This window comes from Periplaneta americana, chromosome 12 (assembly GCF_040183065.1).
Source record: "Periplaneta americana isolate PAMFEO1 chromosome 12, P.americana_PAMFEO1_priV1, whole genome shotgun sequence".
Taxonomy (NCBI): Eukaryota; Metazoa; Arthropoda; class Insecta; order Blattodea; family Blattidae; genus Periplaneta; species Periplaneta americana.
The window spans coordinates 135,231,667-135,303,755 of NC_091128.1; positions in this window are offsets into that span (position 1 = coordinate 135,231,667).

Below are 72,089 nucleotides of genomic sequence, written 5' to 3' on the forward strand. Positions count from 1 at the left end.
TATTGTTATTATTATTATTATTGTTATTATTATTATTAATTATTTGTATTAATTACTGGTATTATTATTAACTGTATTTTAATTAATAAGTTTATTATTGTCATTATTGAGTGTAATTAGTTACCACTGCCACCGAGTATATACCCATTGCAGTGTGAATAAATACATACATACATACATTGTTTGGGATTGTATGTTGATGCAAAATCACTGAATTGACAAGTCTGAAAAATCGAGGCTCGCCAGTTGAACGAAGTTTCAAGTGAATCTGATTGTGAAATTCGTCTGAAAAAAAGAATTAAGCCTGCAGAATGGAGACAAAATAAGCTTAAGATAATGAAAAACTGTGGCGAGGAGCAAAACTATCCCAACAATGTCCACCAAGAAGCAAACAGAACAAAATGTTGAGTAAAGGGCAGCATGCACCTTTGAATATTTTCTTTCCCCTCCCTCCACAATAAATTCTATTATACTTTGGTCCAAAATCGTTTGTTTGTGGATAATGTGAAGAGTTGGGTACAAAAGGACTTCTTTTTGGATTTCGTGGTACCGTTTCCAAATACACCTATAACCTTTTAAAATCAAAGGGATTCACATTTTACAATGTTGAGAAAATCCTTAGAGAAATTCTAAAGGACTCAATTCAATTCAAATTTTGCAATTTCATCTCTATTTCAAGTAATATTATTTTACATCTTGAGTACACAACTTTCAACACTGTATCACTTCGGAATATGTATGATAAGACTTTCTTGCGTTAAATTTTAACGTACCTTGTTTACATTTTTCGACCTATTTATGGGTCATCTTCAGAACTGGTCGTTGTTGGTCTTGGCGCCACTTGTTGTTTCCTGTGAGGGTGCGTTCGTAATGTAGAGTCAAAGAGTGTATGTGTTTTGAAATTGAGTTGTGTGTTGAGAATATCTTTGGGGTGTGTTTTCGTGTGTCTGTATATTTTATATTGTTCTAGTGTGTTGAGTTTCTGGCTTTTTGGTTGGATGTGCAGTATTTCCATGTCTGTGTTGATGTCTCTGTAGGTGTGGTTGGCATTTGTGATGTGTTCTGCATTTGTGGAGGTGTTTTGTAATTGAATCGCACTTTTTAGAAAGGAACTAAGTCAAAATTTGTCATTTTTGTTTTTATTAGCCAAAGATTACTGCTTCCAAGACACATTGATTGGAGAAGAAAGGAACTTACTCAGACCTTTCCATGTGCCTCTAACATCACCGTGATGTTTGTGCTACGGTAAAGAAAAGAACTAAGTCAGGAAGTTAGTGAGTTTCTTCACCGTTTGGACATCGAAAATATGACAACGTATCGTTTGCAACTCTGTTATAGTACATTAATTTTTTATATATTGTTAGACTTGCGAACGAAACATGTTTATACAGACAACAATGAATGTTTGTATAGGCAATTATAAAGTACCGGTAATAAGTTGTTTAAATAATCATTATTATTTTATTCTTGAAGTATTTTCATAACAGAGAAAATTGTGTGCGTCAATACATGAGCCAGTATTTTCACTAAGATGACTCCTAAAATTCAAAGACATGATGAACGTTGTCATCATAATATTATAAAAATGCCCTTCCCCAATTACCAGTTCAAAGAAGTCTTCTATATGAGGCAATTATAGGTTAATGTATTTTGCATTCATGATCTTAAATCCAAACAATGTGTACTGCACGTGTATTACGAAGGACAGGTTCGAAAGGGAGCCAATGATGTTCGTTCGTTTTTTAAATACTATTTTGATCAAAACATACACATGTTCTCAGATAGCTGCCCCGGCCAAAACAAAAATCATACACTAGTTAGGTTTTGTCTTGGTTTGGCAGCTTCTGGAAGATTCAAGACTATAAAACATTATTTTCCTGAGCGAGGCCACTCCTTTCTCCCTTGTGATAGGGATTTTGGGGTTTTCAGAAAAGCAATGACAGGGGCCGATAGGGTGTATACAATAAAAGAATATACAGAAATAAGCGTACAAAATGGACTCTGAAAAACTGATCAGTAACTTTGATTGTGGTGGCCCAAATTAAAAAAAATAATAATACCATATCGGAGAAAATTTCAAAGAATCCTCGTGAGAGAGAGGTTCATTTCACACCTTCTGTATGAAAGGAATTCACATACAGTTCAGAAAGTTCTGGCGTTGTAGAAGCTCACCCATACATTAAGAGTTATATAAGCAATAGGTTTCATCTTGGGAAGGGGAATTTACGAGTTTGACACTGAATTAATAAAGGCATATCAGAAGAAAAAGTTCCCATCAATGCCCAAAAGATTGAAAACCTTAAGAAACTAATGAAGTATGTCAGTGATGAAAATGCTGAAGCATTTTACGAAGAAATATTTTCATATTCTACTACACAGGTCCTGGCGCACCATGAATGAGACCCACTAGTCATTTCACATATGTTAATTTTTTTATGAAACATGTCCATTTTGAATTAATTTTTTGATTCATAATATTATTTTAAAACTTCTAACATAATTTAATCAAAATACATGTAGATCTGTGTTGAATAAATGTTGTTAACTTAGTCTATTTATTTTGTTCTTTCAAAAGCAATTTCCAGTGAAGAAAGGAACTAAGTCTCAAAAGTCTGTTATCATTAAATTCAATCCCATATTATATTTACATAATGTAAGTCTTAAATATTTTATTCTGCTATATGTGCATGACAAAATGTTTTTATGCTCTCCTGAAAAGTAGCAAATTTTGACTTAGTTCCTTTCTAAAAAGTGCGATTCAATTTTGTTATGGCTGTGATGTGTTCTTTGTAACGTGTTTGAAATGATCTGCCTGTCTGTCCTATGTAGAAGTTGTTGCAGATGTTAAATTTGAGTTTGTATACGCCTGTGTGATTGTATTTGTTTGTTTGTGTTGTTTGTGTGTTGAGATGTTTTTGTAGAGTGTTATTTGTTCTCTATGCGATGTTGTAATTTAATTTATTGAATAATATTTCTTGAATAATAATATTATTTCACCTTCACTTGAGTTTTCATTTGAATTTTATTGTATGTATTTTCAATGTTTCATTGTAAAATTTTTCTATGTGTATTTGTTTTTTGGATCCTTGTAGTCACCCTTATTGAAGGGCTGATGGCTTTATTTTATAAATCCGATATACAGTAAAATCATGCAACAGGACCCAGGTAAAAGTAGTCATACCTTACGTCCTTCTAGTATTGAGACTAGTTAAAAGATAGCAAGAAATAATAGGGGCTTAGAAGACTAAGTCGGCTAAATGAATGTAGTGTAAGACGTGGTTCTTCCACCTGCTGACGCATGTGCAGCTTTGCATATCAATGTTACTTTACGTCATCCAGAGTAACGCTCAAATTTCGCACAGGGATTCACGACCTTCCTCAGAGTCGTCAAGGCATTTCTAGATTTTAAGGTACAGTGCACATTAGTGCCGACTTCCGCTTTATCGCTAGTTTAAGAAAAATGTATTCCACATAACGTCATCGTATTTTAATGTCCATCCTCTATGACATAGGCATTAGGAATTAACCATTAACATTGCAGATAATGCAGTCTACCCACATCACGGGAGTTCCAACTTGTACGTTAGTCGGAAAAGAGATATGGGCATAGGACATAATCCTACACACAGGGCAAACCCATGAAGAATAAGAAATGCAGTCTATCGTAACAAGGATTATTTTTGTAAGAATCAGTATCAAAACGGAAATAATTAGGTCTACCATTTATAATAGTGAGTGCACAGATAATGATTCCATGTGGTTTTTACTTATTTTTAACGTTAATTTTTACATTTTCATTAGACAAATTACCGTTGTGCTACAAAAAAAAAATAGATTTCGAGATTTTCTAAGAAATTTTCAGCATTCCTATGATTTCAGTCATGCAATCTGTCAATCTATCGGTACAAGCGCTTTATTGTATAGCTACTATTGGACGGATTTTGTTAATCCCTTCAGTATTTAAGAACAATTTATCGGGTAATGATACATATTATTAAATGTAATAATTTTAATAAAGTAATAAGAGGTTTTATTTTAATAAATAATTTATTAAATGGCGATCTTACTCGTGTTAATTGAGTAAGCATGTGCGGCTTACAGCTGTTTCGGTGCTTCTTCACACCATACTCAGAGCCTATTAGATCTCGGCGTCATCTCGAACTTCGCTGTCTGTTGTGTGGGTGCGTTTGATTGTTGAAAAGTGTTGAAATGTGGTGTCAAATAGTGTGTGTGCTCTGAAATTGATCTGTGTGTTGAGAATTTGATCAGGGTGTGTTTTAGTGTGTCTATATATTTCATATTGTTCTACTGTGTTGAGTTTTTGGTTTTTGGGTTGTATGTGTAGGATTTCCATGTCTGTATCTATGTATGTTGTTGTATGTGTGGTCAGCATTAGTTACGTGTACGAAAGATTCAACATGGTTTATTTTAACCTTCTTCTTCCATTTTTCATAAGCATTTTGCCTGTTCCTCTTCAATACTATGCCTCTATGTCATCTTTCCATTTTCTTTATGAACGCCCTATGATTCTTTTTAAAATTGGAATCTTCACCCTCGCTACTTTTACGATTCTTTTATCTTCCATGCGGTTTGCCTGATCATCATTCTCTTTTTCTATTTTGAAACGTGAAATGATTTGAAATCGAAAAGACAAAATGATAAAGAAGTCGAAATGGCAGTACAATCGCTAATTCAATTCAAATGGGAGTTATGACGTGACTCCTTATGTAACAACTAGATGGCAGCATAGTAAACCTGACACAAGTTGTTGCCGTCAAAGCCAATAACGCAGACCAATCTGGGTATATTATTATGATCTAGGGCAGCGTTTCTCAAACTTTTCTGAAGTGGGGACCACTTTTTAAAGTCACAACAGTTCCGCGGACCACCTTACTCTTGTTCCCTTCGAAAGCAAATTTATCATTTTCGTAGCATATTTTAATACCAATATGCCTATACTTATATTTTAAAATTGAATTAAGGTTCGGTACTTTGGTCCTCTGTTATGAATTCGGGTGGTCCCTGGCAGGGTTACAGGCGCGGCGCCAGATGTGCAGGGAAAAGATGTCGAGAAACACCACGTATGTAGTGCTTTAAATCCATCTTTTGTTGCTGAGAGTAGAGTGGGAAGTCAATAGACGGGTAGGGTAATAAATTTCATAAAATGCAGTACTGGGAGAAAAAGTAAAATTCGATTGCCATGTGACATTTCCAAACTCTGAGATTTTAAGCTACAGTGTGATACGCAATTTGTTTTAATTTTATTTTTTCTTCTGTTTTTTTGAAGGACCACAAGGGCAGACCTCGAGGACTACAGGTGATCCGCGGACCATAGTTTGAGAAACAGTGATCTAGGGTAATACGTAACCTTGTAGCCTCCTGGGACAAAGTACGGTCCCTAGAAATTATACATCAGATACTGAATAGCTTAATTAATTTTCAGTGCTTTGAATTCTTTTGTGGTCCCACCTATTTAGAATCTTCTGTAATACACAGCAGGAGTTACATTTCCAAGTAAACCAAGGGTCTTATGAGCGTTTCAACCATTCCTGATGCACGCCATCATGTGAAGTTTTGAAACCAACGCTCTAGATTGTAAGACACTTGAAAATCTGATGCAACGCTTCAGCCTTATAAGTCGAATATAAATAATTCATTATCAAAAGTCGCAGGTACTTTTGGGAGAGTTATTTGCTCTGCGCAATCTTTTAGGTGGTGTTAGCTGAAGTATGCCGTGCGATAAGAATGAGAATGCAGAAAATGTCGTAATATTTCCCTGAATGCTAACTCAGCGGAAGGTCATATGAAGAAGGACAGTTAGTGTCAAAATGTGGGCTGTCTCGAAAAAAACTGCTTGCCTTGAGAACTTCGTTTGAAGATAATATGCGCATTACTTCATTTTCTGATATAGGCTATTTATTTTTAAAGTGCTGACCAAGTAGCACATACCACCTGAAAGACAGAAGAGAAATAGTAGCTATTGACTCTATTAGAGCTGAGACGTCAACAGAGAAAATGATCATCATTGTAGTTTATTTTCTTCAACTTGATATTAATCTTTATAGTTCATTTTCTTCAATTTGATATTAATCTTTGTAGTTTATTTTCTTCAACTTGATATTAATCTCTGCAGTTTATTTCCTTCAACTTGATATTAATCTTTATAGTTCATTTTCTTCAATTTGATATTAATCTTTGTAGTTTATTTTCTTCAACTTGATATTAATCTTTGTAGTCTATTTTCTTCAATTTGACATTAATCTTTGTAGTTTATTTCCTTCAACTATTATTCAAATTACACATAATACTATTTTACTAAGCATGCAAAAAGAATGTGAACTATCGTTGTTTTTTGGATTATACATAAAAAGATTTTATATTGCAAAAGTCAGTCATCTGATGTCATTTATACGAGGCGCATCCAGAAAGTAAGTTTCCCGATTTTTTCCCCTTGAAAGTAAACGTAATTAGCCGTGTCAATTGCGCATGCGTAACAGATCTATGAAGTATCAATCATATGCCAGCCGGACAGGTCCCGCCTGGTGCCAGTAGCGTGGCAGCAGTGGTCCGAAATGAAAGCTCTTATTCCTTCTCCCGCCGCCTGCGAGGTTCGGTCGGTGATAAAGTTCTTTAATGCACAAAGCATTGCGCCAATTGAAATTCATCGGCAGCTCTGTCAGGTCTATGGGCCGAACATCATGAGTAAGCAGATGGTGCGTCGCTGGTGTAGGCAGTTTTCCGAAGGTCGTCAAAGTGTCTATGATGAAGAGCGCAGTGGGCGACCGTCCCTCATCAATGATGATAGTGTTGAGCTGGTGCGGCAGTGCATCATGGAGAACCGTCGCTTCACGATTACGGAGCTGAGCAGCCATTTTCCGCAGATATCGCGATCCTTGTTGCATAAGATTGTCACTAAGCACCTGCTGTTCAAAAAAGTGTGTGCCAGGTGGGTGCCGAAAAACCTCACACCCGAACACAAACTGCAACGTTTAGGAGCAGCACTGACATTTCAGCAACGGTATCACGATGACGGCGACGAGTTCCTCGACAGGATCGTCACGGGCGATGAGACTTGGATTTCGCACTTCACCCCGGAAACAAAGCAGCAGTCAGTGCATTGGCGGCATAGTGGATCTCCGGTCAGGACGAAATTCAAACAGCTGCTGTCGGTACGGAAAGTGATGTGCACGGTGTTCTGGGACAGGAAGGGGATTCTGCTCATTGACTTCCTTCCAAGAGGTGCAACAGTGAACGCTGACCGTTACTGTGAAACACTGCGAAAATTGCGACGTGCCATTCAAAACAAGAGGCGTGGAATGCTTACTGCAGGTGTTGTGCTCCTCCATGACAATGCTCGTCCACATACGGCTCGGCACACAGCAGCTGTTTTAACGGAATTTGGCTGGGAGTTGTTTGATCATCCACCCTACAGTCCTGATCTTGCTCCCAGCGATTTTCACGTTTTCTTGCACCTCAAGAAATTCCTGTCCTCCGGTGAGCGTTTTGGCAACGACGAAGAGCTGAAGACGTCTGTCACACGCTGGTTCCATTCACAGGCGGCAGAGTTCTACGACAGAGGGATACAAAAGTTGATCCCACGATACGACAAGTGTCTCAAATCTGATGGTGGCTATGTTGAAAAATAGCTGAAACATTGCTGTACCTGTTGCCAATAAATGTTTTCCTGAAAGTGTGTGTTCTTTTTTTTTTAAATAGGGAAACTTACTTTCTGGATGCGCCTCGTAGATCACAATATTAACTACTATACGTATATAATTCATTCATTCATATTGTTCTACCCAAGTATAGGTCTTTCACTGCAAACCCAGTACTCTCAGGTCTTTCCTATTTTCTGTCTTCCTCTTAGTTTCTGCATATGAATCATATATCTTAATGTCATCTGATATTTTCTTCTGCCCCGAAATCTTCTCCCGTTCACTATTCCTTCCAGTGCATCCTTTAGAAGGTAGTTTCTTCTCAACCAGTAACCCAACTAATTCCTTTTCCTCTCCTGATCAGTTTCAGTATCATTCTTTCTTCACCCACTCTTTGCAACACAGCTTCGTTTCTTATTCTATCTGTCCATTTCACACGCTTCATCCTTCCCCATATCCATATACCAAATGTTTCCAGTTGCATCTCTTCACTTCGTCGAAATGTTCATGTTTCTGCCCCATACAATGCTACACTCCACACAAAACACTTCACTAGTCTCGTCCTCTATTCTTTCTCCAGAAGTCCGCAGAAGATGCTCCTTTTTCTATTAAAAGCTTTTTGGCCATTGCTATTCTCCTTTTGACTTCTTGGCAGCTGCTCATGTTTAATATAATTAATTTCCCATAATTTTACACAAAATAGCTACATACTGTATATTATAATCATTACTAATATTATTATTTTAATAACACCGCCATTTAAAACGATATAAATGTTAAACTTTATTATTCTTGCTTCAGTTGTTCATTCATGTTATAAATTAGTTTATAGGCTCATTCATGGTATTTCTTGCACAATAAAGCGTTTTCCTCCGTTTTCTTCTACCTCCTTGTTTTTAGTAGAGAACAAACGGCTTAGACAAAATGCATAACAAAAATTAGAAATAAGTAATTTATCTTAACAAAAACATTTTACGCCGTATTAACTTCACAATCTCATTTATGAGTCTCATCTATGTAAAAGAAAAAAAAAATCACGAAAAAAACAGTCTTCCACTTCTTGAAGTGAAGTGTCATTGTGTTTTTCTGGATTCAAGTATAGACGCCTTAACGTTTTACTAAAAACTATTATATTTTATGTGCATCATTCCCAGATAAACTGGCGAGTAGACCTGAACATGAACAAAATTCAACTATACCGTAGTTTAGCAGAAATCGCAGTACACAGATATGAACGGACATATAGGGAGAAAGATAATATGCCTAAAACCAGTGTCTCTCCGAGAAAATATCGAAATCAACAATTCCAGCATCACATGCTTTCTCTTCATATTTGGTAGGTTATAATGGGGAACTAAAATTGTGAAAATTTTAGTACCGACGTGTGATGATTACCTAAATTTGACAAGTCAGTATTCTTCATTTCTTTATGTTTTAGCGTCCTATGTCGTGGAATAATAACTATAAAAATTTTGACGCTACATAAGATTGCTTCCTAAACGTTTAGAAACCTCGATACACGTAATTTCAGAGGACACGATTAAATCATTTTACCACAGTTTTAATTCATTATTGACATGATGAGTATGTGAAGGGTACGCCTTCTTCCAGTTTCTTTTCATGTATTGCTGTACATGTCCATACGAGTCATATTATTCACAATTGCAGTTTGTTTCGAAAGTTGGTTTTAATTTTCATCACTCTTAAAACAAAAGTTACCTGATTTTTAAATCGGTTAGGCCTATTTAACGACGCTGTATCATCTACGATGTTATCTTATCTGGCGTCGATGGAATTGGTAATACGAGAAGGTATTTGACGGGATGATTATCTTATATTCGCCTTACAGATGGAAAAAAAAATCCGAAAAAAAAAAAAACTCAACCAGGAATCAACTCACGCAGGATTCGAATCCAATTCCGAGCGAAGCCACCCGTACAGATTTTGTCCGGATTTCATTACTAATGTCCCTGATCACATATAACAGATTGATCAGTCTAATGGACTTTCAAGACAACCAATTTTATCAAATTCACTATGCTGTCATCTAGCAAATGCAAAAGATGTCACGTCATAAACCTTATGGAATTGCGTGGAGCAACTGTACTTCCATCTAGCGATCGTTACCAAAAAAATGTCTTTTCGACGATGGAGGCTCTGGTGGTTCTCATTTTATATTGCCATTTCATAACATGGGAACGGCCAATCTGATATATATTATGTCATCAGGGCTAATGTCCAGCGTCTAAACACGACGGTAAAATGTTCAAATTTTTTAGATTCTGTGTTCACCGGACGCCGCTCCTGTCCATTTCGAGCCTTGTATGTAGTCATAGCATGCAGACATTTCGACTGCAATAGGTGGTAACCCTACAGTCGCGCTCAACCTCCCGAGTCCTGATGTTTTGCGAGCACCAGTAACATGCGAGCGCGACGTTGTCACTACAGTCTCCGTCTCTGTCTCTGTCTCTCAGCGGCAGTAGTTTTAAAACTGTGAAGCGCGGCCCTTTACCTGAGATTGGTTTGATAGGGAGATGCAGAAGGCTTAATAATAATAATAATAATAATAATAATAATAATAATAATAATAATAATAAATATTATCAGATTGCATCGAATGAAATTAAAACTCACAAACTATAGAAAAAATAATTGAGTCAGACGTAAATAATCATACTCGCTGAGATTACATCCCTTTTTGTAACAGTTTTACTTTTACTGGGGTTAATAAAGCTGTCGAATAACACAAAGACACGGTGTGATAAAATAAACTGAATGTTAGGGTTAATTTGAAATAGTAATTTTCTGTACAAATGAATTGACATGGCCCTAAATATCATTATCTCCATGCTGTCAAAGCATATTCTTGCAAAAATAGCGGTTATTATATGCCTGTGTTCCGTTTAAGGAAAATGATGAATTAATAAAACGTATCTTTTGTCTGCAAATTTCTAAGATGTTTTTGATAAACATGCGAGAATAATAACCATTTTGCCTAGTTCCTTTTAAAATCTTAACAAAAATTCTCCAGTGGCAGACGACATTAAGAGGACGATAATAAAAAATCGCGACTCAGTCACTGCAGCTGCGATGTCCGGAGGATATAAGCGCAGGAAAGTTAAGTGTGGTAAACATGAGTATTTGGAGAACGCGCACACGGCAAACAACTATAAATATTTTTTTTTCGAAAGAATTAAGTACTACATATTGTAAATGTCTTTCACGTACACTACAGTAATTACATAATGGAGTAATACTGTATTACCTTCTATGAATCATGTAGTTCAGTAAATAAAATTGCTAATAGATACTGTATATAAGTCAAAATTAGTATACCCGCCTAATACGCGGTCCCGGTTAAAACGCGGTTTACACGTGGTCCCTTGAATAGCGTCTTATCGGGGTTTTACGGCATTAACTCATAAAATTGGAGCTACTGGGGGTAGAAATGTAATTTTTGTTTGTGTTCACAAAACATTAAACATTCATCATATATGCATGCAGGGTCCCTACAACATACCAACATTCCGAGCGCACTTGTTATTTGATTTTGAGACTTTCTAAGCTGCGAGTCTGCGTGCCCATAAATTGCAACGCAGCACTGCCGCTATTGGCTATCGCCAATAAGCGAACACACCTGCAAACACCAGGAGGTTTGAGTGCGACTGTAGACCTTCATGACGGTGATCCTCTCTCAGAAGCAACACAGGACAAAACTAGAATTCTAGACTTTCGGAGCATTACTCGTTGTGGCTGGTCTATTTCGCTGGCAATGAAAATAATTTGTTAATTCCTGCCTGGATATGTCGGCCGTTTCTCCCAACCGAACAAACACGTTTCACAGTCCGGAAGACATTCGATAGAAGCAGGGAGCGGTAACGAGCACATTGCACAACACAGCTGGCTCGACATTGTTCACAGGCCGTGTCGCAGTTGCCCCTATCAGCAGGCAGCCCGGGGAGGCGTTGATACCGATAACAAGCTGCAACGTACGAATGTTGGCCAACCAGGCAACGTGCAGTGGTAAACAAGCGGAGTTTCGGTTCTAACTTATCGCTGGCTTCCAACAACCCTGTGACAGTACTGCGAAGATAGCTACTACAACTACACGTATAGACTGCTTATATTTTTAGAGTCAACGAGCTATAACAATGGTTAAATAGATACATTGTTTTTGTCTGCAAAAGAAAACATTTTTATAACCTTTCGCTGATATGTTTTCATTTAATTCGCTGTAGCACCGGCGGACAATATTGTGTTTTCAATTCATTTCTACTACCAAAAATAACAAAAATTACTGTAATGTTTTGTTAAGAAACACAATTTCTGTTCACTTTCCCACAGTCGGGAGGTACGAAACAAAACCTGTTTATTTAAATATGTCCACTCAATGACATTTTCATATCTTGCTACAATAGCTATTTATCTGGTTCAGGTTTTGATATATTTTGTATTATGTAACGAACTACATCCATTACCATCCACGGTCAGGGGATACCACCAAATAGAACCTATTATTCACATAATATGTCTACTAAATGACAGTTCATCATTTAGGCCTATATAGGCCTATTACGAGTATATCTTATCACAATAGCTATATCTTAGGTTCAGGTTTTGCTGTATTTTCTATTATGTGATGAACTGATGAGCTACCTTCACCATTAACCATGGTCATGGAATACCAAATCGAACCTATTATTCACATGATTGCTATTTGTCGGGTTCAGGTTTTACTATATTTTCTATTATGTGACGAACTACATTCATCATAATTAGCAACATTACATCCAGACGTCTGAGATGGGAGGGGCATGTAGCAAATATGGGTGAATCCAGAAATGCGTATAAAGTTGGGAGACTTGAAGGAAAAATACCTTTGGGGAGGCCGAGATGGGAGGATAATATTCCTTCCATATACTTCGTTTGTGGGCCGGTTTTCGAGACTTTTCTGGAATTTAATCGTATATTCCAGCAGTCCGGTCAGTTTCTGTCTGATGCGTTTCCAATTCACTGTGGGCTAAAGCAAGGAGATCCACTATCACCTTTACTTTTTAACTTTGCTCTAGAGTATGCCATTAGGAAAGTCCAGGATAACAGAGAGGGCTTGGAATTGAACGGGTTACATCAGCTGCTTGTCTATGCGGATGACGTGAATATGTTAGGAGAAAATCCACAAACAATTAGGGAAAACACGGGAATTTTATTGGAAGCAAGTAAAGAGATAGGTTTGGAAGTAAATCCCGAAAAGACAAAGTATATGATAATGTCTCGTGACCAGAATATTGTACGAAATGGAAATATAAAAATTGGAAATTTATCTTTTGAAGAGGTGGAGAAGTTCAAATATCTTGGAGCAACAGTAACAAATATAAATGATATTCGGGAGGAAATTAAACACACAATAAATATGGGAAATGCCTGTTATTATTCGGTTGAGAAGCTTTTATCATCCAGTCTGCTGTCAAAAAATCTGAAAGTTACAATTTATAAAACAGTTATATTACCGGTTGTTCTGTATGGTTGTGAAACTTGGACTCTCACTTTGAGAGAGGAACATAGGTTAAGTGTGTTTGAGAATAAGGTGCTTAGGAAAATATTTGGGGCTAAGAGGGATGAATTTACGGGAGAATGGAGAAAGTTACACAACACAGAACTGCACGCATTGTATTCTTCACCTGACATAATTAGAAACATTAAATCCAGACGTTTGAGATGGGCAGGGCATGTAGCAAGTATGGGCGAATCCAGAAATGCATAAATAGTGTTAATTGGGAGGCCGGAGGGAAAAAGAGCTTTGGGAAGGCCGAGACGTGGATGGGAGGATAATATTAAAATGGATTTGAGGGAGGTGGGATATGATGATAGAGAATGGATAATCTTGCTCGGGATAGGGACCAATGGCGGGCTTATGTGAGGGCGGCAATGAACCTCCGGGTTCCTTAAAAGCCAGTAAGTAAGCAATTCCAGCAGTCCAGCATTCTTTACTTCCTGCAATAAAATAACAAACAGATTTTTAGTTATCAACTTTTCTTCCCCGTAAGTTCTCCATTTTTGTTTTTCTTTTATTTTTTTTTTTTCATCATTAATTTGTCTGGGGGGCACCTCTCTCGACGACTCCTTGCATACACCTCTACATTATACGCCTTATGAATGTTTCCTTATTGGTGTCACTAACGAGGTTCAAATCTATCTTCGGACAGATGATTAAACAACAAGGTAACAAAAGTACAGTGGTAGCTAACTGCAAATAAGAAATCAGATGGTCAGACAACACTGATATGAATGGAGGAAAAGACAGACGACATAAAAATATACTTTACTATCGAAATCTCGAAATTCAAAGATGACGAGAGTTATCCATATGAACAATAAGTTAGTTCTTGTTCCTGTTATCTGGTGGTACTTGAACATGATTCTGAAACTTGACACGCCTCTGCTGAAGACGATTACTTAAGAAGAAATAGTGTGGCAATACTGGTAATGAATTTAATTATTTTGAAATCATCATAATTACTATTTAACTGTATTATGTCTGGCTACAAGCACTGGGAGACATCACGACTCCCATACTCTCATCACAAGACCCCAGTATGGCCAGTTTCTATTCTAGTAAAGGGTTCAGGTCAAACTGCAGGATAACTCGAAAGGTTATGGGTCAGCCTCTGATCAAGTACCACCAGATAACAGGAACAAGAAACACGCAATACGAAGAACTGCATAATATTGATGAAGATAAATTCGCATTAATACAAATATGTTTGCATTATGTGCTACAGCGAGAATCCCTATGGCATTTTACTGTATCGCTAATTAATAGCCTAGACCAGATCATATAAACCCAGATTGCTCTGCGTTATAGGCTTTGACGGTAACAACTCTTGTCAGGTTTACTATGCTGCCATCTAGTTGTTACAAAAGGTGTCACGTCATAACTCCCATTTGAATTGCAAGGCGAATAAAGATTAATGGAACTAAGTCACAGGCAGTGGTTTTCACTAAAAGATTCCCACACTTACCAGAAGAACTCACAGTTCAACAACAAAACATACCTTTTAATTCGGCTGTAAAATATCTCGGCGTTTATCTTGATAGAAGACTGACTTACAGACAACATACAAATTTAATCAGAGACAGAGCGTTTCAACGTTTCATGCTGCTGTATCCTCTTTTCAAAAGTCGCATCTCTCTTAAAGTCAAAGTTTTATTATACACTCGTCTGGTCCGTTCATATATGTTATATGCTTGTGAAATTTGGTCAAATACTCATATACGTCATATTTAAAGACTGGATGGAATACAAAGATCAGTATGTAGGACAATCATGGGAGCAGACTATGATATCAGTAACTCTCAACTATATGAGTCACTAAATATAATTTTATTTACTTACTTACTTACTTACTTACTGGCTTTTAAGGAACCCGGAGGTTCATTGCTGCCCACACATAAGCCCCCCATTGGTCCCTATCCTGAGCAAGATTAATCCAATCTCTATCATCATATCTCACCTCCCTCAAATCCATTTTAATATTATCTTCCCATCTACGTCTCGGCCTCCCTAAAGGTCTTTTACCCTCCGGCCTCCCAACTAACACTCTATATGCATTTCTGGATTCGCCCATACGTGTTACATGCCCTGCCCATCTCAAAAGTCTGGATTTAATGTTCCTAATTATGTCAGGTGAAGAATACAATGCGTGCAGTTCTGCGTTGTGTAACTTTCTCCATTCTCCTGTAACTTCATCCCTCTTAGCCCCAAATATTTTCCTAAGCACCTTATTCTCAAACACCCTTAACCTATGTTCCTCTCTCAAAGTGAGAGTCCAAGTATCACAACCATAAAGAACAACCGGTAATATAATCGTTTTATAAATTCTAACTTTCAGATTTTTTGACAGCAGACTGGATGATAAAAGTTTCTCAACCGAATAATAACAGGCATTTCCCATTTTTAGTCTGTGTTTAATTTCTTCCCGAGTATCATTTATATTTGTTATTGTTGCTCCCAGATATTTGAATTTCTCCACTTCTTCAAAAGATAAATTTCCAATTTTTATATTTCCATTTCGTACAATATTCTCGTCACGAGACATAATCATAAATTTCCAATTTTTATATTTCCATTTCGTACAATATTCTCGTCACGAGACATAATCATATACTTTGTCTTTTCGGGATTTACTTCCAAACCTATCTACCTCATTCAGTTTTTTCTTCAAGTAATCTCTCTTTTTATTCCTAAGCGTATGATTTGCTTCCCGTCTTTTATTGAAATAATTATCTCTATTCGCCTCAACTGGATCCTGTAAGAACTTCAATTTTGCCTGTTTCCTTCTTTCTACTGCCATGCAACAATCTTCATCAAACCACGGTTTCTTTTTCTTAGTTTCATAATAACCTATACTCTGTTCAGCTGCAATTTTTATATTATCTCGGATATTTTCCCACATGCTATTAACATCTAACTCTTCCTCAACATTGTCGGAACTTGCTAATACGGCAAACCTATTTGAAATTTCGACCTGATAATGTTGCTTAGTTTCCTCGTCTTTTAATTTCGGAATATTGAATCTTCTAATATTAACTTGTTGCTCTACTCGCTTCGCTACTGATAGTCTTTCTCTTAGTTCTCCAATTACCAAATAATGGTCAGAATTACAGTCTGCCCCCCTGAAGTTCGAATGTCTACTATACTAGTGTGTCTTCTTTTAGCTATCAAGATGTGATCTATCTGGTTATGTGTCAATCCATCTGGAGAAGTCCAAGTATATTTATGTATATCCTTATGGGGGAATGTTGTACTTTTAACAATTAAATTTTTTGATGTGGCAAAGTTGACTAACCTGACTCCATTGTCAGTACTAGATATGTGTAGGCTCTTTTTTTCCAATAGTCGGTTTCAAAATATCCTCCCGTCCTAATTTAGCATTGAAATCCCCCAATAACATTTTCATGTGATATCTAGGTAACTGATCAAAAGTCTGTTCCAATTCCTCACAGAAACTATCCTTTATATGGTCGTCTTTCTCATCTGCAGGGGCATGAGCATTTATGACTACGATATCGCACCATCTACCCTTAAGTACTAAATACGATAACCTATCACTGATAAATTCGACCTTTTTTACTGCTGATTTTATTATTTTATGAATAAATAATCCTGTTCCTAATTAGTGATTATCGTTTCCTTCCCCAAAATACAACAAATAATCTCCTATTTGTGTTATGCCATTCCCATCTAACCTAACCTCCTGTACTCCCACAAAGTCTATTCTATATCTAGCTAGTTCTATTGCTACTAATGTTACCCCTCCTGTTCTATATAGACTTGTAACATTCCAGGTACCAAATCTCAAAAACCTTATTCCTTTGCTGTGGTCGTGCCAGAGAATCTTTATTTAGTGATTATATTCAAAATACCAGAACCAAATTTATAAAATCTGTAAGAACACATCCAAATCCATTGCTCAATAGTTTAGTAATTTCTCGTGTTTAATGAATTAGTGATTTCTTGTAAAACACTTCACTTTTGGTGAAAGTGTTTGAATGTAAATTGTATTTTTATACTGAATCATGTACTATGTTACATACATCTTGTAAAAGGCATGGGTCCATTTTGCGACCTGGTACTTAAATAAATATACATTACTGTAAAAAAAAATGAATTGCATAAGCGACTGTCCTGCCATCTCGTGTTCGTTTAGGGCGGACGGGTGGCGATCCTGGCGGTTGTTCTCTTCAAAGTGCAACTGATTTTAACATAGGAATAAGCAATCTACTCTTTTCATTTCTTGCATCACACATAAAACTTTTAAGAACTTAAACAAATGAAACTAGAAAGAAATATTTTCTTCAGTTTATCCATACGGGGATATGAGCTAAGTTTGGTATTTCCCATATGGCCAGACATGCACTTCAACAATTACAAATTTGGTTAATTGTAGTCATTTTTATTTAGCTATTTAAAGATGCTGTATCAACTGTGAGATTATTATTATTATTATTATTATTATTATTATTATTATTATTATTCATCGAAACAGTAACTTTTTAAGTCAAAACTTTACATTAAAGACTATGTCATTTTTCAATACACATTCATTCAATACACAACACAGTCCTACTCGTGAAATATTGTTTATGTCCTTGTTTGTTTTCCTTGATGTGGTTGTCATCTGTTTTCATCGGACAGCACCACGCACCACTACAGTTTAAGTTATTGACTCATTGCACAAACTCCATACTCACTTAACTTAAAAATTACGGATTAAGATTCCGGTCTCTATTCATAACATGACAACGAGGATTCAATGTAATTCAAATTGCGCAATGATATTCCATTTTCCAAACCACAACAAGCATTACAGTACATTATATCCTTGTGTAGAGTGTCTTGCAAAGATCATCCGCCATGTGTAACGTCCTGTTCCGTACCGCAGACATAAACTTCCGGATAGTTGCTTTAAATTCCTAATATATTGCAAATTCATATTAGTCACCAGAAGAAACCGCAGCAAATTTCAACACCATGATTTTCGATTATTATACAGGGTGTTTCCGGGCTAGTGTTACAAACTTTCAGGGATGATGGGGAAGAGCACATGTAACAATTTGAGATAAGGAACCCTGATCCGAAAATGACTGAGTCGAAAGTTACAAGCAAAAATAGTTGTGTGGAAATGAAATAATTTTATTCCTCTGTACACCTTATTTATGTGTATTTATCTGTACATCTTACACATACTGTATTCATCTGACGTTGTTTACGTTGCCTACTTACAGTATTCCATTCAGTGCGCTGTCTGAGTGTGGGGACATGAAACTACATTAAAGAAATGCAAATGACGTAATATGTAACGGACATGGTCGGTCCTCATATGCACGTCTGTAGACAGCAGTGTATGTGTACAAGTTGCAGTGTCCAGTCGATCAGTCCTAGTGAAATGGAGGAGTACACGAAAGCGGAATATGCAGACCTGATTTTCGAATACGGATGAGCCAATGGGAACAGTAGACAAACTCACAGATTGTATCCGGGAAAGTACCCACGTAGGAGACCATACCATCTTTCCACGACTGTTCCAAAGGTTAAGGGAAGGAGGGTACGTGGAGCCGAATTACAATTCCATTTCCACACAACTATTTTTGCTTATAACTTTCGACTCAGTCATTTCCGGACCAGGGTTCCTTATCTCAAATTGATACATGTGCCCTTCCCCATCATCCCTGAAAGTTTGTAACACTAGCCTGGAAACACTCTGTATAATGAATTAAAAAAAATATAGACTACAAATTTTTCTGAATTCCATTTACAGGTTTCCGTAGCAATGCCATAGGAATTTTTTGAGGCTCAAAGAGAATATTCTGTATGTATATTTAAAAGAAAAGAGCGAGTGAATAGATTTCGTTCGAAGTCTAAGTTAGGGAAGTAGCCATGACTTACAATGAATGAGAGTATGCAAACATATTAATAACCTTTGTCCATCCTCTAGCATGATATACCAGGCAGTATTGTTATGGTAGAAATACATTTAATAGACATTATGCCAATCCTCCTTTTGCTTCCTTGCCATCATTGTTATATTCCTCACCAGGTTTTAGTGAAGACGTTCCTGTCAATTCTTACCCGAGGTTTTCATATAACCCCTCAATGCTCTTGATTTGTGGGATTCTTTCATAACGTATATTTTTCACATCTTACTGTACCTCAGAAGCCAGAAGGAAGTAAGTCCAAAATATTCATTTTTAAATATGGTGAGATGAATGTTAAACTTTACATATACAGCTTTATGAATTACTTCATTTGATATGCAACTATTCATCTCTGCAATTCGGGGATACCAACATAAAAAAGCATAAAATCCTATATATGAATCAACCAGAAACTAAAAATCCATGTTTTAGCGCTTATTTCCTTCTGCCTTTTGAAGCAAGAAATATTCGAACTATTTCTGTTTACACTCTTTCATTTACATTTAAAAACAATGTTAACTTGTCTACCGTATTCCAATTTTCTTCTAAATTTGTGTAGATCCTCATCTCTTCGTAGAAGTATAATTTTTTGTAATTACCCCTTTGTTAATTGTGCCACGCACTGCTTATTTAGACGACCAATTTTTTAAATTTTATTATTATTATTATTATTATTATTATTATTATTATTAGGCCTACTATTATTATCATTATTTTCATTTCTTAGTTGTATTAGTCCCCCTAGAGGGGAAGGGCATGAGGTGGAGACTGCCCTCGTACGTAGGCGGGATTGGAATGATATGCATGCTCTAAGGTCCCTTCGCACTACAGATTTCCCTACGGGCCGCCTCCGAACCCCCCTACAGTCTACAACCCCAGGTTCCACGAACATGATGAGTCCCAGGGGAATGCCCACCAGCAACTAATGACCACATAATCACGTGGTCCAAGTTCGTCGTTCTATCCAAGGTTCGCGAGTTCAGTCTTAACAGAGGACGATAAAATCCTTACATACTGTACACCCGCATACGGGAACCAGAGTTTTACCCGTGATAGGAATTTACCTAACATATAATCTATCAATACTGCTTGTTTGAGGCTTGAAAGTAATGTAATTTTCCCTAAGATAGGTTACTAGCCTTATCGTTAGGTAGTCCAGTAGTGGGGCTGCCACTTTTAGCCTCTGGACAGGCTTGTCGACATCGTCGACCAGGAAGACCTTTAAGAAGACTGCTAGATGGGGCCGAAACAGGTCTACAGAGGCCTAATTCGTGAAGGATGATGATGATGATAATCTATCAATGCAAATGTCATAATTGTAGCGATAAATACATTAGTAATATCGAGAGTCTTCCAAGTAAGTTAATAAATACTATGTAGAACGGTTACAAATGTGAACAATAGCTTGAAGATTGAATCTAGGCCCTAATGTTTTTTTTTGCTCAAGATCCCAGAAGCTATGAACACGATATGATCAAGGGTAATGTAAAAAAAATAATTCCGTACTTCACAGATAAATCCACACCGTTTATGCGTAGCCTATACTTATTCAAATAAAGGTAAATGTATCCCCTTTACATGCCATGATGGCACTTGGGGGGGGGGGGCATAGAGAGAGAGTCCCATGCTTTTTGACCTCGCCAATAGACTGAGGTGCTGTGCTCGGCACCACGCTCTGACCGCCTTTTACCCCCGGGAAAGACCCGGTATTCAATTTTATAGGAGGATGAGTGAAACTCGGGGCCGTTCTGGAAGTTTGGTAATGAGAAAATCCCGTCACCACCCGGGATCGAATCCCGGACCTTCCAGCCAGCTGTTCTACCAACTGAGCTACCCGGCCGCCATATAGTCAAGTAATGATTGTATATTCTGCAGTATCGTTCGATTCTCACGAAATACACGAAGTCGCTTAAAGCCCTAAAGACAACGTGTTAGTCAGATACGTACCCTATGCCACAAGGCAGTTGTCGCAATGCACAAGTTCAATAAATGCCTTACAGAAACAGTAATGCTGAAAGAATACTTTAAATTCGTTATCTTGTTAATCTGGTTCAAAACTTGAGAGAGAGAGAGAGAGAGAGAGAGAGAGAGAGAGATATGAATAATTCTTTGGCTAACTGCATTTAAGTATTATAGTTCAATGACTAAAATTCGATTTCAAGGAAAACTATTGGTCAACTAGTTAGCACGTTTGTAGTGAAATTCAAGGTTCGTGGAATCAAAAGCCAAGCAATACAATGACCTTTCAACAGGTAATAAAAGTTCTTAGTTAAGCTTCCGTTAAAACGGAAGTATAGGCCTAGCTTAAGTTCAGTTTCGTAGACATACTGCGCATGAAAGAACCCTGTCCCTGAGTGAAAAGATCTCAGGTAAAATTTACACGTGAAAATAACACTTCGCTTATCACGCCGCCCCCCCCCCCACGTGTTACCTCTTATCACTGAGGGAAAGAGATACAGAATTCCGTTTTAAACGTAGCTATTCCCAATTTTATTCAGAAATGGATTTCTTTACATTGTCAGAGTACTGTCCGAATTTCACGAGAGAATCGCTGAGAGGGGAGTACGGTCCTTCCGGGGTAAGACGAGAGGGTAAGCTAGTAACTCAGCGTCTTTGAAGGAGCAGGTGAATGAGTGTGGTGTAATTGACCAACTTGGGACAAACAAGGTTCAGTCATTGGCCGGTTGGTTTCGTGTCGGGATTGGTTATAAGAGTGGAGAGGAGGGAAACGTGCATTCCTTGATCAGTTGTGAACAGTACCAAGCAAGTTCACAGGTCAAATTAATTCGTGGAGAGAATGTTTTGAAATTATGATAGTGAAATCTGTGTAGTTCAGAAATAAGACACATCACTAATAGCAAGAATTAATCAGTAGGCCTAATTGCTTTGTGACTCGTTCAATTGTGATTGTTTCCACTTAAGTACTGTCACTTTTACTATGCATATCTGTTGACGAATATTGCTGACGTGCGATCTGCAATTCAGCGGAAATTAATTACAAACTCTTCAGTTAATCTTTGTTTTGCGTAGGCCCCAATGCTTCTATTATTTATTATTTCAAGTTATGGTGAATTCACAGCTGAAACTTGCGTCATAACTACACGAACTTCTCCGATTAACTAGAGCTAACGCATTGTTAAGATTTTATCTTATCTATGCACTTATATTAGTATTCCTTTGGAAATTTTCGCAGTTACTGTAGGAATTCTTTGCAAGTAAAGCCTTATTGCTTATATTTAATGATTATTTTCGAGATAATATACTGTACATTAAATATTTACAGACTTTATCATAAAGGTTTTCCTTTTTTAAATCGTGGCTCAGACAGCTATCCACTAAGAATTTGTTGTATCTTTTTCTCTTACTAGGTTCATCATCATATTTTGTACTTTAAGATGTTGTGGCGTAGAATTACGTATTTCTTCTCAGTAGGTGTGGGAGAAGGTAATATGGGAATTGACCGTTACATAAAAATACAAGCCCCTTTTCCCCCTTTTCCTTCTTGTATTCCCCTTGTTCGCCTTGTATTCTCAGTGTTTCTTTGTATCCCCCTTGTCTCTTTGTGTTTCCATTGTTTTCCTTGTGTTCCCCTTCTTTTCCTTCTATTCCTCTTGTTAGCCTTGTTGTCCCTTTGTTCTCCTTGTCTTTACACTATTCTTGTCTTCCTCTTGTTCTCCTTGCATTCCTCCTCCTCTCCTTGTTCTCCTTGTCTTTCCCTTGTTCTCCTTTTATTCTCCTTGTTTCATTTCTCGTAGTATCCACACGTAGTTGTACGTAAAGATATGCAGCATAGTAAAGCTATGCAACTGTCGACAGGCGATCGCACCTACACGTAGTTCTACGTATATATGATTATTTATTAAAGCGAGTAAAAATATGAAATTTCATATTTTAAACTATGAAGAAGAAGTGGAGACCAGAAATCTTCACGTTTTAGGCAATAGCGAATGTAAATAAATTGAAAATGTAGTTCATATTCCATAACACTTCGACCAAGTCTTCAGATTTAAGAGAATTCTCATATTTAATTCATATTTTTACGTTTTCAAATATCTATAAAATATTGATACATGATAAATATTTTCATTTAACCGTAACAAAATAATCAATAGATTATTATCATTTACCAGCCTTCACCTTCATACTCACATTATAATAATTAATTAATCCATGTGCTAACATTATACGTTGTTCATAATGTTGGAAGTAATCAAATGATTCTGTACTCGAATGATTATTCGATTGTAGGATTAAAACATTGAAATTAATTATTCAATTAATGCAATATGTTGTGTGGCTCTGACTTCTAGCAATGAAGGGATTAAGGGTGATCTAGCATATAGTCTATGCAAGCCCATTTCGACATTTGTAATACTAAAGGCGACTGAGAAGGTGGAAGCCAACAATTTGACCCTTATGTCAGCAGTTCAGAAGGTGGAAGATTGAGGAAAATTGTTACAGAAGATCCAGGACCCAAAGGCAGAACTATGTCAGAAAAATTCGAATATGTGCTGGACAAAAATACATAGGTCTTACAAGGTATTCAGCGAAGTAACTCTAGTTCTTAAATGTAAGACAAACATTTCAGCAAACATTAAACTGATATAGCTAGCTATAGTCTAAATATGCTCTTACTACGAGTATATATTGTTATGTGGAACATCATACAAAACAATATCGAAAGATAGAAGATACAGTCTGTTTCCTCAAAATATCTGGTTCTCCATAATGGTGAATCTTTTCTTCCAGGAAAACATATTCGATTCATTTCTTTTAACTTCATTTTTAATTCTCATTTAGTGCAATCTTTCACTGATCTTGGAAGCTTCATTTCAGTAGCTTTCAATTTCTTTGTATCATTGCTTGTCATGGTCCAGTCTCTGATCCACTCAATAACACCAGGGGCATAGTCTTGATATGGTTCTCGTCCTTGTTTGTCGTGTGCTGTCTTACACGGTAGTCTTGTGTCATATTACATAACACTAGGTAATTTCGGTGCATGTGTAAATATAAAACGCACCATTAAATATACTCATTGACAGCAGATAGTAGTGGTGGTACGAGAGTTATAAAGTATTTAGTTCCTTTATAAAGTATTGGAATGAGAAGTTTACATAAGAAAACCAAACCGTAAAGCCTTCTATTACCACAGCAGAGATGTCCGTATAAGGAACTGTTCTGTGGGGCATTAATATTTTATTGATTTATTAGTCATTCAGTGAAGACAAATATGACAATGATACGATCATTGTTTCGCTATCTTATAAATACGGTCCTGCGTTTGGTTACCTGAAGCCTCCGAGCAACGCGCAACAGTGTAGGTATGTACGGAGTATAGCGCAGCGTATACACTTCAGATCTACTGCTGTTCAGTGAACCATGTCAAAACAAAACTAGACGTTAGAAATGAGTGTTCCAATAGGAGAATTTCGTAGCGAGCACTTCATTAGAAAAGAATAAAACATATTTTATCAAAAAGAAGGATAATTTTTTCTTTTGAAACACTTAAAATGTTTACAGTCACTCGTTGTAATGTATAGAGACCCGTAAAGCAAGTAGTCACTGTAAATAATTTTGTTTTTATTGTGATTTATTGCATTATTGAAATTTCCATAATCTATTTATGTATTTATTTATAGATGTGTACATACATAGGCTGTGTCCAGTTAAAACGTTCACGTGTAAAACAAGTAGGCCTGCTCATAATTAATTTCTGTAATCTGGCATTAGAGTCGGTAATTCATGGAGACAAAAACTACCTACAAACATTTCTAGATGGAGCGATTCCCTATCTGGTGGAACAGGCTGATAAGGCTAGAAGAAGAAGAAGAAGAAGAAGAAGAAGAAGAAGAAAAAGAAAAAGAAGAAGAAGAAAAGAAGAAGAAGAAGAAAAGAAGAAGAAGAAGAAGAAGAAGAAGAAGAAGAAACATTTCTAAATGAACAGAAGTTGGAACATCAGAGCCGAAATATATTATACATATTTCAATATTAACTCATTTTTAATTGTGAATATTCAAATTTCAATTATTTCAATAAATTATCACAATATTTACTTTTAAACTCATTTCGCATTGATAAAATATATCTATTTATTTTAAAAAGTGCAATTTAAATATTCAAAACTCTGCAAATAGGCGAAAAATAATGACCATTGGCTTTCACTTTTTGCGTGAAAAATATATTGTGAAACGAAAAAGTAGGCCTATCTAGAATATAGATTCTTTTTACTTATTGTGAGAACAATCTTCTGTTGTACATAAGATGGTTTTATACCTTATTTTATTTCAAGGAGTGCAGTTCGGTGTTCAAAGGAGCCACCGAACTGCACTCCTAGAAATAATATTTTGTTTGATATTATATACACATGACAGTATTCTGTACGTGAGTAGCATTCTCATTGTTCAGTGCTCTACTGTCCTATACGAATAAGCAGATGTATAGGTCGCGCCAGATGGATTTTCTTAATGTGAACTGGAGAGCAAGTTCCTCACCGCTGCAAGATCGGCTGTTATCTCTGTAGCAGTGGAATGGGTAGGACATAAGAGTAAACATGCACGCCCGAGTATTTGTGCACTCTGGACAGTCACCTCCAAAAACTAAACAAATATTACAGTAGTCTATATGTGTCTTTGGTATTCCCAAGAAACTTGTTCGATTAATTAAAATGTGTCTCAATGAAACTTACAGCAGAGTCCGTATAGGCCAGTTTCTATCTGATGCTTTTCCAATTCACTGCGGGCTAAAGCAAGGAGATGCACTATCACCTTTACTTTTTAACTTCGCTCTAGAATATGCCATTAGGAAAGTTCAGGATAACAGAGTGGGTTTGGAATTGAAGGGTTACATCAGCTTTTTGTCTATGCGGATGACGTGAATATGTTAGGAAAAACTCCACAAACGATTAGGGAAAACACGGAAATTTTACTTGAAGCAAATAAAGCGATAGGTTTGGTAGTAAATCCAGAAAAGACAAAGTATATGATTATGTCTCGTGACCAGAATATTGTACGAAATGGAAATATAATCTTATATATATATATATATATATGGAAATATATATGTATATGGAAATATGTTAATCCTTAGTCAATAGATAAGACTGAGTTTTACGAAATACGAACATTAAGGGATGGGAAATGGGAGGCAGTAATGATCAAAATAATTATACCGATTTATTTTTTTTAACCAGCAGACATGCAGCCTTTAAATTTAAAACAAAGATTCCCTCATAAAATTGGGTTAGACTATTCATCTAATCTCTCAGAATTGTTTCTAAAATGTATAAGGAAAGTAAAAAAATTCAATTTCATGTAGGCTACTCCCTTGAAATAGCTTCAGTTTTCTTCTTTTTTTTTTTACTTCTGAGCAGAGAGGAGAGAGAAAGAAGTCGACGATTTTAAAAATTCACTAAACTATATTTAACTAGAGACGTAAAATTTAAAATGAAGGTTACTCTCTACAATATTGGTTAAACATTCTTAGATTTTTTTAAATACCATATCCTAAGGTACTGATGAAAAGGCAGAAGGGAGTGAGAAATCTCACGTCATCCGATCTCGATGAAAGTCGATATCTGGGGATCTTTGCGATCACAGAATACGAATAAGGTATTATTTAGTCCGACTTTGTCCCTAAAGTGGTGGAGTGGGAAAAAAATGGGTGAAAAATTAAATTAGTTATCTTAGGGGTTTTCGAGACGAAAATTACGAATAATACAATTTGTGCGAATTCAATATGGCAGTTTCAATACTATGAATTAAATTTTTAAAAATTAAACATCGGATATCGCACAGGTAACACATGTACAGTATTTAAGGGGGTAATTAACACCTTTTGATAGTAGGCCTATACATTTAGTAAAATCCAAAGTGTAATTTCTACATATTCTGAATGAATGTTGTGCTGAAATTTAGTATAGTCATCAGCCAATACCTCTAGATTAATAAACAACTTTTTAGAATCCATAAAATACAGTATTTATTGTGAATGGTAATTATATTTTTCAATTGGTGCAATTTGTGCAGGGAAAATTGGTTTCTCCGATATTTTGTACGATTTCGAATATTTTAAAATGCTTTCTTCTCTGTTCTATTCACAATGTGCGTGTGAAGAAATTATTGTCCTTGTACTATCCATTACAATCCTATTTATTATACTCTTATATAAATCTAACTTCCGCAGCATGCAATTTTACCCAATTAATCAAATTATATTTTGATTATTAAGAAGAATCGTAATTTTATTAACTTGAATTGTCGCACCACCAGTAGACGATCCCTAGATTATTACTGGACAAATCTTGTATATTGATCTGGTAAGGGTAGGATTATATATATATGCGCAATGCAATGCTTTTTCCTTTTAATTAAGAATTAATTTAATTTAGAAAATGTAGGAGACGTATTGTAAAATCATTGCGAACGGAAGTCATTTACATTTATTAAAGGTATTCTTTGAGTAGGACTGTACCGTGGTGTGTTTCATAATAAGGATAATTGATATGAGCTGCTGTTATGAAAATATGAACGACTCAGAATGTTATCGCATCTCATTCTCGCAGCTTACACAAACAATATTGGCTCGCCTACTGGAAATGTCATCGAGGTCATCTGCCAAAATCGGTGCCTCCGACTATAACACCTATAACACACGAAACGGAGCGGGGAGACGAGTCAGAGCCCTCCTTTGCAAGCGGAGCTAGTATGATCCATGTGCCTCTAACTTGCACTCAAAGTACGTAACCAAATGCAGGACTCTACTTAGGCCTATAATGTTTGTCATTTATGCATAAAGAAAAATTAGGGAAAAAATGCAATATCATCGCTGCAACAGCAATTTGTCACGATTTTGCAAGAGACGGGCTTGAAATTAATTAACTTCAGAACTAAGTACATTTATCGGAGATAGATAAAGATATGTTGTAATACATGTTATTAATGCATTGGTTTAATACAATATCTTAGATTCTTATCCCCACCCTTACCTTGACCTTTCAATTGAATCAACGGGAGAATGATTGACAAATGGAAACAGATTGCTTAAGCAACACGTTTCAGGATATTTGATAAGATAGGCAAGCGCCAATGTCGCAATGCATCATTGCATCCCGCTCGGTATCACGCAACGTGTCGTCACGGTTTGAGGACCTAGTTCACGTGTTTGGAAATTGGAATGGCTATTTCATTAATATCGTTACTGCTATAAATTCCACTACTACGGCTCCCAGCGATGTCAGATGGAGGTAAATTTTCCACAATCCGGAGAAAAAAAGAAAATGGGAAAATCATTATCAAAAATGGAATTTTTAGCATTTCTGGCAACGATCGTCACTACTACCATTAATAGTGTAATGATGCTACCAACGCTAAAGGGCCATTCACAATGAAAATTAAACATAACCGTAACATAAACACAGAAGTTTGCGGCCAGGTTGTCAAATAGGATCATTCACATTGATTCACATAAACACCAACGTTAGACGTTAACATGAAAATTTGCGAACTCCAAACTTTCATGCTTATACTTACGTGATTTGCAAACAGTACACAATTGTGGAGCGCTGAAGTATACGACAGAATATGAGGAAATGGCGTCGTTGTTATGTTTCCATGGTTACCAGGTATCTTTGCAGTTATGTTTATGTCCCCATCATGAAATGTTATGTTTTATTTAACGACGCTCGCAACTGCAGAGGTTATATCAGCGTCGCCGGATGTGCCGGAATTTTGTCCCGCAGGAGTTCTTTTACATGCCAGTAAATCTACTGACATGAGCCTGTCACATTTAAGCACACTTAAATGCCATCGACCTGGCCCGGGATCGAACCCGCAACCTTGGGCATAGAAGGCCAGCGCTGTATCAACTTGCCAACCAGGTCGACCCCATCATGAATGATGTGATTTTACCGTAACATTTACATTTTTAAGTTAACGCTTACGTTATGTTTAATTTTCATTGTGAATGAGTGCTCGGGAAAAGTGACATAAGTCAGTTTCAACAAACCTTTTTTGATAATTTATTGACAACTTACTCTGGTTTATGTCGATTTGATTTTTTTCTGTATGAATTATTGTAATGGGAGAAATACTTATGTATTTTTTTCCAAGCGAGCAGATGTTCCGTAAGTTGTGAATAAATTATCATAAAAGGTTTGTGGAAACTGACTTATGTCACTTTTCACAATGAAAATTAAACATAACTTAAGCGTTAACTTAAAAATATAAACGTTACAGTAAAATCAAGAAGTCATACCATCATTCACGATGGGAACATAAACATAACAGCAAACATGCTTGGTAACCATGGAAACATAACAACGACGCCATTTCCTCATATTCTGTCGTATACTTCACCGCTCCACGATTGTGTTCTGTTTGCAAATCAACGTAAGCATAAGCATGAAAGTTTGGAGTTTGCAAACTTTCATGTTAACGTCTTACGGTAATGTTTGTGCCAATGCTTATGTGAATCATTGTGAATGATCTCATTTGGTAGCCTGGGCGCAAACTTCTGTGTTTATGTTACGGTTATGTTTAATTTTCATTGTAAATGGGCCTTTAACCGTCACTACTGCTACCGCTATTTCGTACTACTACTGTGCTCCAACCACGAGAAAGTCTTTCCGGGATGAAATGCAGCGGGGTGATGCTATGAATGAATGTTGATGTCATAAGGTCACACACGTGGGTACTCGTTTCTCTATTGGCTAGCTCTCACAGCACAAACAATAAAACTGACACACACATGTTTATATTACCCTAGTTACAAAATTAGATCACTGTTAATCTGGTCTTTTAATCTCTCCATACATATGCAGGAGACCGCATGGTTTTTAAACTGACGTTATAACGATAGCACTATCTACTTCGCTCCAATAGATGACGCAATAGTAAGCACATTCCTTTCACGGTTGATCTCCTGGTTGGAGAACAGTAGAGACGAATACGAACATCATTACCATCCACATCACCATTTTCATTCCCACTCCTACTCTCGTCTCTATCGCTACCAGTATCACTACAACTACAGTATCTTCATAGTTTTCAGTCTTCGAAACGACTAAGCTTTAAGGGCCATATTCATAAACGAATGGTACAGGGGAAAAACGATCAAGGTCCATCAAAAATCGAAATTGAGTTAATAATGCTATCTTATAGTGGAAAGGAAGTACTATCATGTGGTCTAGCTAGTAATAAGAAATAATCGTTCTTGACATTCCACTACGTCAATTTCTATAAATACACACATAACAAAGTATTAAGTGCTTAAACTTTAAAATTCATTTTTCTCGAAACTTTCTGAAATGGACCTTGATCGTTATTCCCGTGTACCCTTCGTCATTCTTAGCGCGGGCTTCGGTGGATGATCAGCGAACTAACGTTTTTCGTATTCAGAAACCAGTGTTAGCGATATGATATGATATGATATGATTCCTGTACAAGTAATCACTCGATAGCCGGGGCTAGTTTAGCACGCTCGTAGCGCGGGCTAGCGAAATGTCTATGAATAGCACCCTAAGACTTTTAAGTAGTAGTATTATTGATGGTTTTAGTACAATTGAGGACGTTACCCTAAACGATGTTCCGAGATAATTGAGTTTAAAAGTTCATTGACTTTCTGTATGTAAATACCAATATTACTGTATATGAAATTATATATATTCCTTACATATTATGACTGAAAGTATATCAAGAACAGGGAAATGAAAAAAGTACAGAAGAGGGACATAAGACATGTTTCTTTTCAGCTCTACTTACGCCCTTTTTAAGGTGAACGTTTTAATTTCATTTAATTCATATGAATTTTAATAAATTTGATTGAAATATTGTAAGTATACTGAGCTAAAGTGTGAGGTATGAGAAGTTATTTTTTACTCTTAAACACACAAAAATTAAACATGCTTGTTCATTTCGAGTTCAATAGAAATAAATAAGCTTAACATACATCTTCATTTGTAAAGTTCCAAATATGATAATACAGTAATGAGAAAGTTAAGACTCCCAACTTTGCAGACATCGGCTTTATAGCTGTAGGAATATTAGTCTTATGTGCTAATCGCCTTTATCACCAAAGAAAACTCTCTGGCAGCCACTTTTATTAGAGACTGAGTCGACCCCAGGGTCATATTGCAACCACAGGAATTAAGTCATTTTGAAAAATCTACGACCACGTCGGAAATAGAACAAACGAATAAAATTACATTATAACTGCACAAGAAGGAGAATGATACGAGATTCAGTTTGTATGCTACATAGGATGGATATTTTAATAGTGCATCAATTATATTAAAGAGTTGTAGGCTGGTATTTAATGGCACCATTAACACAAGTGTTAGTAATAGCCTATAAGAAAAAAAACTAATTTTCACGCGTTGGATCAGATTGCAGTCTCACAATCAACACGTCAGAGTATTTCATACTTTATATGACTAATGCCTACACAAACAGGTTCTGTCAAAAAAATCTCGATGACTAGTCCTGTTTCTTTCACTCTTGACGAAAGGTGATGTAAATAAGGAACTGTAGGTGGATACATGCTGACTTGAGTGATGAAAGCAGTGTTCGGAGAATGTATAGACCGGGATCAACGTCAATCGGAACAAATCTGGCGGAATATCTATAAACATCAAAACTTATTGTCAAAAGTGAAAAATAGATCACATCTTGATAGATAAACGAAGACATACTAGTACAGTGGACATTCGAACTTTCAGAGGGGTAGACTGTAATTCTGACCATTATTTGGTAATTGGAGACTTAAGAGAAAGACTATCAGTAGCCAAGCGAGTAGAGCAACAAGTTAATATTAGTAAATTCAATATTCTGAAATTAAAGGACGAGGAAACTAAGCAACATTATTAGGACGAAATTTCGAATAGGTTTGCCACTTTAGGAAGTTCCGACGAAGTTGATAAAGAGTTAGATGTTAATAGAGTGTGGGAAAATATCAGAAATAGTATCAAAATTGCAGCTAAGCAGAGCATAGGTTATTATGAAACTAAGAAAAAGAAACCATGGTTTGATGAAGATTGTTGCATGGTAGTAGAAAGAAGGAAACAGGAAAATTGAAGTTCTTACAGGATCCAATTGAGGAGAATAGAGATAATTATTAATGAAAGACGGAAAGCAAGTCGTACAGTTAGAAAAAAAAAAGAGAGGTTACTTGAAGGAAAAACTAAATGAGGTAGAAACAAATAGTAAGAATAAAAACATTCGAGATTTATATGAGGGTAAAGAGGAATTCAAAAACGGATATCAGGCAAGGATAAACGTGATCAAGGATGAGAGTGGTGACTTGCTGGCGGACTCTCATTCAATCCTGAACAGATGGAAAAACCATTTTGGGCAACTACTAAATGTACATAGGCCAAATAGAAATGATCGGGACGAAATTGAAATACAAACTGCTGAGCCATTTATATCTAAACCCACACTTTCGGAAGTCGAAATTGCGATAGAAAATCTGAAAAAGTACAAGTCTCCAGGTATCGATCAAATTCCAGCCGAATCAATACAAGAGGGTGGAAGCGCATTGTCTAGCAAAATTTATAGATTTGTATTTGCTATTTGGAAAAAGGAAATTGTACCAGAACAATGGAAGGAGTCCATAATTGTGCCTATTTTTAAGAAGGGGACAAGACTACTAACTGTGGTAACTTTCGAGGAATATCACTTTTGTTGACATAGTACAAAATTTTGCCCAATATTCTTTTGAGAAGGTTAACTCCGTATGTAGATGAAATTATTGGGGATCATCAGTGTGATTTTAGGCGTAATAGATCGACTATTGATCAGATTTTTTGTATTCGACAGATATTGGAGAAAAAATGGGAGTATAAGGGGACAGTACATAGTTATTCATAGATTTCAAAAAGGCGTATGACTCGGTTAAGAGAGAAGTTTTATATAATATTCTTATTGAATTTGGTATTCCCAAGAAACTACTTTGATTAATTGAAATGTGTCTCTGTGAAACTTAAAGCAGGGTCCGTATAGGCCAGTTTCTATCTGATGCTTTTCCAATTCACTGCGGGCTAAAGCAAGGAGATGCACTGTCGCCTTTACTTTTTAACTTCGCTCTAGGATATGCCATTAGGAAAGTTCAGGATAACAGACAGGGTTTGGAATTCAACGGGTTACACTAGCTTCTTGTCTATGCGGATGACGTCAATATGTTAAGAGAAAATACACAAACGATTAGGGAAAACACGGGAATTTTACTTGAAGCAAGTAAAGCGATAGGTTTGGAAGTAAATCCCGAAAAGACAAAGTATATGATTATGTCTCGTGATCAGAATATCGTACGAAATGGAAACATAAAAATTGGAGATTTATCCTTCGAAGAGGTGGAAAAATTCAAATATCTTGGATCAACAGTAACAAAAACAAATGACACTCGGGAGGAAATTAAACGCAGAATAAATATGGGAAATGCCTGTTATTATTCGGTTGAGAAGCTTTTGTTATCTAGTCTGCTGTCAAAAAATCTGAAAGTTAGAATTTATAAAACAGTTATATTACCAGTTGTTCTTTATGGTTGTGAAACTTGGACTCTCACTTGGAGAGAGGAACAGAGATTAAGGGTGTTTGAGAATAAGGTTCTTAGGAAAATATTTGGGGCTAAGAAGGATGAAGTTACAGGAGAATTGAGAAGTTACAAAACGCAGAATTGCACGCATTGTATTCTTCACCTGACATAATTAGGAACATTCAATCCAGACGTTTGAGATGGGCAGGGCATGTAGCTCGTATGGGCGAATCCAGAAATGCATATAGAGTGTTAGTTGGAAGACCGGAGGGAAAAAGACCTTTAGGGAGGCCGAGACGTAGATGGGAGGATAATATTAAACTAGATTTGAGGGAAGTGGGATATGATAGGAACTGGATTAATTTGCACAGGATAGGGACCGATGGCGGGCTTATGTGAGGGCGGCAATGAACCTGCGGGTTTCTTAAAAGCCATTTGTAAATAAGTAAGTAAGTATATAAGTAAGGTTTTGAGGTATCCATATATACATACAAACATGAGTAGTGGACTGATTGTGTAAATCAGGCGTTCTCAACCTGGTGCTCTTTTAATGAAAATTTGGTGCTCCCGTCATGCGAGTAAACTAGTGCTCGCGAGCACGAACGCTCCTGAGGTCCTTTCTTCAATTCAAACTTTGTTGTACGATTCTTATCTTACAGACCTCATACCTATAGCCCCTCTCAATTCAGTGTGTACTAAAAAAATTTAGTCAGAAAAATCAAGATTATTCAAGAGAATTACATGGTTGCTCGTGAGGAATTTGAGTTGACAGATCTCCGGTCTCTCTTAGAGCTGAAATATTTTGTTTCAAAATGAGAAATTATTGTCTTTGGGGAGCAGAAGATACAAAAATACTCCAAATACTGAAAAGTGTATCCCTCAAATATCTGGCTATGTTCGGGACAACCTACCTTAGCGAAAAAAAAAAAATCTCACTTATGAAATATCTCAAGAAAAGACCCGATCACGATGAAGTAAGCCACGGGAATGTTTATGTGTATGTGTAAGAGACTTCTTCCTGGACATCACCGAAATTCTGCGTAACACTCAAGTTCAAGGATATCATTAACTCTTGTGACTGTTAAAAATTTTTATTTATTTGCTTATTTATCTATTTCATTTATGTATTCATTTATGTATTCATTCATTTAACCTATAAGATAAAACATTGTAATAAATATAAATAGATCATTTTCTTAATTAATAACAGTGTATATCTCCAATAAATGATTTCTTAGCATCGCCACAGATACACTTGATTGTACTTGTCACTATCTCTTGTCACTAGACAGTTCTTGAAATTTATATTTTCCCCGCCATTCATAAAATATTTCGATATGATACCTCTTGCATAAAAGGGGGATCTATAACTGAAACTTGATTAATATATTTCAGTATTATTTGTATTTATCCTAGTAATAATGAACAGTTTGACTCGTAGACATTTTGTTTTTCAGCATTAACTTCCCATGATTGTATGAGAAGATTCGAAGAGAACGGCAGTTACGTAGACCTTCGGCTCTCCCCTACTACCGATCATGCATAACACAATGCCAATACGACGGTTGCTGTCGTCTGCGATACAACGAACTTTTCTGTCGATTTTCGAGTTCGTCATTTTTTTCCTGGTTATTATATCTACAATCCTACCATTCCCTATTACCTCCAAAAATACCAGCTAAAAGAGCTTGAAGTAATCGGACTTCTGGTTGGAGCAAGAGGTACCTCTACTCTCTTCATGAAAGATGTGTTTAAGAGGCTTGGAATACCTACATCTATTATTCCGATTGTAACCTTAGCTGCATTGAAAGGATCAATTGCTCTCCTGAAGAATCACCTATATTCGAAATCAAACTAAGTTCAGTAGCATTCTTTACTTTTTTGTAACACTTACCTCTCTAAAAATAGGTATATTTCCACTAATCTCAAAAAAAAATTATTTGCTCCCATGTACTTGTAGGAATTTCATTGTTAAAACAAAATCAATGGTTCAATGAATTTGTAAAAATTTCTATGCTTAAGTACTCTTTGTCCCTTGTGGCAGCTCAAGAATGGTGAGAAGATTTATAAATTTATTTAATTAAGTTTTGTTAACTCTCGCTAAGTGGTTTTATATTTTATTTTATCCGTCTTAGTATTTATTGTATTATTGTAAATATTTTTGTTTTACTGCTATTATTATTGTTATTATTATTATTAATGAATTAATTTGTATTACTATCTTTGTATCATCTTCATCACGGTTATTCCATTATTATTATTATTATTATTATTATTATTATTGTTACTATTATTTCTATCATCAACATTATTATTGATCTCTGTAAAATTTATGTAGACTACTGGACTGTACCCGAGCACAAGCATATGCTCATTTCGGGTATCTATTCGTATGTTTTCATTTAAAATGTAAATTGTGAATAAATTTGAAAATTTTTGAAAAAAATATATACTTACTTACTGGCTTTTAAGGAACCCGGAGGTTCATTGCCGCCCTCACATAAGGCCGCCATTGGTCCCTATCCTGAGCAAGATTAATCCAGTCTCTACCATCATATCCTACCTCCCTCAAATCCATTTTAATATTACCTTCCCATCTACGTCTCGGCCTCCCTAAAGGTCTTTTGCCCTCCGGCCTCCCAACTAACACTCTATATGCATTTCTGGATTCGCCCATACGTGCTACATGTCCTGCCCATCTCAAACGTCTGGATTTTATGTTCCTAATTATGTCAGGTGAAGTATACAATGCGTGCAGTTCTGTGTTGTGTAACTTTCTCCATTCTCCTGTAACTTCATCCCTCTTAACCCCAAATATTTTCCTAAGAACCTTATTCTCAAACACCCTTAATCTATGTTCCTCTCTCAAAGTGAGAGTCCAAGTTTCACAACCAAATATATATATATATATATACTGCAACTGCAACTGCAACGAGATTGAAACCTTAGCACACGTCCTAGGATCCTGTCAGCATGGAGAACTCCTGAGAAATTCACGCCATCATAACATCCGAAAACTAATAGCACAAGCCCTTAGAAACAAATCCTTCGAGGTCCATGAAGAGGTGCACTGCGTTGCGTCTGATGGCGGCGGAATTAGAAGAGCGGACATCGTGGCTCTAGACAAGACTAATAGTAAAGGCTTTATACTGGACCCAACTGTTAGATTTGAGATGAGCCAGACCCAACCATCCGAGGTCAACAAAGAAAAACAACAAATTTATGAGCCTACTATTCCGTATTTTCGAGAAAAATATCAGATGGAAGGCACCTGGGAAGTACATGGTTTAATGATCGGAGCGAGGGGCACCATCCCACGATCAACTGTAAACACTATCAAAACATTTGGAATCCATGACATCATTCCAAAAATAATTACTTCAACCATTAAAGGGTCTGTGGCAATTCTGAAAAATCATTTATACGGAATATCATAATACCCCCCCCCTTTTCTATTCGTTAGTGTGTGATTGTTACAAATATATGTACAAATTTATTATTTCTTAAACTTAAGCTCCTAGTTCACATTTAAATTTGGCTCATCTATCTTACTGTAATCATTACTATTCTTATATGTGTGTTATTCTGTGTTTTTGGCAACCCAGGATGCCTGGGCAGACTATTTCTTGAAATAAATTATATATATATATATATATATATATATATATATATATTGGCCTAATAATCATATTCCGTTTCATGGTGCTCTCTCACTTAATATTACATTTAGACGGTGCTCACAATCTTCAAAAGGTTGAGAATCCCTGGTGTAAATCATCTTTATCCCATTTTTCATCTAAAGATGGATAGGATAGACTACAAGAAACAGAACGTGATCGTGTAAGGCTTTCTTTTAGAGGCACCCTAATGAAATGTGGAGTAAGAGGAGAACAAAGTCTATGGGCTGGAGCATCAATAGCCCGAGGCCGCAGAACGTGTATCTGACATAACATTGTTATCATCGATCACAGCAGCATGTGTGGTGGATGAGGCAATGTTCGGGAGGTGGGGTAGCTTGACGCAATCACAGAAACAACGCAACGCCACCAGCAAAGTTCAGTACACAGTACGTTTCTTAAGATAGAGCACGTTAAAAATTCTCTTTCTCTTTCCACTTATTGAATTATAGGTCTTGTTTGTTTACTGACTTGGGAGGGCGGGAAGACGCCTTGCTGTGTGCCTTGCTTTATGTTAGCTCATGAATACTACGCAATGCCACAAACATGCATGAGCTGCTGTTACACATTCCAGGTAGAAGAGGAACACCTTCTCCGCCTTCTCAAACGTTCTATGAGATTACCCCTACTACGCATAATCGGAAAAGCTAAAAATAGAACATCATCGAACAAAGCGAGCAGCAATTTTCAGTTCTACTGCAAACTGTATCTTCAGAATGAGACAGAAAGAACATTATTAATAGATTCTCTCCTACTCCTTCTGTTTATAAATATGCATAAGGGTGTAATTATTTGACTTATTTGAACTGTTGTATCAGTGAAGCGAGGTGAGTCAGTGAAGTTATGGTTTTACAGTGCAGTGAACAGTTCCGATCAGTGATAATTTATAGCGTCAATGAAATGTGTTCTATAGTGTCAGTGAAATGTGTTACAGAGTGTCAGTGAAATGTGTGCTAAAGTGTCAGCGAAATGCGTCATAGTGCCACTACAGGGAATGAGATGAGAGTAAAGTGAAAGACTATTGAAACTTATGTAGGACCTATAGATAATTATGTAGGTTGTATTGTAAAATTAGGTATTTTATTTTATGTTTTATTATTATTGTGTTAAATTGTATTGTGTATTATTATTGTATTGTGTGTAAAATTGTATATGTGTTGTAAAATTGTATTGTGTATTGTAAATTTTATTGTGTATTGGTTATCATTTTATTGTGTATTGTTAATATTGTATATACCATTGCCACCGGGTGCTTGCCCACTTGCAGTGTAAATAAATACATACTCCCTACTGTTCTAACCACTTATATATGCAAATTGTTGGATAAATTCAACCGATAAAACAGATTTTATTTTTAATATATATTAATGACCTCTTAATGACAGACCTTAAAGAATAAGAAGGTGATTTAGATTCGCTCTTCTTCGGAGCGAGAGGCACCATCCCGAAAGCCTTTGTAAAGTGGAGGGAAAAATAAAAGCTGACGAGAGATCTTCAAGATGCCATCGTCACACCATAATAAAATTTTCTGTAGCGATATTTCGTAACCATCTTTATGGTGTACATTCAATTCAAATTACACTTGGTTCTAGTTTTTTTTTTCTTATGTCTTATTCACTTTTGTCTGAAACCTGTTTATATAATTTTTCATTTTAAATTTTATTGTGAGCTATTCTGTGTCGCAGGGCAAACCCAAAATATTGGGTCAGACTACTAAATTAAATTAAATTAAATTAAATTTTTAGTGGAAAAACTTGGACTGATGCTTATTATAATACAAATTGCGACTTAAAATTAATAAAAAAAATGGTTCGATTTAAATTCTCTTGTGATTAATGAAGATAAAACAATAGTTATCCCATGTTCTTTAAATAATAAAGCTAATAAACCGATTTCATCTATAGGTCTACTAAAAATTAAAATGCATAATTTTTACTGTTCCGATATAAATTGCAATTATTCAGTTATTAATGAAGTTAATGAGGTTAAATACTTAGGTATAATAATTGATAATCATTTAAAATAGAAGAATCATATTCATTATATTTGCAACAAATTACGTAAAACATATTACTTTGTTGTTCTAAGAAATATTTTGCTAATTAACTGTTTATGTACAATTCGTCACATGAATGCAAGAACTAGGTAACTCGAAATTTGCATTTTTTAGTTACCTCTTTTATAGCATAGCAAAACTCGCACAAAATTTGATGCAAGAACTAGGTAACTGATCGAACGATACCAACAACATCTATTTTCCAATATAACAAATACGTAAAAGAAAACTAGACATGTTCCTTAGTGCAATAAATAAGTAAATAGGCAATGTCACAAAATATGAAAAATCAAGTTACCTAGTTCTTGCATTCAGGTGACGAATTTATTTAGCATTACTTCAATCTATATTTATTTTATGTATGGTATTATAGGTTGGGGTGGAACTTATAAATCCAACCTTCATCCGTTAATTTTTCTACAGCAAAAATTATTAAAAGTTTGTTTAAGAAATCAGAAAGATTACTCGACTGAACTGTTCTTTAAACATTTCAAAGTTTTCAACATTAAACAAATTTATTATTTTCTTTTATTAAAATATTTTCACAGAAATCTTAATAACTTTGAAAGGTATAAGTATACATAAACATAGAACTAAAAATATGAATTCTCTACGTTTATCTAAACCTAAATGTAAAACCAATGCAGTTTTTTAATCATAGGATGAGTCAAGGTCCTAGATTATTAAACAAATTTTATTATAATATTATTTTAACCACTAATCCTCTCCAAATTAATAAAAAAAAAAATAAAAAAAATTGTATTGGATTTATAGTTTGGGTTTCGAGATATTTAACACTTTTTAATCTGTAACTTATTCACTCCCAATTTTACTTTTTGTTTGTATTGGAATTCCCTTCTGAGCATGAGTCTTACTCATTCAGGAGTGGACTAGTTTAAGTTATATTATATTAACTTGTATTCATTTGAAATTTACTAGCAATAAAATAAATAGAATAAAAAAATAAAGTCGCAATCACATGTGTTTATTGTGGCCTAACGCAGTACAACATGAGAACGTGTTTCTTTTCCTAATAGAGCGAAATTTATCAAATTATTTTACAGTAAGAAGGTGCATGTTACTTGCCTAGCCCACGCCTTTCATCAAATCACGGAGAAGGTGAGATCAAAATTTTCGGAAGTAGATAGAGTAATTTCCACAGTAAAGAAAATCTTTGTGAAAGCTCCGTCTCGAACTAAATATTTCAAAGATAGGACCCCAGACATAGCTTTGTCCTCAGCATCCGTTTTAATACGCTAGGATACGTGGTTGACTGCATGCATATAACCATTGTGACAATCAGTGGCGTAGCGTCAATGGAAGCTAAAAAGCTCAGCTTCCCCAGTTAATAAAACCTGTCGTTTATGAACAAAATTATTTATTAATTTTAATAGAGTTTATATTTATGCGTTAAATATTGTGATGCGGCAGCTCAGGATGATTTGTGATGCAGCAGTAAACAAGAAGCCTGCACACGCCAGCTTCCAAGCAGACTAGTTTCTTTCACTCATTCTTCTGTGTAACCCATCCCGCAGATTCTCCATCCCTTTGTAACTAAACTACCCTTGTCGCAAGGCACGGAAGAAGCTAGCTTTTACATTGAAAGTTTCCGAGTTATCGCTTTCGTGAGGGTTTGTTGAGTTGAAGTGTTAGTGTGCATTGCGGCTGATATGATAAATAATGAGTGAAATAACAGTTCCTGACACCAATTTACTTGAATTTTTAGGACAATTCTGTTATCAAGACTGACTTACGGACAAAAGTGCGATTTAAATAACAAATGACCGTGTCTGTTTGTTAGAGATATGTGTAAACCATGAAATCATATTTTACTACGTACCATTTGAGGTCATGCCTTATTGGTGTTACGAGGTTCCAACCAATCTTCGGACTGCTGGCTTGACATTGACTACTATTTATTTTAAGACTATATTTTTGTAATACGTTTTCTCATATGTACATGAAAGAGAACTTGAGTTAGCTTCCCCTGCAAAAAATTTCATGCTACGCCACTGGTGACAAGTATCAGATAGTGAGACAAATATTGAAAAGTTTCGATAGGGCAGATTCTAAGACAATTGGGAGCGCACAAGACCTGTTTTCTGATACTCAAATGGAAGGTAAATTGGCTTGCATTAAATCAAATTTTGTATTTTTTGCCAGTAATCATAACCCGCCTACAAGAAAGTGGCAAGGCATTGGACATGTCGATAGAGTTAGTGAAGAACTCTGAAGATTGTATACAAAATGTAAAAGGTGAGGTTGGGGACACAGTGAGAAAGAAAATAAAATACGCACTGAATAAAAATAAAGGGTATAAGACACAGTATTTTGTGAGGAGAAGACTTCAGAATTGACATTTTTAAAGAGGATTTAACAGTCAGAGACATAGTACTTCTTCAAATGTGCTCCCATTACATCTGTGGAAGTAGAAAGAAGTTCCTTTAAGTACAAAACAGTATTGGCTTACTCTTTCTCTTTTGATAGCTTGAGGATGACTATGATAGTGCATTCCAATGCTAACTGTGGTGTATTCAGTTATTAATTTTTTCATATTAATTTTAATAGAAATGACCTAGTGATAATTATTATTCCAGTAAGTAATACAATAATTCCACTTGAAAAGTTATTGCTTTACAATACAGTTACTTATGATTATAGAGCGAATAAATACATGAAATTTCATATTTAAAATTAAGAAGAAGAAGAAGAAGAAGAAGAAGAAGAAGAAGAGAGTGGGGACCAGAAATCTTTACGTTTTAGGCAATAGCGAATGTAAATAAATTGAAAATGTTTTTCATATTTCATAACATTTCGATCAAGTCTCCATATTTTAAGAGAATTATCATATTTAATTCATATTTTTACGTTTTCAAATATTGATACATGAGAAATATTTTCATTTGACTGTAACAAAATAATAAATAGATTACATTTACCAGCCGTCATTTTCATATTCACATTACAATAATTAATTAATCCTTGCTTGTCCATGTGCTAACATTATACGTTGTCATAATGTTAGAAGTAATCGAATGATTCTGTACTCCAATGATTATTCGATTGTAGGATTAAAACATTCGAATGAATTGTTCAATAAATGCAATGTGTTGTGTAGCTCCGACTTCTACCAATGAAGGGATTAAGGGTGATCTAGCCTATAGTCTATGCAAGCTCATTTCGACATTTGTAATATCAAAGACGTCTGAGAAGTTGGAAGACAATAATTTAACCCTTATGTCAGCAGTTCAGAAGGTGGAAAATTGAGGAAAATTGTTACATGAGACCCAGGATATAAAGGCAGAAAAATTCAAATATGTGCTGGACAAAAATAGGTCTTACAAGGTACTGAGTGAAGTGAATCTAGTTCTTGAATGTAAGACAAACATTCCAGCAAACATTAAATTGATATAGCAAGCAATAAATATGCTCCTACGTGGGTATTATACGAGCCGTTGAGAGCAGAAGTGGTGTAAGTCAAAAAAGGATAATGAGGGGTTAAAGTAAACATTCTGCAAAATACAGCGCAAAGTAGCCATTAATATTAAATTTATTTAAACTATTAGTAGTCAGTGGATAGCACGAAGGACATATTAATTGCTACTTTGCGCTGTATTTTACACAACTTTTACATTAAACCTCATTACCCAATTTTGACTTACACCACTTCTGCTCTCAACGGCTTATATCATGTGATGTGGAACATAACTTTTCATCATACAAAACAATATCGAAAGATACACGATACAGTCTGTTTCCTCAAAATAATTTATCTTGGTCTTATATTGCAATAAGTAGATTAATTTCTTAAGATGAAAGAGTAATGGAACGGAGAAAAATTCTCTCCGGCGCCGGGACTTGAACCCGGGTTTTCAGCCCTACGTGCTGATGCTTTATCCACTAAGCCACACCGGATACAACCCCGGCGTCGAACAGAATTGTCTCTGATTGAGTTCCAACTCTTGGGTTCCCTCTAGTGGCCGCCCTCTGCACTACGTCATAGATGTCTATGAACATAGGACCGAAGTCCACACATGTGCTGAGGTGCACTCGTTATGAGTGACTAGTTGGCCGGGATCCGGCGGAATAAGTGCAGTCTTAAATCACTTCGTGATTTACGCATATCATATATTATTTCAATGTACCGACGTACATATGATATTTCCATGCAGATATTCTGCGTCATCATACGATGAAAGAGTAATGGAACGGAGAAAAATTCTCTCCGGCGCCGGGACTTGAACCCGGGTTTTCAGCTCTACGTGCTGATGCTTTATCCACTAAGCCACACCGGATACAACCCCGGCTTTTACTTGACTATACATACATTATCTATCTTCCGATTGTCACAATTTAAAAGCTGGAAGAAAAGATCATATTATTACCTATTTTTCTATACAAAATTTAATATTTTTCAAATTTTACATTCTCTTCTTCATATTTTTACAAGAATTTCTTCTAATTTTTACTTGCTCCACTTATAAAGCAGGTAATGATTACACCATAGGTCAAAATTGATAATTTTCAGTAGGACATTTTTTTTACCGTTTTAGGTCATTTTAAAAGAATTTTATATGTCATTTTTTGAAAATGTTTAGGTCATAGACATCCGAGCCTTAGATATTACCATTTGTTTTCTGTTTAAAATCATTTAATCCTAAATGTAACAGAAAGCATGTCTCTGTTATTTTCTCTGACACGTCCAATTTCATTCGGATTTCATCTTGGGTCAAATACCGGATCAATAGCTAGCAGAACAATATCAACGCAATTAAAAAACAATACTAATGCATTTGATTTAAATCATTACAGAATAGTTTCCACAGAAATAAATATAAATATTTTCAGCAAATTCCAAAAATAAACACATTAGTTCAGATTCCATGAACTCCTATCAGTTGAGTAACATTTTGTAACCTATTACTTCTTGAACTTCGTAATATCAGCGGCATATATGGGGCCACATTTCTACGAAAATTGCTGGTGGATATTGCCCATGCGCATGAAAATTGCATCTTCTTCTAAGTGTTACAGTCTTTTAACTATAAACCGCCTTCAAGACTTGTTATTTTTCTCACATAGACTCCATGACTCATAGAGAGGAGAGACATCATTGTGATGAATAGAGTTTCATAACATTAATAATATTTGCTTTCAACGCCGACAAGAAATTAGGAAACTAGGATAGAACTTTCTTCTTTACGCAGTAAATGACGGGATGTTTATTTTAGTGTCTCAATCATTAATGTCAGAAGAAACGTTTGATCGTGATAAATAAATAGAGTCTACGAAATAAAAGCAGATTAACCTAACAGAATTAAACCAACAATCCAAGCTAAAAGCTTCTGTCATATGTATTTGAAACATTCCATTAAAATGCAGCTTCCTGTTAAATTCATCAACATGGTTAATACGCTATTTTACTCGAGAAATGTTAAGTAAAAATATAATATAAAATATGCGTCCACCAACACGATGTAGAGGCATATATTCTCCGTCCCTCTCATTAACTCGATTTCGAGCGATGAAAGGAAAGATTTATAATTTATAAGTAGGCCTATATCGTGGGAACGGTATAATATGTCCCTGTCTTTGCGTACGTTCTTTCAAGCGAAAATGGTGTACATTCACAAAAAACAACACAATTGGTTATATATACAGGGTGATTCATAAAGTTCTCCCCATGTTTATAGAGGTAATTCCTGAGGTTATTTGGAACAAAAGATATAGATAAATTAATGGGATCACATTCATAATTACGTAGTTACAACAAATTTTCGAAATGCGTCATAGTAAATGGTGCGCTAGGCATGTTTGTTGCCAAAACTACGTGTACGTTGTTGACAGTCGCTATTTATTAACCTGTTATCTCTTGTGTATCAGATTAAGGTACAAACACGCGAAGAGTTTCTTCAACGCATTCTGGATGCCACGGCGACAATAAGGAACAAACGTGTGGTTCACAACCATGCGGACCGTTGCCTTGAGATTCAGGGAGGCATTTTCGAAAATGTAATTTAAATACACTTTAAATGAAAGACACTGATACATAAACAATCAATTGTTTGCATTTCAATTACTTTTTGCATTTTTGTTAGTGAAATTCTGAAATAAAAGTTTTTTTCTTCTGTTTTCAAATTATCGTAACTCCGTAATTATGAATGTGATCCCATTAATTTATTTACATTTTTAGTTCCAAATAACCTCACGAATCACCTCCATAAACCACGGGAGAACTTCGTGAATCACCCTGTATATATAATATTGATTTATTGTATTGTCGGACCATCGGATCTGTGCCCCCGTAAGATATGCGAACTGAACTCTAATTCCTTCTCAGCCTCGGTAATTCATTTCTCTCCCGGCATTGCTATCTCTCTTTTCTATCTCTCTCCCTTTCTTTCCCCCCCACTATTCACAATTTTGAGCCTTCTTGCGGGACAGTTTACAATACTTGCACTTGCAGTCCAGTGTTGTCAACTCAACATGAACACTGTAGCACGGAGTGGCGAAAGAAATATTATTAAGCAAGTACGTAATAGTATTTTGCAATGAAGAGAAACAAACAGGTCAATATCTGTTTCCTGTAAATCAGGCAATGAAAAGAGCAGCTGCGATCATAGGTGAGGCTTATTTTATTTCAATTTATTACGTATTAAAATTACTTACCTAATTAATACTAATAATACAACATTTTTATGTAATTTATAAAGGCGGGTCAGAGCTCCTAATAAAGAAAATCAGGAGAGAGGGAGTCTGTGCAGATGGAAAGCTAGACAGGGAAGAACAGACCAAAGGAACCTTTAATTCTTGTAGATGATATGAACCGATGTATTTTAAGAAGAAATATACAAGAATTTTATACCGTGCAGAAAGAATTTCCAACTTTGAAGAAATTACTGAAGGTTGCGAGAGAAGCAATAGTTTCCAAGGATGGAGAGAAACGCTACGGAAAGTGATTCGAGACATGGGATTTAGGTTTAAAAATGTAGAAATACAATATGTATTTTGAGTGAAAGAAATGATATTGTAGCATGGAGGACCAGTTATTTATGACACCGTTTGACGGAAGTTTGGCAACATCCCTATTCGGCAAGGTTCTTGGCCTGCTGTTTAACGTGGTGGGAGGAATGCGGGTGGAATGGAGAGAGTACAGGCGTTAACTTTTCCAAGAACGACGACAGCGCTGAAGGGGTACAGATCCGATGGTCCGACAATATTAACTACTATGAATATTAATCTAATGGCATTAACGTACCTTTGAGATAAATTTACAGCAAGAAGTAAACAAAAAGTGCACCGTATTAAAATCTAACTGAATACGCTTTGCGCTCAATGATCATCGTTCTTTTTCCGAGAGTGACCGAATATATTCGAATGTTCCGATTAATTATCAGCGCGTCTAATTTATAAAGTTTCAAATAAGGGGGTAAGGAGCTTTGACAATGTCGACTGTAAGCAGAAATATGTGGACAACGGAGGAAATAATAATCTTGTTGGAGAAATCTTAAATGTTTTATGGAAAGCAATTTTAAAAAGCTGAAAACTAGACACGTGGAGAAGGAATTGGAAAAAAGGGATTATAATTTCAAACGTGCTGAACAGATTAAAAACAAATGCAAAAATATGAAATCGGCTTAGAAAATAAAGTATTATTAAACATTTCAGATTAAAAAATTGTTTCCTTATGAATATAGTAACGGAACTCTGGATTGGTTACTTGGACCACAGGGTATCCGCGGACCACCAACTGGAAACTACTGCTTTACACAACAGGTAATGTGCTTATAGAAAACTGTAAGTATTGTTAAAATATACAAAGATCCGTAATATTCCGATGATGATAAAGAGAGATCACTAGTCTTTCTAGGAATATTCAGTAACATATTTTGCACGAACGAGAGTTATAAAAATCAAGAAATGGAGATAGAGTGTTAGTTGGAAGACTTGAGGGAACAATATATTTTGGGAAGGCCGAGACGTAAATGGAAGATAATATTAAAATGGATTTGAGGGAATTTGGATATGATGCTAGGGACTGGATTAATCTTGCTCAGGATAGGGACTGATAGCGGGCTTATGTGAGGGCGGCAATGAATCTCCGGGTTCTATGAAAGCCATTTATAAGCAAGTAAATACCTAAGTAATATCTCCGTCTTTATGGATTCATTGACACCGTGGTTTCCTTAAGCGATTTTTTCTTCCCCTCCCCCTCCAGAGAATACCTTATTCTTCGCGAAGCGAGGAATTTCCTTTCGCAAATATAACACTTCAGAGCACACTCCAAGGACCCCAAAGGTAAGATTCGCATTGTCACAGAAGCTTACAATAGAACCTTCACCTGCATGCACCATCTCGAATTTGACAAGCGAGCTTCGTCTCTTCGATATCTTTACATAATCCTCCCACTTCGAGCTCAGATTCTAAGTGAACGATTTCTAAGAGGTTCCGCCGTCCAAACAGATTTCCAGGTGATCTGTCGCCCAGTGTCCGGACGTCACGTATGCTCTGCTTGCTTCCATTCATATCGCTTGCACACCTGGTGCCACCCTAATGTACGTCAGCGAACACCTGGCGGACTTCCCTGACAACCCTAATGTTTACACTGAGCTTCGAACAGTCTCGTGCCGTCGCACTGTGGTCACGTGTCACGCTGGACATTTTACTTTCTTTTTATATCGAGTATGAAGAAATCAGTATGCCGTTGAAAGAATTCCATTTTAATGTTTTGGCAAAAATCTATATATATATAATTTGAACTGGTAATGGAAATTACGGGAAAACGGCTGAACGGATTTTAATGAGTGACCCCTCATTTTCATGCCTGGCATCCAAAGTTTTTCGGAAAAGTAGTAGTTTTCAGTGAAATATCAATTTTCCTACATAATTTTCCTATTTTCCAAAATCCATCTGTTGTCAGTTTTCAGAACTAATTTTATTGAATCACGGCCTACTTGATTGAATTTCAGAACAAAACACACACTACAATAAACAATAGGCTATTACACGAAGGTCATGACCTGAAGGATTGCCGACATATTTAGAGCTCAATTCAATTTGTTGTTAAAAACTGATTCTGCAATGTATAATTTTCTGAGTACAGCTGTGTATTGGATATTCAAATCTACGAAATTTGAGGTGGTTTGATGACATTATTACCATTAGAAATTAAATATTATTACAGTTAATATCATGATGAGTCTATTCTTCATTAATTGTACATAATATTGATGCTATATTGATGACATGAAAGTGAAACGTTTTGAGGTTATGTACGTAAATGTAGATAATATCTTAATTTAGATCTTCATTTCTATAATTTACTGAGTGGCTGCTATATATAACTACAAAACTTAAGTAAGATAATAATATTGTTATTAAAAATCAAATATTTTTATACTTATTAACCCAGTGGGGTTGGGTCTTTTTCATATACTTAATGGCGGTGTAGTGTAGATATTGATATGTGTCATTGTCTTCAGTACTGGCTCGAGAGAGCGCAAAAATTACAGTTCCTAAGGAAAGATAAAAAGCAGGGGCGTATTTTGCGGGCTACCGGCGGTAGCCCAAGGAAATTACAAAAGAAAAAGTTTATAATATAACATAATGTAATAATTTTGTATTATTAGTTTTACCATAGTAATTAAAATTAAAGTAATTGTTAGATATATTTCGTGTAATAATAGGGTCAGCGGTAGCCCAAACCCTTTAACCAGTATTTAAAAAGGTATTACTTACTGATAAAATAAGAGGCCTAGAAAATTTTGTAGTCTCCAGATCATTTCAGCAAGATCTCTTAGTAGGATAAAATGATTTTACGCTCTACATTTCAAGTTCTACATGCAGCAGCTATACGAAAATGCTATTGTTCGAAGGCTTAGCAAACTTCACATTTTTTTAACTTTTGCCTACAATCCACAATGACTTGAAATAGCTACTGCTATCGTCCTGACATTGATACTTGCGTTTTCGCGTTGAAACTCAAAAACTGAAGTTGGATAGGTTCAAGAAAAAGTATTTGGCCTAAAAAAATCCATTCAGAGGGAGTATGTTTGATTATTATGGAAGCAAATAACTATCAAAAAGACAAGTATTCTTCATTGAAAATAAATCTGAAAAATTGTTATTTGAAACGTCTAACGAACTTAGTTTGCAGTAGCATTTGCTGCACAAGCCACTAGTACATTTTATTTCCAGACCCCATATAGACTAATAGTGGCTTTTGTTATGCAGTAGTTTGACCAACCATGCACGAAAGTGATTTTCTATCTTTTGTAGACAACGGGCAATCAACCAAGTGCAAAGGGACACAGAAAATGTGTGAAACAACTTCACTTAAAAGTTCAAATTACTAAAACGATCAATTTTTTTGTTCAGGAAGTCATTCAATTAGCTGAGACAGAAAACAGCAAAATGAAATGATTATGTACTATAAATTACAGTAACGTCTATGTTAAACGTACGAGAGATCTAAAAGAATGAAGTGACAAATGAAACGGTATAGAACAAATGTTTACAAAAAGTTTCTTCTTCTTCTTCTTCTTCTTCAATTCAAAGGATAGGCATTTGCCTGTTCCGGCTTCATAGTGTATCCGTCCAACGCTTCCTAGGTCTTCCCGGATATCTTCTCCCTCTAGGTCTATAATTCATCATTCCTCTTGGGATTCTTTCTGGTATCATTCTATTGACATGTTCTGCCCACTGATCTCTACAATTCTTAATTTTTTCTTCTAGTAGTTTAGTAGTAGTAGGTTTATTTTGCCTGGCAGAGTTAAGGCCATGAGGCCTTCTCTTCCACTCAACCAGGTTTTCATAATATACATGAAATACAAAATTAGATTATAAAGCAACACAAAAGAAAATGCCTTAGAAATTACCTAAAATATAGTAGAAAATTACAATAGACAAGATCAGTTACATAATATAAAATTACAAATAGTCAATATCGGTTACATAATATATAAAATAAAGTAGAAAATTACACATAATCAAAATCAGTTACGTAACATAAAGGGAATATACACACTCACACACACACAATTTATAAGACCTAAAATGCTCGAGATAAATTCGACGATTAATTCACTTCAGATATATTATACAGTTAATATACTAATAGGAGAATACATGTGGGTTACAAGACGTAAAATGTTGATTAGCAAAGTCGTACTAAATGACATGCAAATACAAATGATTAAGCAATATATTTCTAGGGAAAAGATCATCAATTCTTCCATTATTTTATCATTTCTAATTTTATCCGATATAGTACACCCCTTGACTGACCTTAGAAACTTCATTTCAGCGGCCTGTAATTTTTTACTGTCAGCTGCAGTCATCGTCCAGGTTTCTGATCCAAATAGCAAAGATGGTACTGCCATTACTTTATAAAATTTAATTTGTGTTTCTTTTCTTGCTTTATTTTCAAAATTTCTGTTTATTGTATCACATAGCTACTAAAATATGGGGAGTTTATTTTTGCAGTCACTTTCATGTTATATGTGAGCTGAGTACCAGGTATTTAAAACTTGTTACTTGTTCTAGAGGAGTGTCATTTAAAACAATTTTTCAAAACCGTTTCTTTCGGTTGAAAAATTATTACCTATAGCAACCTTGTCCAAACGGTGCTCATTGAAGGCGAACACTCATCAGAAGAGGACGAGTCGAAGAAATAGCTCGCGAGCGCAGAATAGGGGTGGTATCATTGCAGTGGAGGAGAAGGAGTGGGGTGTTCTAGTTAACTGTTAATATTCTCTTGTCTATTGCAACTTGAGGTTATCGACCTACAGTGTGACATAAGGCTTAAACACCGTTTTAACAATACTACAAATCTCACTGATTTTTACAAGTATCTACCCTAACAGCAGTATCCACGATTACATATTTATCTGCGTATGATTTGAGGCTTTCTCGGCGTTGGTTTGCTAATATGTTTTCGCGGGATATCAGCCGAGTTAAGATTTTGGTATGCTCCAAGCTTTCGACTGCTATCTCTGCAGATGGCTGCAGAGATAGCAGTCGAAAGCTTGGAACATTCCAAAATCTTAACTCGGCTGATATCCCGCGAAAACATATTAGCATATTTATCTGCGAAAATAATTGCTATTTTTGGGTCATCTTACATATGTGAGCAGCTATTCTCAATATTGAACTTCAATAAGAGCAGGCATCGAGCATCTCTAGCTGATTTTTCGTTGAGATCAGTACACTTCCGACCACGAGCGTTTGCTCATATGGGGGTAAATTCCTTAATTTGCATTGCTGTTTTATGTATATAATAGTTTCTTAAGCTACCTTTTTAATGTAAATAAAAATTACACATTTATTTATAACATGTAATCTACAAATAATTCCAGACATCTGAATCTTTAGGAATATAAAAAAAGGGTGATAAGTAAATTACAATAATACGTTCTCACCTAGATCATATATGTAAAAGATAACTCCTCGCTACGTTAAAATCGGCAGCACTTTTAAGAGAACAACCGCCAGGATCGCCACCCGTCCGCCGTAAACGAACACGAGATGGCAGCACAGTCGCTAATGTAATTCAAATGGGTATTATGACGTGACTCCTTATGTAACAACTAGGTGGCAGCGTAGTAAACCTGACAAAAGTTGTTAACCTCAAAGCCTATAACCCAGACATATCTGTTACATATATTATCTAGGTTATTACTAATAAAAGTGATATTTTACGTAATCTTGTGTCAAATGAACCGTTAGACTTAGACAATGGTTGGACAACAGATGCTTTTCTCTTCTGAAAATCACAACCCTACCATACATTTTATACATCTTGATTACACAACTTTTAACACTGTATAACTTCGGAATATGTAAGGGAAAGACTTTCCTGTGTTAAATTTCAACGTACCTCGTTTACATGTTTCGAGCTATTTATGGGTCATCTTACAAAACACCTCCACATATGCAGAACACATCACAAATGCTAACCACACTCACAGAGACATCAACACAGTCATGGAAATACTACACATCCAACCAAAAAGCCAGAAACTAAACACACTAGAACAATATGAAATATACAGACACACAAAAACACACCCCAACGAAATTCTCAACACACAACTCAACTTCAAAACACACACACTCTTTGACTCTACACTATACCACAGGAACACACCCTCACAGGAAACAGACCAAGTGGCGCCAAGACCAACAACGACCAGTTCTGAAGATGACCCATAAATAGGTCGAAACATGTAAACGAGGTACGTTGAAATTTAACATAGAAAAGTCTTACCATACATATTCCATACATTTTAATACAGTTACACCAAAATATCAACTCTTTGGAATAAGAAATAGCTATCTGAACCTGTTTTTATTTCGTAATTCTATTTATTTATCACGATCAAACGTTTCTTCTGACATTAATTATTGAGAAACTACGATAAAGATCCTGTCATTTACTACGTACAGAAGAAAGTTCTATCTTGTTTCCTAATTTTTTGTCGACATTGTATCGAGTGCGTGTGTCCTTTCGTACTGAGCGGACGACGCGCTGTTGCCAAAGTACGCGGACATTCAACCTAATTTTTAATTAATTATGCACTTAATTACAAAACTCATAATAGGTTTTATTTATTTTAATATATTCTATTGCTCCCTTCAACCTGCAGAATTATAGAATTACTTCCACTTCGAATATAACAAGAAACTGAACATCGGAAAATGCCGTAACTCAACATCGCTAATGGGTGATTAGCGTAGTATTTGAGTTTTATCGTGTTTTTCTGTTTACATAATCTGAATAGACGGTATAAATTGCAGCTTAATGAGCTGCTGTGACAATTGAGACGAGCTCTTTATCCCTAGAGCATGAAGAAGTTGCTCGTAAGATGTGGGAGGAAGAGAACTTAATGTTAGGGTTTCGAATTAAAAAAATATATATTATGCATTCAACGTTGAACTGAACAAACTCCGCACGATTAACTCAAATCGCGATTCAAGAATGGTGCATACTCCCATTACATTGTAATTTATAAACCCAAAGGGTGAGGTGACGTACGGGACGAGAAGATTGAGTCTTCGATAAGTGCTCACGATAGAATTTCATTCACATTCAGTGTTATATGATAGTATCGCTTGTTCTGGTGGTCGAGTGTTTGTCAAACTTGCCAGCCTTGTGTTAAATTGGAAAAATCATATTAAAGAAATTACCCCCAAACTAAATTCAGCTTGTTTTGCTATTAGATCTATGCAAAAATAGTAAATATCAATACCTTAAAAACAATATACTTAGCATATTTCCACTCGGTAATGAATTTTGGAATAATATTCTGGGGAAATTCCACAGATAGTAACAGTATATTTCTATTACAAAAAGGAGTAATTAGAATAATAGTAGGTGCCAAAACTAGGGAATCATGTAGGACTATTTTCAAAAAACTACAAATAATGCCCATGGCTTGTCAGTATATCTTTTCATTAATAATCTTCCTCGTATGTAATCGTGAAAACTTTGTAACTAATTCAACAGTTCATAGCATAAATACACGTCAAAAAATGACTTTCATACTCCATCGGCAAGTCTATCGTGCTACAAAAATAAGTGCGTTATATGGCAGTAAATATTTTTAATAGCCTCCCTATCGATATAAAAAATGAAACTCAAAACATAAGATTATTTAGGGCCAAATTAAAGAAGTGCCTAATTTCTCACGCCTATTATTCTGTAGGTGAATTCATGACATTCAATAACACTTCATGAAATTGATACTAAAACTGTGTGTGTACTAGTACACTATATTGTAAATCTCGTCTGTATATACATTTCATCTCGACTGTGACTATAAACTAAGACTTTATAATAGTATTAATTTTTTGACTTGTTCCATATTCTAGCTGTAAAGCAATGTATGAATACCATGGAATGTTAATAAATACAATACAATACAATACATTCGAAGTTTGGAAATTCAAACCCAACGAAGGGCGAATTTTTAACACAATAAAATCACGGGCACGACTTTCTTCAAAAGGAAAATGAAGTTGAGAGATAGATTTAAATAGATTTAACGTATAAAAAGAAGATTGTCTCTAATGACTGAACACCAGGCAAAATTTATCGACCATTTTTTGACCAATATGAATTAAGCTCTATTAGCTACCAACCTCACTTAACACGTTATCATTGGGAATAATGGATTCCGTTCCACAGGTGCTTCAAACGTTAAAAATTAAATTCCTTACACTGTCACACACATCAAATGGGAGTATAAGGGTACAGTACATCAGTTATTCATAGATTTCAAAAAGGCGTATGACTCGGTTAAGAGAGAAGCGTTATATAATATTCTCATTGAATTTGGTATTCCCAAGAAACTAGTTCGATTAATTAAAATGTGTCTCAGTGAAACGTACAGCAGAGTTCGTATAGGTCAGTTTTTGCCAGATGCGTTTCCAATTCACTGTGAGCTAAAGCAAGGAGATGCACTATCACCTTTACTTTTTAACTTCGTTCTAGAGTATGCCATTAGGAAAGTTCAGGATAACACAGAGGGTTTGGAATCGAATGGGTTACATCAGCTTCTTGTCTATGCGGATGTCGTGAATATGTTAGGAGAAAATACACAAATTATTAGGGAAAATGCGGAAATTCTGTTTGAAGCAAGTAAAGCGATAGGGTTAGAAGTAAATCCCGAAAAGACTAAGTACATGATTATGTCTCGTGACCAGAATATTGTACGAAATGGAACTATAAAAATTGGAGATTTATCCCTCGAAGAGGTGGAAAAATTCAAATATCTTGGAGCAACAGTAACAAATATAAATGACACTCGGGAGGAAATTAAACACAGAATAAATATGGGAAATGCTTGTTATTATTCGGTTGAGAAGCTTTTATCATCCAGTCTGCTGTCAAAAGAATCTGAAAGTTAGAATTTATAAAACAGTTATATTACCGGTTGTTCTGTATGGCTGTGAAACTTGGACTCTCACTTTGAGAGGAACATAGGTTAAGGGTGTTTGAGAATAAGGTGCTTAGGAAAATATTTGGGGCTAAGAGGGATGAAATTACTGGAGAATGGAGAAAGTTACACAACGCAGAGCTGCACGCATTGTATTCTTAACTTGACATAATTAGGAACATTAAATCCAGACGTTTGAGATGGGCAGGGCATGTAGCACGTATGGGCGAATCCAGAAATGCATATAGAGTGTTAGTTGGGAGGCCGGAGGGAAAAATACCTTTAGGGAGGCCGAGACGTAGATGGGAAGATAATTTTAAAATGGATTTGAGGGAGGTGGGATATGATGATAGAGAATGGACTAATCTTACTCAGGATAGGGACCAATGGCGGGCTTATGTGAGGGCGGCAATGAACCTCCGGGTTCCTTAAAAGCCACTTGTAAGTAAGTAATATTGTATTGCATTAAAGTGCATTATTTCTTCTAATCTTTATATACTTTCATCTAATCGTGTAATAGTCTATTAAATCCTACTCGAGTTTTGATTTTCTCTAGATGAATCAAAATCTGTAGTAAGATTACTGTTGATAAAATAGTCCGAATATTTTGCTCTGAATACAGTATAAATTAAAAACATTTATGTAGTTGCTGTGATGAAAATAATGCCAAACTGAAAGACACCACACGTACCTACGTAACTTGTGTTACTACTATTACATGTTTTATGCATTCACAATTATTTCAGTATGGCTAATGTTTTGCAACCGATATGACGATCCCGTGCAGACGTAGGTCTACATGGCATAATATTTGTAAGCCGTAAATATGCTGGAACATGGTAACAAGTGAAGGCTGTCACAGAACTCAGTTTATCAAGAGTCACGCATACGAGTAGGCCTATTCTTATCGTCTTGTTTTTTTCTAGACATGTTATCTGATATTTTTCTCATTAGATAAGATAAGTTTCATCATAAATATTACAACTTTGTTTCAATAGCTCATTTCCCCAAGAAATTCAAAACTTCAGTCCTCACTTTAATTTTGTCTTGCAATATACTCGTATACCTGTAAATCTGTCCCTATCACCACGGCATGGCGCGTCCTCAGATTGCGGATAGAGGAGACGGTCTCCAGATATTGTGGGTGGCTGCGAATATATTGAATAAGCAGTCGCGGACAGCCGATAAGGGATGATCCTCCAGCTTGGGGGTTGGGCGAAGGGCGAACAACCCATCACCATAAATTCGGAAACAAAACATGGACTCCACTAGTTCGTCTGGTGAAAACCGCCCTTGTAGTTCTCGATTTTCGCAACTTCCAGCTCGATTCAACGTTATTGACCCCTGTCCTTGGTTGTTTGGCTATAATCTAGTGAGCGAGCTGTGTGTTGCGTCATAAGGAAGAAATTTAATCCCAAATGTGCATAGGAGGGGAAGAGGGAAGAGAAAGAATGAAATTAATATCTATGCTCGTAGCTGAGGGACACTCATGTCAAGAAAATATAAGTCATTATGGCATTTTTTAGTCAACAGATGTAGTGGACATGTGGAAGAATATTTTATTTTTAAGACGGAATGTACCGCGACACGATAAGAAGGAAGTGTTTGGTGTTATGACTGCGCGGCCTGACCTGTATGACCCAGCCCTCCAGTAGTGATGAACTCGCTCTCAGTTATCTACTTACTTTTTGCAGGAGCCAAAATCCCTGAATCAAGCTGTACTTTTGCATCACAACTCACTAAATGGACACGCCTGCCGTACGGGCTGAAGCACGCGCGGGCAGTGTTGCCAATTCAGCGGTTTTTCCGCTAGATCTAGCGTTTTTCAGTGTTATTTTAGCGGATAAAATTCATGAAATTTGTATTGTTGATATAGGGATTTAGCGGGTAATTTTAGCACTCATAGCGGCAAAATAATCTAATTTTACATTGGCAATATAGCAATTTAGCGGTTTCTGCACGGTTTCATAGCAGATTTTTAAGAATCGAGTTGGCAACACTACGCGCGGGTTAACTTTCTTCCCCTACTAGAACGCATCGAAAGAGGGATAGCGGTGCAAAAGTTGTCCGTGCATATCTTAAGTAGAGCAGCAAGGAGACATACTGTCCTTAATATGTGGAAAATATTACATTATTTATAAATGAAGTATTCAGAGATACTAAATGGAAATGATTCAACACAAATTAGAGCTCTTCTGTCGCCCCTATTTCGAAAATATAGGAAATTTGTCCCCAGAGTAGCAATTAAATTAACTGGTCTTTCACACACTGCATTGATGAAATGTACGAGTACGTATAATGACAAGGACTCCTTTAGCTTTGATAATTCCTTAAACTACGAACTGTGCCGACGATTCGTAAATTTGCAGCGAAAATAAGTTTATTACGATTTTCACCTGCACATACGTACCAATAGGTCTTCATGAACCTAACAAAGTCGAGATTAAAGGCCAAGCTATTTGATTTTGATAAGCACTCTATGCTTTATTATTACGATGTACCGAAGTACGTATGATATTTCCGTGCAGAAATTCTGCGTCATCATATGATGAAGGATGAGTGGAACGGAGAAAAATTCTCTCCGGCACAGGGATTGGAACCCGCATTTTCAGCTCTACGTGCTCACGCTCTATCCACTAAGCCACGCCGGATTCCCATCCCGATGCCGGATTGAATCTTCTCAGTTTAAGTTCCACCATTTGGGTTCCACCCTCTAGTGGCCTACCTTCATGCACTGAGTCATAGATGTACGACAGTGGCACAATGTCCACACATGTGCAGAGGTGCACTCATTATGGGTGACTAAGTGGATGGGATCCGACGGAATAAGCGCCGTCTTAAATCATTAAGTGATTATTTTTCGCATATCATATATATTTTTTCTGGGGGGTTATTTTACGACGCTGTATCAACATCTAGGTTATTTAGCGTCTGAATGATATGAAGGTGATAATGCCGGTGAAATGAGTCCGGGGTCCAGCACCGAAAGTTACCCAGCATTTGCTCGTATTGGGTTGAGGGAAAACCCCGGAAAAAACCTCAACCAGGTAACTTGCCCCGACCGGGATTCGAACCCGGGCCACCTGGTTTCGCAGCCAGACGCGCTGACCGTTACTCCATATATTATTACGATGTACCGAAGTACATATGACATTTCCGTGCAGAAATTCTGCGTCATCATATGATGAGGGACCCCAAGTGGTGGAACTTAACCTGAGAGGATTCAATCCGGCATCGGGATGGGAATCCGGTGTGGCTTAGTGGATAGAGCGTCAGCACGTAGAGCTGAAAACCAGGGGTTCAAATCCCGGTGCCGGAGAGAATTTTTCTCCGTTCCACTCATCTTTCACCCTATGCTTAGTTTTGCTTCTTTAAACAACATTTTGCGAGACGTTATGAGGGTGATGTGAGACGGAAATCGAAAAAGAAATTCTGGCGAAATTTTATATTAAAAGGTTTATTTTCGCATAACAGTATTGCTATTATGACGAAAATTGTGTAACACTCCAGCAGTTTCGAAAGTTGTATACGTGAACGTAGGTATTTTTAAATTATTCAATGCGTATTGTTGTGTAAAAGGAATATCAAAATCGTACATATATAACATTTTCAGCGAAATAGTCTAATTGTATTGCATTTATTAAAAATGTGTAAACATAAGTATAAAGAGTTATTGCATCTTGACTTCATAATTTTAATTTTGTTCACCCTTGGCTCTCGGTGGCTTCTATTTGTACAGCATATACACTATCTACCAAAAAGTAATTGGGCACCGTTTTTGACTCTTTAGAACCTCGTGGTACCACTCTTGTTGCTATAACAGCAGCCATCCTGTCATGCATGCTCTCCACTAGTTTGTGTAGGATATCCACTGGAATGCGTCACCATTTCTCTTGCAACATGGCACTCAGTTGGACAATGGAAGTTGGCCGCATCTCCCGAGACCTCAATTGCCGGTCCAATTCGAACCAAAGGTGCTCAATGGGATTGAGATCAGGACTCTGTGCAGGCCAGTCCAACAGGTGATTATTATTGTCTGCATATCACTGCATAGTAGCCGCCGAAACATGGGGCCAACTTCCATTGTCCAACTGAGTACCATGTTGCAAGAGGAATGACGACACATTCCAGTGGATATCCTACCCAAACTAGTGGAGAGCATGCTTGAAATGGTGGCTGTTGTTATAGCAACAAGAGATGGTACCACGAGGTTCTAAAGGGGCAAAAACAGTGCCCAATTACTTTTTGGTAGATAGTGTATATACTGCTGCCAGGTAGCACACGAAAGAATCGAAGCTCGTTCAAGAACTATTTCTTTTATATCCCTGCCATATTCTACTGGAAATGAGAAACCTAGGTGCATTAATGGTATTGGGCAGTGGTTCCCAATTGACGTTCCGCGACCACATACATACTAGCAGTTACACGAAAATCCTAACCGTTATAAGTTACAAGATTTGATTACAATTGAGAAATAATAAAAAAATCTTATTTGCGAGAAGTTAGAACAAACAAATCGAGGAGAAAATGTGTGTAACTTATCTCCTTATTTAGGGCCCCTAAGATTATCATTGGATCATCGTCATCCGAAAACTCGGATGATTGCATTTAGAGATGAGCTCCAGATTTTCTTCAGAGAACATAATAAACCCCATGTATATAATTTTCTTTACCATGAATACTATAATATGGTAGGCCTAATGCGTAGATAACCTACTGTTGATTATTTTCCATTCTTCACGTCATGGAAAAATACAAAGCGCAACTGCAGAACTTCATAAATTTGAAGTACACTCGTAAAGTTGTACTCACGGCTTACGTAGTTGTTCCGATAAGTTACTTTAGAAATTGCAATAGAACGGACAGTAAAGTACTGGCACATGTCATGAGTCACCTGTGACGAAATTAAAATGAAGCACATGGAGCTTATCTCTAAATGAACTGTTACTTTATCACTGTACCTCATAACACTAAGACTACAATGTAAGTTGAACGTCTTAAGCAACACTGGGCATTCCAAGCGACGGAAGATATGTATTTCCACCCACTACTACCATGTGAACTGCTCGTGCTATGTAACAAGGAAACATAATTACTGCGTAACCGTTTCCGTGATCATGACTTCTGTCGTGATGTTAAGGATTATAACGACTATTTCGTTTATATGACTTCATTCCATTTTCGACCAATGAAGTGTAATGAAATTTTGAATTCCAACCAATCACAGTCATACTTTGCGATAATTTTTGCAGCTAGATTTATCGCTATCAATTTACCGCATGGTCGTTCTTTTGTTTAGTCGTTGTCGCCAACTGTTTTCCCGTAAATTGATGATCATGAATACATTAAGATGCAACTACACGGTTAAACTTTTCTTTCAACTTTAAAGCAATGAATGTAAGATTGATATTTAATATTAATTAATATACCCATATTGACGCAGTGAAGACGACGTTCAAAACGGCGCTCCATTTAGACACAACATCTTCATGCATCTTAATTGAACGTACCTTTTAAACTTGATTCTTTCAATATTCTTCCCAGATTGCACGCATACGCGATTGGAATATTGAACTGTGTAGACGCAGCTTTATTTCCGTTACACACTGTAGCGAGAATGCGTTTGTCGAGCTATAAAAAATGCTTTCGTGTAGCACTGATTGTGTGTAACGGTCGAAATAAGGCACAGCTGACATTGGTCCTGCTACCACAGGTAACTTAACCTATAATAAGTAGCCTATAAAATTTGTATTTCGTGAATGAAATTAAACAATTAATAGAAAGTCAGATGTTCAAATTTATGTAACATCATCGCATATCAAACCCAAAGACCTTGCATAGTAATAATGTCTTTGATGAAACTGCTTTCCGTATGGCGTAATAAAATTCGTGTTTTAATTAGGCCTATCTATACAGAGATGGCTTCACTGTGTAGCAACATGTCTCGCTGTGGCTACATAAGCATTGGTATATAGCTGTCCCCACTGTTACTGTTAAATTAAATTATGATTTCAGCAGATAATGAAAATGTATTTATGTTATAATAATAAGAGAAAAGTGCAGTACATGTAGACCTAATTAACATTGTTAAACCTGTATTTCGCTTTTCGCAATTGGCATTACTGAATAATAACATGAAATTTCTTTATTGCAGTACGAGTATTTCAACTTCACAATGTCTGAATAGGTTGTGATCGAATTTTAGGGATATATTATTTACATTTTTATTTTATTCACGAAATAGTCCTAATAAATGTCACTCGAGCTCAGACCTCTCGTGACATTACTACAGATAAAATATCTCTGATTTTGAGCGGCCAGTGTCCAACTTTTCTCAAATATTAATCGCAGCGAAATACAGAAAGTTTTCAGTTACTTAGGAGGAAATTAGTAAATTACCCTACGATATTAGCTTTAAATACAACAATATTTGTTCTAGAATAACTGCTGAAACAAAATATTTCAAAGAACATGCATTCATACTCTGGTACCTAATTTGTTTACTTTAAAACGCAATATGAACTACAGTCCACAATGTCAGCAGGAAGAAGACATTCAAAGTTACTATTCTTTAAAAATTTTAAAAGTGATTTAAAATTTTGAAAGTAGACAACTGGAAGACTTTCTGAATGGAGGAAGCTGCTGTATCATTGTGAAATCAGCAGTAAGAAACTTACAAAGTTTGTAAGGCAAAAAAATGGGAGCCAAACATACAATATTGGATGACATCTTCACAAATCAGTTGACATGTTATGGGCACTTGCGAAGAATGAATGGAGACGGACTTCCCAAAACTGTATTCGAGTGGATACCAGAAGAAGGAAGAGGGGAAGACCAAGAACTACGTGGCGAGATGGAATAACAGCAGTGATGACAACAAGAGATTTTGAAGATGATCTATGACGCGATAGAGAAGAATGGAGAAGGACAATTTAGTGGTTCAGTGCCAGAGTTGCCAAAGCCACAATTACACTCAAAAAATTATTGAGGTCTAAACTAAGACGTCGTTTTTTTTAAAACTATATGCTCTCAATTGGAAATTATTTCTCATTTACTCTAATCTAATATTTATGTAGTACATCTACTTTGTCACACATATAAATGATAATTTACAGTCATTTTATGCTAAAAAAAATTGTGGTTTAGGCTACTATGGCACTGAGCCACTCAATTTGAAAAGTGTCAAAGACATTGAAACCTCGATATAATAATAATAATGATAATAATAATAATAATAATAATAATAATAATAATAATAATAATAATAATAATAAATCTGTAGCCAAAATTTTTCTGGTAATTTTCGATTTTCCAAAAATAATTGGTGTTAACATGTATAATTAACCATCCAGAAACCGAAAATCGCTTTTTTGAAATTTTTGTTTGTATGTCTGTCTGTCTGTCTTTCTGTCTGGATGTTTGTTACCTTTTCACGCGATAATGGCTGAACCGATTTATATGAAAATTGAAATATAAAATAAGTTCGTTGTAAATTAGATTTTAGGCTAAATTGCACTCAAAACACTTCATTTAAAAGGGAGGTTATAAGGGGATTTGAATTAAATAAATCGAAATATCTCCCTTATTATTAATTTTTGTGAAAAATGTTGCATAACAAAAGTTTCTTTAAAAATGATTTCCGATACGTTTCATTCCAAGCAAAACTTTGATGGGACCAAATTGTACCAAAAACGGATGTTCTCTGAACCAAATGATCATATTTTAATTATTTGCATGTAATAACAATTAAGAAATATGTTAAAGGAATTATCATTGCACTAAATGAGTGGTCTCTGGACCAAAATGATCGCATTTTAATTATTTACATATAATTTAAATTAAGTGACATATTAAACGATTTATCCTTCTATCAAACACGAATGTTCCCTGAACCAGATGTCCTATTTTAATTATGTAATCACTTTATATTTATTTCTAACAAGCGCAGCGGAGCGCACGGGTACAGCTAGTAGTAAATAATAATAATAATAATAATAATAATAATAATAATAATAATAATAATAATAATATTAAGTAATGCATTTTGATAAAAATATATATAAACAGTAGTATCGCTCGCAATATAATATTTTTAATGGTTATTTTACGACGCTTTATCAACTTATTAGTTATCTAGCGTCTGAATGAGATGAAAGTGATAATGTAGCGAAATGAGTCCAGGGCCCAGTGTCGAAAGTTACCCATCATTTGTCCTTAATGGGTTGAGGGAAAACTCCGGAAAAAACCCAAACCAGGTAACTTGTCTCAACCAGGACTTTAAAAACGGGCCCGCTCTTTTCACGGCTAGTCAGGCTAACCGTTCATTTATCATAATGAACTGATATATTGTGAAATGTGTAAAAGTATGTACACCTGAGTGACACTCATTTTTTTAGGTGTTTCTACCTCTCCACTTCAGGATTTTTGTCATTGTCACTGTAACGTGTTCTCAGACGAGTGGAGACGTAATGGTCCGCAGAGTCCAATTCGTGAGGGGAAATAATGACAAATCATTTCTAAAATTAATTTGATTATCTCTTTCCTCTCTGGAAATCTGTACTCGCTGTTAATGGAAGTTTGTCTTTAGGTTGGCAGTCCCAATACTGATGGGATTTTGTCTTTATATTGACAAGCTAGGACTAATATTAATGATACGGAGGCAAATGCGATTGCATTGTTTGCACCAGCAGTTAATGTGGGAAGCGGGAGCGATATCATCAATATTCCGATCCGATATCAAAGAGCACTTGTCACTACTGCCATGTGGTTAGTCTCAGGGCGTGGTGGAGTACTTCACGACCCGGACAGGATAGCAACGAGATATATAGCTTCAGTTCGAATACACAGATCAATACAGCAAACATGGCGTGCGCGAGTTGCGCAAACGAACAGTTTTCGTGGATTTAGTGATAGCTGAAAAACACCTCCAACCTACATTATTTTGTCTCTCTTCCTCATTTATCATTTATCCATGCAACAACATCGACGTACCGCGTAATGTTGTTGAGGTGGGATTCGAAGCTCGATGAAGAACTCCTTACGTTCAACTGTATTCATTAATAAGTTACTATGTGTTTATGCGGTCATCTCAAGTTTTAGTACTGACTACAAATTCAAGGGACACGGATTTTATTTTTACCAACAAGCTATACATTTATATGGGTTCAGTGTGTGTTACTTTTTTTGACTTCGTCTTATGTTTCCTTAAGGCGACGTGCTACTGAAAACAGTCGAATTTTGACAAATTGTATCATTTTGTTTTATTTTCGCACTAAAAATGTATGGTTACATGAAAATTTTATCTCAATATCTTAATAATTATACTATCTTACTCATAAATGGCTTTTAAGGAACCCGAAGGTTCATTGCCGCCCTCACATAAGCCCGCCATCGGTCCCTATCCTGTGCAAGATTAATCCATTCTCTATCATCATATCCCACCTCCCTCAAATCAATTTTAATATTATTCTTTTTTCATTATCCACTTCTGCTGGCTGTTCCTCATCCGTTTCGAAACGCACAGTGGGACCAATTATGTATCCAGATCTTGTAGATTCCTTGAAAACTATTATATCTATGCGCCGTGTACTGCCAGTGACGGAGAGACCATGTACTTCTTCAAAGGTGTTGTAATCGGCATGTTTAAAGGGCAGTGACTATAATTGATCGTACTTGGTGGTGTCTAGCGTTTCGCAGGGCTTTGCCGTGCGGACAGGATCCCAGGACGTGTGCAAGAGTTTCAACCTCGTTGTGGCAATGCCTACAACGGTTGTCCTGAGATCTTCCCGGCACAGCACGTACTGCAGCAACATTTCCAACCATTTTAATGCCATCGCGCCATTCGCTGTTGGAGAGTCCTTCGTGTTTAGAAATCCATTCGTTGGCACCAGGATAGTGTTTAAATAAAACTACGCCTTTCCCTTTCTGTGGATGACGACACCAAATATCAAATTCTCTGTTCCTCAGAAGGTTACGAATCTTTGTAACATTTAAGAAATGTTCATTCTTATGAAATAAGGCATCTTCTGGAACAATGTTCAGAGATTGGGCACATCTAATGCTCTCCTCATGAATCTGACGTGTTTGTATGATGTATGGGTTTTGAGATTTGTGTAAACATCGAAGGGCATTAATTTGTTGTAATAGTGCTTCCCATTTTGTTCGAAAAATTCCTAGTCCTTTGTACTTCCTAGGACTATAAATCATTGCAACAGGAATGTCTGTAGGCAGATTCAGTACCTCTTTCAGTGCACTTTTTATTAATTTGTCGGCGTCATCCAAGAACTTTTTTGGTATAAATTCAGAAGGGATGGTTTGAAATTGATATATTAAGGAAGGACAGATGAAGGTATTTAGAACACAATATTTCTGGTCTGCATGAAGAAAAGGTGACGAGGTAAGATTATTATTTAGATCTTTCAATGTTGACTGGGGATTGAAAACTATTGAGTCACTGTTTCATTGTAAACTTTTATATATGTATTTGTTTTCTGGATCCTTGTGGTCACCCTAGATGGTTTTATTTTATATATAATGAATGATTTTGGATTTAAAATGGAAGTGCACAAGTTATTTTGCAAATGTTTACGCCATTATTATAAATATGGATTTTTAAGAATATATCCTGCATTTCTATATTATAATTAATCTTACTCATTTTGGAGGCGAATGTACTCTGTTTATATTTGTATATCATCTTCATGTGTTTAATGTATATAATTTTAGCTTTACGTTTCCAAGAACATTCCCGAGCACCAGCTTTGACTTTTTCGAGAGTGGACTAATTATAAATTAGCTATGTAATTTTAAATGTTGTGTAAAAGAACTAAATAAATAAATATATTATTATTATTATTATTATTATTATTATTATTATTATTATTATTATTATTATTACTATTACCATATACTGTTAAGATTATAAATAAAAACATAAAAGAGAAAATTTATAATTCCTTTTAACAAAAGTTAACTTATTTTACGTTCTGAAGTACACAAAATTTCACACAAACAAATTAAAGCCCATAGAAATGAGCACCTCCGAAGATATCGGCAAGAGTCGAAATCCAAAGTGACAAGCAAACTTAAGCACTAGTGTCGTGCATTACAGACGCTATGTTCGGTTCAAGTTCGTCGAGTATGGCGATGTTCGATATTCGTTAATGTTCGCTCTGCAGAAGGTGGACTTCGATGTTTATTCGACCTTGTTATGAAAATATTCTTTGTCCTCCACTCCCATCTCTTCATGTTTTAACAGCTTAAGGATTTTTGCACACATCTTTCGATTAGTTTTTCATATTGAATAAGCTAAATTTTGTAATATCCTGGTTGCCTCTCTCATGTTCGAACATTGCAGGACACTAATGAGTACAACAAAGAATATGTATATTTTGGATTATTGGGTTATTTTACGACGCTGTATCAACATCTCAGGTTATTTAGCGTCTGAATGAGATGGAAGTGATAATTCAGGTGAAATGAGTCCGCGATCCAACACCGAAAGTTGCCCAGCATTTGCTCGTACTGGGTTGAGGGAAAACCGAGGTAACTTGCCCCGACCGGGATCCGAACGCGGACCACCTGGTTTCACGGTCAGACGCGCTAACCGTTACTCCACAGGTGAGGACTGGAATTTTTGGAAAGCATAGAAAAATGGGGACACTTCGGTACGAAGAAGAACTGACGTCGAAAGACAGTCCAAAAATAATAGAATGGACTCTCCCAGAAAAACTAAAAGGAGACGAGTCAGAAAACATTACGTAACCGGAGTGAGTGGGTCGATGGAAAATAGTGAGCTCGAAGTGAGACAGAATAGATATAATTAGCGCCTTGAGGCCGAAAGACGATGTAATAAGTTATAAACCGAAATGATATAATATACTAGGGCATTCGATAAGTAATGGCAACAATGTTGTAAATCAGTGCTCCTAGCGGTGACCACTGAAATCTTGTACTACGTAATAGAGCAGCGATTGTTTCATAAATTTGCAATAATGAAAGCCTCGAAGTAGCTATATAAATACAGTGGCTTTTTTTGATTTGTAGTAAACAATAAAAGTAAAGTACTAAGTAAATCCATGACGTTACAGCCCATGAAGGGCCAAGACTGTCAGACTGTCTGGCCTCACGTCCACATGCCGAAGCAGAGGTGGACGATCATCCAACCAGAATGGAGGCATCGTGTGGTTAGCACGATGATCCCCCCCCTGCCGTTATAGCTGGTTTGCGAAACCGGATTTTCGCTACCTATTGTAGTTGCATCAAGATGCTGGGTGGGCACCGGTCCCATACACTGGCCGAAATTTCATGACAAAATTTCTTCCCCCATGGGGATTCGAACCAGCGCGCATTCCGTAACACGAGTCCTAGGCAGGATGCCTTAGACCACGACGCCACGGCGCGGAACTATAGTAAACAATACAGCTCTAAAGGTGCTTCATAAAAATCAAAGTTGCAAGAGAAAAACATGCAAGTCAGTGCTTTAGGGCATTACAAGAAGCCTGTGGGAGAAAAGTCCTACAATACTGAACAATTCCAAGTTGGATGCAAGCCAGACATTCGCTTTCAAGCAAGAGTTGACATTCGAAGAGCTTTAGATTGATCAGCGGGAGATATCCAGAAATGCTGCTGCAGATGAAGTCCGCCGTCTTCTAAGAATTAGGCAACGTATTGTTGACATGGTAGGAGACTACGAGGATCATTTCAGAAATCATGGCAACTATATTATATCAGCCAATAAAGCTGCAGGAATAGAAATTCACTATATGCGATTGAAGGTCACTGGAATGTGCTTCGCAATGCTAGTAGCAAATTGGGTCCGGGTACAATGAGTAAGGGAAATTCAAAGATACGTAAATAGAAATCGTTTTATTATGCACAAAAGGAAATAGAGTACATTACTCACAGCTAAGACCCTTCAAAATAATCTCCCAAGGCTTCTACACATCTTTGCCAACGATGATGCAGGTGCTGAATACCATCGGCTGTGTGCGATTCGTCTGTGTACTAGGCCTATCCCTCGTCAAAACGCTGTTGAGATGTTCTCCCTGTTCAATTGCAGAATGAGATTAAAGTCGTATGGACTGAGATCAGGCGAGTAGGGAGGATGTTCCAAGATCTCCCATCCCCACCGCTGTAAAAGGTTCCTGACAGGAGCTGCAGTATGGGCTGTTCCGTTATCATGGAGGATTATAGCACTGTCCAGCAAGTCAACAATTGCTACGCGTACAGCCGTACACATTTGAAGGCCTCCACCCAACGTGCAACAGTTCGATAAAGCAACACACTATCACTCAGTACTTCTCGTAGCTCAAAATGACACTGACGAGTGTTTCTGATACGAAGAACTGCAATTTTCACGTATGACCGCTGTTCAACTTTACTTACATTCATTTTGGAGCACAGCCTCTAGCACATTAAGTTTTGCAATGCACATAGACGCAATCTGGCGGTGGCATCCCGTACAGTGCACAACAGTTTTCAAACGTACATATATACATATTTTCGGTTATTTGGACTATATAACATAGTTGTCATGACTTATGAAATGACCCTCGTATATTTGAAGTATGTAATGTCAAAACTATTCTAAATAAATTTAGTTTGAAACAGTAACTATGTTGACATTACTTTTAGAATCCCCTAATTCTAAGATTTAGCCTTACAGACAAGACTACTGCTTGCAAATTATTATACCGTAACTAGAAGAAGTTAATTCTCAATGGAAGTGATAGGAATATTATTAATATCGTTTGGCATAAAGTGTACGTGATTAAATACCAAGGAAAACATGAATTACACGAGCCACATGGATGTGAGATTGTGTCACACTTTTATTATTCACAGTACGATACTCCCAACCAAAGTCTAACTTCCTCCGATATGGATCAGGACATCGGGGCCATGAAAATATAATTAGGAATTTCGAAACAGAATGGTATTGAAGGTCACATGTATTTTTATTTACAGTATAACTCAACTTGTATTTGGAACTGAAACTACGATAAGGGTATGATTAGACTACAACGATTACACTGTAATTAGCAGTAAACATTTCCAAGGCATACAAAGCAAAGTAATTATTATGGCTGGCTCTGTGGAATCGTTAATTATTGCTGTTATTCATTACTTTTTTATATACATTTATCGACTTTTGAGGCCATTCAATGTGAAGGAGACGACATAAAAATAAGTCCTAACAAAATGAGAATGGTAGAAAAAATCGCGTCACTTTGTCCATCAAAGAATCTCACAAAAATTAGACTTATTACGCTCTACCTACACGTTGAGCTGCTCGTTTCAGAACTTTTTTGAGTGTATCGTCACATGGTAGTATTTAGGTTAATAGTTTCGGGGCCAGTTGTATAAATCGATGGCGTTTGGGTAAAGGAAGGTAAGTCATAAAGTGAATTTTGATATCTAAACGGAAATCAAACTTCGGATCCTCTTGCAAATACTTTTCTACACAAATAAAACACATAGAAGCTAGTATTATTTTGTTTTTTTCACATTCACTTGCAAAATTTATCTTGTTTATTCACCTGAAGAACAAAACTCCATTTGAAAAAAAAAATTGCTTAACCCCTTTCACCCGAACACCATCGAAATATTAAGGAGCTCATAACAATCGGCGGTTTTTCGTGAAAAAGTTAGGTATGCAGGAATTGAAACTTTTCTCCAGGAAAATAAAAGCATAAATTTACAAATTTATATGACAATCCGAATCAATAAATGCAGTACCGTCATTTCCCATAACTAACTTATGGTCCATTGAAATTTTGTATTCCATAACGTAGTACCACAGTCTAGTATATACAGTCACTAAGCTCAATAAGTAGTAAATATGCATCCATAGATAGTTGCTAACCACTAGGATCGCTAATATCGCCTCATTACAGACAACGCGAAATAGTACCGGCACAGTCTTTTCTTCCTAGCACCCTCACAATTCAAGCTTCGTGACTGTATACACTAGACTGTGGTATACCTAGTAAGGTTTATCTTGTCTCAGTAGCAATAAAACCAAGTCCCTTCAAATGATGGTGGAGATTATAGGAGGGTTGTAAATTTTCAGGATTCCTTTCAAAACCTTGTTATTGTACAGGCTACCGGAACTCAGTTTCCTGAAAAGACAAGCTCAGTGACGGAACTATACAGTACGAAGAGAGATATTTTGTTATTTTATTTTTTGCTACAGAATGTATTAACTAGTCCCTTCCGCCACTGGATGGATGGTCGGCATCGCTCCACTCCCCCATCGCCATAGCAATACAGACGAAGTAAGACATGTCTCCTTTCTCTCTCTTTTCACTGTGAGACAAGATTACATCACACAGACTTTAGTACCTCGTTTATCTATATTTTTGCTGTACTGTAGTTTGAAGTCGTCACTGCAGCTATTTACGAACGGTCTATGTTACTTCTACAATGTTCTTCGAATAGTTGTATCGTGGCCCATAGTTGTGTTCCAGGACCATAGTTATGGGAAATGACGGTACTGCAAAAATTTGATTATTTATGTTGTAAACATTAAAAATGAAGTACTTAGCATGCGTCCGGGCTACAAAAACATAATTATGCCCTTGCTGTCGAAAGGTTGGTTGAATTTGCGCAAAAAAATTGCGCAACCTATAAAACGTTTCCCTATAATAGACCCCTAGTAAAAATTCAGTGTCTTCCTTACTTATTGCTGATTTCGCGATAATTCACAAATGATCGGAAATAACAAAGATTGTTAGATTCTTTTAGGTCGATACGATGAAATAATCCTGCAGATTCTCAGAGCCAATAGCTCATGTTGTACGTAACAAAAAAAGTATAATACCAGATTTATGGAAATTAATGGTTTTCTCAGAAAAAAAAATGTTTTTTTTTTTTCTCAAATGTTTAACATTCGGTAAATATTTCGAGTAGGATCGTGAGTTTTGTCCATATCGCTAATATAGCATGAACGGCTTTCATGTAAATTTAATTTACAAAACACTAATTTGAAACCACTGAACGATACGATCAGATTGCAACGTTGTACAGCTCATGCATTTTGTCATGACACTCCCCCACTCTTCCTAAAGAGACGCGCACGAGATCAGATGAGTCTACTTACGAATTATAGGGGAATGGGTTAGTTTTTGCCTTGAACTCGGTAGACTCACGCCCGACCCTCCCTTCTACTCCTACCCCTTTCACACAAACGTTGTTCCCATACTGCACATCACGAGTGTCTTGACAAAATGCATGAGCTGTAACCACAGAGGAAGGTAGGGAATAGTTGACCTTGGCAGACAGATCTGAGTTCGTTAGCCTCTGTATTACGATAAGGAAGAGCAGTATGTTAGCGGCGATATTGAAAACTGCTGAAACTTCCAACTTAATTTTCTAATTAACCCTGCATTTAATCACAAAACGTAACATAGGTTTTCTATTCATTTAAGTGTACCCTATCGTCCCTTTAAATCTGCAGGATTATTTCACATCCATCCTGTAGGCCTATATAACATTTTAGGGTATTTCTTTGAAAAATACATAAATTGTTTAAATTACTTTCATAAACAGTGAATAAAGTAGGTACAACTTTAGATTATTCGAAAAACAGGCATGCAGAAGGTAAGACACAAACGTAGCGAAGTCAGTTAGGCCCATCACCAAATGGACGAGATTCTGTGACGTGATGTGATTGTGAGATAGGCATTGCCTATTCCGTTTCCCTTGATACTTTCATATATACTACTGTGCTCCAACTACGAGAAAGTCTCTGCCGGATGAA